This window comes from Ostrinia furnacalis, unplaced genomic scaffold (genome assembly GCF_004193835.3).
Source record: "Ostrinia furnacalis isolate ACB-3 unplaced genomic scaffold, ASM419383v2 OfSCF5071, whole genome shotgun sequence".
Classification (NCBI taxonomy): domain Eukaryota; kingdom Metazoa; phylum Arthropoda; class Insecta; order Lepidoptera; family Crambidae; genus Ostrinia; species Ostrinia furnacalis.
The window spans coordinates 1-72,089 of record NW_021135310.1 but is presented as its reverse complement, the minus strand read 5'-3'; the positions used below and the strand labels follow the sequence as shown (position 1 = coordinate 72,089).

Below are 72,089 nucleotides of genomic sequence, written 5' to 3'. Positions count from 1 at the left end.
ATGTTTTATGAGAAATAGTGCTTCAGAAACGCGATGATGACTGGTTTAGTGATCGATTTATTGTACAAAACTGTGAAATAATCCTGACACTGGCACACAAAATGACATCCAGTGTCATCCAAAATCGGTTTCGTTTGACAGCTCGTGGTTGTTGCTTTATTCCGAAGGAATATTAACTGGGCTCTACACTTATGATAAATTAGCTTGTAGGTTCTTTCCCATAGAATCGGCTGCATAAAATATCTCCATGTCAAAAACAAATACTTACCTACAGAGTTGTTTTTGCATATATGTACCTAGGTACATACAATAACAGGTATTAGAGTTCGTGGATCAAATGTCAGATTACCAATTTTTGAAAACAATTTAAAAGTAAACACGCGATGTTAGCCGATTTTTGTTTTCGTTGGAGAAAAGCACGCGATTAGCAGAACATTGTAACTACTCTCGTAGCTAAAACACAAGTTTATTGCCATACAAAGAAGAACTATTTGTGATAAACTAGCTGACCTAGAGTATAGAGGGTGAATTTAGGGGCAGCAAGGTTCTGGAGTGGAGGCCGCGTACCGGAAAACGCAGCGTGGGACGTCCACCAAACATCATAAAGCTGGACGCAGGCCGCTACCAACCGGGCAACATGGAAAGCATTGGGGGAGGCCTATGTTCAGCAGTGGACGTCCTATGTCTGGGATGATGATGATGATAATGATGAGCTGACCTAGCAAACGTTGCTTTACACCTAGGGGTATGAAAAATAGTTCACGTCCTATTTCCAGCCCTGCTGAATATACGCATTTCAATAGTGACAATAGTAACTGAGTTTCTTGCGCTGCTTCTTCTCAGCACTGGCCCATTTACTGTCCTGAAGCAGTGGTAGGGTTAATACTGGGACGTGTAAAAGTGCTTTTTAAAAGCCTACTAGCATAAATAAATGAGTTTTATTTTTCATAAGAATCGGTCAAGCTGTATCTGAGGATTTTTTTTACAAACACTGTGATACGAGAACTTTTATATTAGAGAGATAAAACGGTTTAGAGTTCGATTCCCAGCGTGAGCACACAAAATGGCAGAGCAATCACACGCTCGAACGGTTCTAACCTCTCCATCATAGTGGTATATTGCAAGCGGCAGCAGTAAAACTGCGCAATCGCTAACAAATGCTAGATATCAAATACCATCAATCAAGAACAACAACAGTCGATGACGAATCGATCTCGTAAATTGCCGGAGGAGGTCTAGGGTTGCAACTTCTGGGGTAAAAATATATTAGGCTAGGTTACACCATCTTACTTCAACTTTGACAAACGTCAAAAATCTGTCAAACTCCATACGAAATCACCGGTTATCGTTATAGTTACGGTCAAAGTAGGTTAGGTAGTCCAACTCAGCCTTAACATGTAGGTTACCTACTTATATTTTTTGTCTTTATATTTTTTGGTGGTAGTTAACTAAAGATTTTCTTATCTTATATACTGAATTGTCTTGTAAGAATCTATTTTTGGAAAGGGTCACGACCACGGGTTCGCACAAAAAATACAAATTCAAATAATTTATTTCATTAACAAACAGTTACTCCTGAAATCTGCATTCTAAGTGATTGTGCGATTTACAAAAGAATAAGTCACAGTTCGTTCGTTCGTTTCAGCTAAATGACGTTCCCTGCTGGACAAAGGTCTCCAGACCGGTCCTGGTTGCCCGCATCCAGGTACTTCCCGCAACACAAGTCACAGTTTTACTTAAACATGGACTGCCCACAGTTATTTGAATACTTCTCAGCACTTGCCAAATGTTTGTCTCGAAGCGCTGGTAGGGCAAAAAAGTATGAGACATGTATAGGCTCCTTAAGAGCATTTAACGATTTGTAAGTACTAATTTATTAGTCTACACTGTAGACTGTAGAATAAAGATAATTTTGATCTTTTTTTATTTTGGCTAAAATGTATGTTTTTAGTAGTTGACAACCCTATACCCAGTCGTAAAGATCGGATAGCCAAATTATTTACGACACAGGGCAGTTTATGGCCGCCATATTGCAGAGGAGTTGCCAGCGATAACTGAGGGATTTGAGGTATCCAGTTTCGTTTATTTACAGCTACGGCTTTCCTGGTGGTATTAAGGAGTTATAATAGTGTTATAAGCGCAACTTAGTTACGACTTATTATGACCGTTTTACAGCTATTGGATAAGGATGAGCCTTTTGAATATGGTATCATAAATTAATATTGTGTACAATATTGACATAGGATATGATGATGAAAGATATTTAAATAAGTGAATGAGTAACTAGATAAATGCCAATTCAGTCGATTTTTTATAGCAAATACCTAATTATACTTTTACTCTTTAACGTAGAACACAATTTCCACTAAACTAGAAAGCTCAATTCATTAAATCAAAAATGATAGAATGAAAAAAAATCACTAAAAACATTATCAGTCAAAGCACATCATACTTACATTATTTTTTTCTAATTCATACATAATACATATTTCTGTAGACGTCATCTTTGCTATAAAATAAAAAAATGAATAATTAATATTACATACTTAGTGTCATGTGAAACAGAACAATCCTTGACACGGCCTTTGGAAAAAACTGGGTTGTAATACTTCTCATACATACGAGTACAAGTATTTTTAACACACACAATCAATGTCATACTCATTTTTTTATTTATCCACAACTAGCTGACCCGGCGAACTTCGTACCGCCATAGCGTAGAGATTTTCTTTATATTTTTTTCCGTAAAAACCTTGTACAGAGTATTAGAAAACTACAAAAAAAAATCAGCCAAATCGGTCAAGCCGTTTTCATGTTATGTCGTGACAACGGAAAACGGGTTTCATTTTTATATATATAGACGAGGAAGCTCTTGGCCTGTATCTCACCTGATGGTAAAGTGACGATCAGGCCGAAGGTGGAAGCGAGCTTCACCCGGAATCCCTAACTACGGAGGAACTGGCTATTTTACCTCTAACTGTTCCGGCGAACACAACAATGCTGTTAAAATTGTTGTTATGTTCACTTATATAATTTTCTTTTGTTCACTTTACAGAATAGGTATCTTGAAAGATACATGTTAACCTCCGCTAATTATTTTATATTAATGAATTCCAAGTTATATCTGCTTAAATCAATTCCAAATACTGTGCCAATATGATTTCAAAAGCTATACTTTCGTGTCAACCGATCTCTGTCCACTGCTGGACAAAGGGGTGCCCACGGATTTCCACAACCTTTCCTGTGCTACCCGGATCGAGGTGCTTCCCGCGTCCAGCTTCCCTTAAACAAAATGCACTTTTTGATCGAATCGAAAATCAAAAAAGGCCTTTGCACTTCTCGACTGGTTTGCGATTATAATGTGCACTTTGTCTAGACCCACAGATCTTTTTGCCTGAAACGCAGGAACTCTTAATTCAGGCATGTGTTTACTTTTACCTTTTAAATTTTAAATTAGCCTGGAAGTTCAATTTTATTATTTGTATCTCTCGAACAACGCAGAGGCCCGTCCTTTTGGAAGGCATTCGGGGATACAGATCCAACGCGAAGAGGCCCCTTCGAGACGGTAACGTCTGAGTAAATACAAACGAGTAGGTCATCTTCATAGAAACGCACCGAGCGCGGTTTGTATGTGAGCGCGCCAATACGTATACGGCGCGCACGCACACACTGACAAAATTCGGCGCAACTCCCCGCTAATCCACGAGCGCGCTCACATATAAACCGCGCTCGGTGTGTTTCCATAAAGTTGACCTACTCGTTTGTATTTACTCTGGTAACGTGTTGAACTGTGTAACGTGTTCTATTATTATTAAATTAATGTCGCGGACTTTAACCATAACAATTACATTATCATTATAACAATGTACGTAGACAATGCACCGGACTAATCCCTAAGGTCTCATCGTCCGACATTGAGTAATTGCACAATTGTCGGCCATGACAATCCTATCGTCGCAGTACGTATTAATTATACTAACTATACTCCTATTTGCATCGACATTAGCACCTAATTGAATGCAAATACTGATGCATTCTCAGTTCTCATCAAGATATAAACTTGAATGTATTAAAATAAAAGACAATTTGGGTGAAGTATTTTTTATTTTGTAAATAGTTTTTATAATTAGTAATTTTTAAATTTTAGTTTTTAAGTCATTTTAAGTTAATGTATTATTATAAAATTTGTTAACAAATTAAATAATAATAACATTTTCAATGCGATAGTAGGTTCCGTGTCATTTTTTTTTATCAGATACATTTTCACGCCCGACCAATTTTGATGAATTTTTATATTAGACCTTGAAAGAAGTACTTACGTAAATTTTACTGCCGCAATCAAACTCAAAGAAAAGTCGCTATAAAACGGAAAGTACCTACGCTATTTAAAAAATGAAATAGTATTTGCCGTTAAAATAGATATTGTTGCAATAAATCCCGTGAAGTGATAATTTTATAGAAATAGTACAGATTTTACAACCGTGTATTTGATCGTGCGAAAAAACTGTCTTTAAATTGTGCGATAACGAAACAATAATTGTGTCATTATTGTTTGGTGTTTTCTATGTATAAATGTATGTATTTACAAAAAAAGTATTTAAGTATGTTTATATCCATTGTATAGTACTCACGCATAGTACAAGCTTTGCTTAGTTTGTTTGGGACTAGAGGCGCAGTGTAAAATGTCCAAGGATATTTATTTATTTATTATTTATAAAAAACATCATAACACTTGCAATTCCTATAAAACCAATGTTGGTGTCTTCTCTACATTCTTTTCCTAGTTTATAACCTGGACTATAGAATCTGAAGGTAAAGCCATGTATTCATTAGGCAACATTTGTTGATAAACTGTTTATGACTAGTGTGAAACAAGTTTACCATAAACACAGGTTTCTGAAATTTGGCCGTCCACACTTGCTCTCCACTCATAGAGGGGAGCACGGCAACATGTATCATAAACAATGTTTCATCACCTATGTTTATGGACTGTTTATAAACTGTTTACAGGATGATGAAACATTATGAAACATTGTTTATGAACAGTTTATAAACAGTGTTTATCAACAAATGTTGCCTATTGAATACATGGCTTAATTTTATAGCGATGATGATACATTGTAATAGAAACTAGACCACAAGCATGACCGCCAATAAAACCCGGCTTGTGAAACTTCAGCGGTCTCGGGGAAGCAAAACTATCTCGATACCCGCAACAAATTTAATTAGAACTAAAGAAAAAGCGGTTTTAAACAGATTCTAGAAAAAATCTATATGTATAAAAGCAAAAGATCACTGATTAACTGACTCACTCATCACGAAATCTCAGAAACTACAAGTGCTAGGAGTTTCCAATTTTGCATGGGGGCTTCTTTTAGAACGTAGATGCCCACTAAGGACGGATTCTACGAAACTCTACCCTTAAGGGGGTAAACCGGGATCCACGCGTACGAAGTCGCAGGCAATATCACTGCACTATTTGTATAATCCACGTTATAAAAAAACTATCACAATTTTAAATATATCCGTTTTATCACAATTCTCACTTTTATGTACAAATTCGGACCTAGGAATACTTATCATAGAATTCCTAAAAAAACTCGTTCCTAGGATTTATACATTTTTTAGCCATTTAGGCATCTTATACATTTCCTTGGAACTTTATATCTTTGTTCCTAAAAAAGTTATTTATGTTTCAGTAAAATTATTTATTCTTCATCTTTTCAGTCGACTGAAAAAATGCCCGGGGGCGTTTCATTAAACAACTCCGTTTTTCCGTAACGCATCAAACCGCGTTTTATTACATTATTAATCTGAGATAAAAGCTACTTCCCTTAATTAAGAAATATAATTAACCAGTTCATTTAATGAAATATATGTAGATACTCGTACTTATAGCCGTTACACCAGTTAAATACTGGTCAAAGTGTTTTAAAGAAACGTTATGGAAACATCACTTAGGTATAAACAACTTGTGTAAATGTTTATATAGTGAGGTAGTTATAATATAGAGATTTTTTTCTCTAACTCGGAATGACTGACGCGCGTGCCCTGAACATTTGAACTATGCAAATTGCTACAAAAATATGCAATGCTTCTTTGTTCTGTGCAGTGTAGAACAGTATTTTGATTACATAGAAATGTCTTTATAGAAAAAACTATATTTTACACTGCATCTTGGTTCCGCGTATTTTTTTATGAATTAAGGCGGTTACAGATTTAATTGGACAGTACTTTTCGTCCAAAATACCTCAGTGCCTGAAGACAAAAGTCTACAACTTATGGCTCGGAAACGTGGCCTCTCTCTATAGGCCTTATACAGAAACTATGTAATTTAAATGCATATAAATAGTCGTAGTCAATCGTTGGTTGTAATAAAACAAAGTAAAATGACCCCTGCACCACTCTCTCTCCATACTACGATCCATTTGTACTACGAGGATGCTACGTCGTAGGCCCTACATCTCGTAGCGCGTAGCTTACGCACGTATTCACAAACGAGTGAAGCAGCAAATCGAACGCACAGCTTTGAATAGAGCTCTGTGATTGGTTCATAAGTCACCCTGTGCGTCCACGCGCCCTGTGAGACCTCATAGTAATGTTTGTGAATACGGGCGTTAATCACTTCCGTCTTCCGTTCTCTGCAGCGAAAAACATTGTCGAAAATCATTGTGTGAGATGCACACAAATATTTTTGAGTAAACGGTTTCTCGGCTACACTTGTGCGCTTAATTGAAAGCAATGTCTCAAACGTGACTTTGGTAGTACAAAAGTAGGTAGGACAACTTAACGTGCTTGTGAGACCAGTTCATCATAATCATCATTTCAGCCATAGGACGTCCACTGCTGAACATAGGCCTCCCCCAATGACTTCCACATCGCCCGGTTGGTAGCGGCCTGCATCCAGCGTCTTCCTGCTACCTTTATTAGGTCGTCGGTCCACCTTGTGGGTGGACATCACACGCTGCGTTTTAGAGTAGGCGCACACCGTTGATTTTTAGGTGGCCGATAGTTGTGCCCGATTTTAATTTGTATGATAATCGGCCAAATCGAATCGGCGTAGTGTGCGCACTCCCATACATGCCCATACTGATCAACTGCCCGACTTAACTATCGGCCGACGAAAAATCAACGGTGTGCGCCTACTCTTAAGGTGAGACCAGTTATAAATTTTAAATTCAAAAAATTGCGATTTTTTTATTCAATTTAATATCATAATATGAATATTTTTTTCTCCTTTGACATTCCTTTGTTATTTTGGTAATAATTTTCGACATCTTTTGTAAATATTGTTCTCAATCTTTAATGTCATTGTTCTTGCAACCACTTACATGATGATGCTGAAGGAAACATTTTTGTAAAACGTGACCAAATAGTCTCACGTTTCCGTCTGTAAACGTGATTTATTTAAGCTAATGCAGGAATTTTTGACATATAAAAATCATATTTTTTACATACCGAATTATTTATTAATGTGACGATATGAACAGGTGATAAAGTGTTTATTTTTACAAATACGACGTAGTCGTGCATAGGATTTGATGGTTTAAGAGCCAAAGCACACGATGCGTTGCGACGCCGAAGCGATGTCGCTGCGTCGTCTTACATAGAAATATCTGTGGCGGGCACACGATTCGGCCAAATCTTGAGGTTCGAGATTCGGCCAACGCATCGTGTGCTTAGGCTCTTAAGGTTCAGCCAATCCAACGCTATCAGCCTGCGTGAGCAATGGCGATGGCGATCAATGCGTTTAAGTCTGATCGCCATCGCTATCGTGCACGCCGACTGCACGCGTTGCTTTGACTGAACCTTTACGGAAAATTCCGCAGCTTTGTTTTTTTTTATCCACAACGAGGAAGCTCTTGGCCTGTATCTCACCTGATAGTGAGTGATGATCAGGCCGAAGGTGGAAGCGAGCTTCACCCGGAATCCTCAACCACGGAGGAACTGGCTATCTTACCTCTAACTGCCGGAACACAACAATGCTGTTAACATTGTTGTTATGGCGACAGACTTAGGTAAGATGGTGGTAGCTAGCCAGGCGGACTTAGAACAAGCCCTACCACCAACCAAACCGAACAGAAAAATCTGCCCCCACTGGGAATCGAACACGGGACCTCTGCATCTCTTGTGTATTATTTTCAATCTTATTCTATTATGCCCTTTGGAGACGAGCTCTAAATACCCCGAGTAATAGGGCGGCCTATTCATACGCATTATCTGGGACAGAAGGGGTGACAACGCTTCGGTTCGCTTTAGTTTATTTTTATTCTACACACGTCAGAGGTGGGCATGAGCTATTAATATTTTGCTAAGTTCATAAACGAGTAGAACTACCCACATCATAATTTCAGCCACAGGACCTCCACTGCTACATTAACCCTCAGTGATTTACAGATAGCCGGTAGTAATTGTAGTACAATGATATCCAAAATCTTTGATAATTGTTGTTGGTATTATATTGAATGTTTTTTAGTTAAAAAAAGCATGTTTTGCTCATTAATTCATTGTTTAGGTAATTCCATGCAAAAAAGTTATTTGCAAACTGCTTGTTAAATAAAAAAAATGTAGAGAACTCACAAAGTGAACAAAAAATTGTTTTGTTAAAAACAAGCAATTTAAGACAAACATGATAATATTTCAAACATGCTTTTTTCACAGTGTAGTCAATTTACGCCCTGATTTCTTTAGTCTTTTATTTTTATCTCTTTACTTAAAGTTATAATAAAAATAATTTTGAGAAATCAAGTTGACCGAAAACATTGATGGCGAGACACGATAATGACTGGGAAGAAGAACTTATTATTCACACACAAAAAATCATACAACTAGATAATATTTTCACACGGACGAAGTCGCGAGTACAGCTTTTTTTCAACGATTTGTCTATTATAATGAAATTGCACACCGAAGAAGTCACGTGCAGTTGTATCTGCTCAGTCTGAATGTTACATTGAGTTATAATGTAAGTACTACGTAGTAATATTACTTCAATGGAATGTTAGCGTTTCCTTAGGCCCAGAACAGACGGTGAAACGCAACTGCAATGAAACTGCAACTGCTAGTTAGGTACTTTTGAGTTGCATCTAAGTTTCTGCCATAGATTCCGTTGAGAGACCACACATGACGCGACCATTTCAAACCGGTTTCAAACTGGTTACAATTGCGTTTTCATCGTGTTTTCTGAGATGAAGAATCTAAATGTAAACTTCATCATCATCATCATTTCAAATTCAATAATTTTAAATGTGTTTTTAGTCATGTTAAATGCATAATTAAAATCTAAATTTAATAGAATTCAATTTCAATTTAATTGTTATTGTGTCTTTTTTTTGTTTGTTACACTTTTATGATTGCCTTGTATTTTTTTTCTTCTTATCTTCCTGTACATTGCGCCCCCCTGCTGACAACAGAGGGCCCCCGCTGAAAATCAGTTTCGTGACAAGCCCTGGCGCGGTCTTGATGTATGCTGAGCAGGTGCCTTTTTGTCAGAGGGGCATAAGCAACTATCTGTCCATTTGTGTATCTTTTTCATTATGTACCTATGTCTTTTCTGCTTGTATTTCTTTCTTTCAAATAAAAACTCTTCTATTCTATTCTATCATCTCAGCCATAGGACGTCCACTGCTGAACATAGGCCTCCCCGAATGATGCTTTCCATGTTGCCCGGAAAACGCAGCGTGGGACGTCCACCCACAAAGTGAACCGACGACATCATAACGGTAGCAGGAAGACGCTGGACGCAGGCCACTACCATTGTATACTTAGGTATTGTTCATTTTTCACACGCTAATCATCTAGGTAATTTCACACGCAAATTATTGATGATTAAGTAGTAACGTGTATGTGTATGTGTAGTTCGATAATCACTATCACAACATATTATAAAACAAATTCGCTTTGCTGTCTGTCTGTATGTATGCTTGGATCTTTAAAACTACGCAACGGATTTTGATGCGGTTTTTTAAAAGTGATTCAAAAGGAAGATTTTTAAGTACATTGTATCTATGCGAAGCAGAGGCGGGTCGCTAGTTATTAGATAAACTAAGAATTATAGTAAGTATAACTTAACTACATACTTACGTGATAACAATAATGTAATTTTGTGTTTTAATCTGTCTTAGTACTTGTAGTTTTTTTATATTGCTTTATAGAGTTTGATCCATATTACTATTTGCTACTGAAATAACGGCGTGTTATTTAATCGATGAGTACGATTCAACGCCCGCCTGAAAAAATATTGAAATTCAACTTCTGTTTATTGCCTGACAATTTTACTATCCGATGAATTTGCCAAAAAAAATAACGAGGCGTTATATTTATACGACAATCACTAGTAAAACGCTAAACTCGTAAATGGTTTATATCAAGCCGGTATTATGAGTTAGAGACCCTTCGAAAAAGGAATTATTAATATAATAGTGGGGGATTATACAAACTTACTTAGTACGGAATATTTTACACAAAGAGCGACATGCTCCAGTGAGGGGAAATTAGACTTTCCTTTCATAAAGTGAACATAATGCAGTTAGGTATTAGTAGGCCGACTCTAAACATAACGAGAAGAATTCACATAGATCAACAAAGCTTGGTCTATTGCGATATTTATAACGCTAATTTTGAAGACTTCAAGCAACATCAATGTAAACTTACATAAAGTAAAAGATACATTTATTTTTTATTCTTAGACATTTCACATCTAGCCATCTAAGGAGATACAACTTTTAATTGGCACCGACAGTGAATGTAGCGCCAGCCGTCAATTAATTTATTTCAATGATTTAATAAGAGCTCAATATTGCTTGTTATGTTGATTAGTAGACTGATACCGTGTTTTCTTTACTTTTTCAGTTTGTTTTATTTCTCACGAAATCGGAATGATCAATATCAGATCTTTTTTTCTTTTTTAGCTTATCTGCTGCAAGTACCTAAATAAGTCAGTTTTCTCTATCTAGAAATTCATTATGAAAGCTTTATATCTACAGCTACTTTAATTATTGCCTAAAACCTACTGTCTTTACTTCAATTAGAGCACCTGTTTAAATGAAACTTGGGCGGCGATTATGCCATGGCGACTTTAACTCGCGCCTTTAGCCTGTTGTGAATTTCAAATCACGGACATGGACTTAATTTTCATATGATAGTGTTCGTGTGAGTGAAGAAACGCTTGATTACGGGCTACATACATTTTGAACGATGGCCTCGCCCTTTTTAAGTACATATTTATGTATAATATTTTACTACATAATGTATAGCGGCAGTACATCAGACTATATCGTTTTAGTAGCAAAATAGCATAATATATTACAACGGCATAGTGTTGAGTTTGATGAGCTCTCGTCTCTACGTGCATTTGAGAGGAATATTACACTGAAATTATTCAAAACAGATAGGTATAGCTGCTGTGAGAAGTTCAAATGAAAAGCATAGGCCATGCCTTGTATATGTTTTGACATTGTTTTCCTGTAGCTACGTATGCACGTATTTAAATAAATAAATAAATATCCTTGGACATTTTACACTGCGCCTCTAGTCCCAAACTAAGCAAAGCTTGTACTATGGGTACTAGACGACGGGATAAACATACTTATATACTTTTTTTTTTGTAAATATTATAAATAATATTATACACAGAAAACACCCAGACCCGTCACAGAAATGAAAATTCATTATTTCAATTTCTGCCCGGCCGGGAATCTATCTAAATAATGGCAAAGCCAGTTATATTCTTTACTTATGGACAACGTTTGTTCTGATCTGACTATTAAATCGCCGCCAAGATTACAAAGTTTTGAAAACTGAAATTTGGAAAAAGCCGTCTAAGAAAGTATGGCAAATTCTTACTTTAGAGGATAAGGAGATAATGGTTAACGGGCACAAGAGTATATTCGTTCGTTCGTTTGTTTCAGCCAAATGACGTCTCGACGAGGTTTCCCCCAAGGTTTTCTACAGTAAACGGTACTGCGCTGCCCGCATCCAGGCTCTTCCCGAGACCTTTACCAGGTCGTCGGCCCACCTAGATATAAGACTATATTCAGGGGAATATATTCATAAAATACTCGCACACACGTGTACGTACAAACATGTAGTTTCATGGCAAGCCCACGCATAAAATATCACTTAAAGACTACATTTTAGTACTCAGGCCGGCTCTTGTTCATTAAAATTTCATTAGCCTTTTTAAGACTTATTCAGGGAGCGTTTGTGGGGCTCACAATGTTAGTTTTCAAAGCTGAGGCCGCTTTAAAGATCGGCATAATGTTACCTTTGACATTATTTAGGAAGGTGTCGTGGGACATGAATTAGAAGGGCTTTAAAAGTAAAACAACTCTTAGGTAAAAGACATTCTGAATTTTCCGTCTTCTTTTATCTTTTTATTTATATTATTGAAGTTGGGACGACGGCATATTAAGCTACCCACTGTGGCATCGTATTAAATTATTACAATAGTTGTTGTTTTGCAACAAAACTGTAAAGTCGTCATGGATGTTTGTTACTGTTTCTCACAAAAACTTTCTGAACGATTCGATGAAACTTTACAGAGTGTATTTTACTATAACGATCTGTGACCAACTGAATTTCACGCGGTAAAATCGCGTGCTCCGGAGGTTCTGTTCTGGTTTTGAAATAAGGTTCTGGAGTGGAGGCCACGTACCGGAAAACGCAGCGAGGGACATCCACCCACAAGGTGGACCGATGACATGATAACGGTAGCAGGAAGGCGCTGGATGCAGACCGTGCGATGTGGAAGTCATTGGGGGAGGTCTATGTTCAGCAGTGGACGTCCTGTGGCTGAAATGATGATGACCAAAATCGCGGGATCTAGTGTTTTACAGTGTACACATTGAAATGCATATTTTGTAAGCAATCCACAAGTCATCATAACATAATTTATACGATTTCAGGGGCATTTTCAGTGAGGAACAACCGGATGTGCGCATTATAGTCATTATTCATAAATACTGTAATCATGGCAATCATGGTAACTGCGGAAACCCAGGCTCCAGCAAATCCTTGGAGTGGATATAAAGTACATTACTTTTTTCGGTAAAATATAGAATTACATAACTACAGAAATACCTAATGTTGATAGGTAGATCTTACTAAGTAATACCTGAATTACAGAACATCATATGAAGTTAAGTTGTATAATATTAAGTTCAATAAACGCTGTAAAGTTATTTTAGTGTGTCTTGTTGGTTGTCCTGTTAAATAAATAAATATCCTAAGCAATCATTAAAAGGTGGTGAAACTTTTACAGTACGATTGTTTCAAATCCTAAAATCAGATAATTTGCAGCAAGACGTTGATTCACCTATTAAAAGAGCTTGTGAAAAAGCTTGGTGGTGGATAGGGAAACCTCAATCAGAGAAAAAAACTCTCAAAACTCGATTCAATCTCAAACAAAGATATAAGTATATTGTCTTTGATTAAGATTGAATCTAGAGCACTGTTGTTATACGGGCCATAAAGCACAACAACCTGATACAGGGTGATTATAATAAGCAATAAGTATTTCTAAATCTTACACGTGGGATTTCGTGCTACCATCATCACAACCTAAAGCATTTGTCCCACAAATGGTCTCAACTTAATAATATAACATCCAAAAGATTCAGGTTTCATCTAGGTAATTAAGTTTAATAACCACTCCATAATCACAATTTCAGGGTCGTGTTTTCGACACAACAAACAACGAGTACATAACGAAAGCCATGTTATAGTCAGACAAATAAATAGGTAGCGCAACAAAAATTGCCAAAACACTGAGCAAAAACTCTTGAAATAAAATTTGAAGAAATGAATTCTTAAAAAATACCCTGAGCAAAAAGTCTGAAATGAGATTTGAAAATAAGAAAAAGAAGGGGTCCTTGAACCTACAAAACTTCACTTTACAACATGAGTCTCACATTGTATAACAACTAACAACATGTGATAATTTTGCAATAAACTAATTGGGCTACGGTAAAAATCATCCCTCATTGTTAATAAGTCACTCGCTAAAAGAACTTAAACTTCTGATGTACCTACTTCAATTAGGTAAGAGCAAGGGTTACGTACCTCTACATTTTTTCCTTTAACCTTTGTCATTTCCCCCAACCCAATTGGCACTCACATTTAAATGTTAATTGAAATAATAACCTAAGGTGAAAATAACTTAACGTATTTTGCTGAGTGTACCGTATACGAGGGACCCAATTTTCCGCCTCGGCGACGCTTTTTGAACTCCCTACAATAAAATAAAGTGAAATTTAATTCCATTTTGCTTTTATCTTAGCTATCTTGTTAAAAGTTTGAAAACTGTAATGTGAGGTAAATCGGTTGGTTTAGACATGCCCTCGGTTTATGCAAGCAGGATAATATAGATGAAAAATTATTTTAAAAGAATAGTTGAACAACAAAAATATTTAATAGAAAGAGGAAATAAACGTGAAGGTTACATACATAATGATAAAATTACTACAGTCCATTATCACTTGTAACATCAACAGTGTTACCGATTACTTCCTGTTTTTACAGAGTCGTACACTTTTGTTAAAGATCATAATGTTGTATTTGATAGAAAATTCCTATCATTCTACAAACGAGATGAAGAAGAAAAAGTTAGGGCAAGTTATCAGTTGCCCTATACCCTACACTACACCACCTAGAATATAGTTTTATTTTACTGTAATGCAATTTTATTAGAGCCATCTTTTACCGCCAGGTGAGTTACCACCAGAGTGACTCTGAATCTTACGACCGACACACTATAAGTTTCCATTAATAAGATAGTCTTGGACAAAGTAAAATGTGCTCGCAACTTGGGTCTGCTTCTAGATGGAGAACAGAAATTCATTGAACACGTAAACGAAAAAATCAGGAATGCCTTCTTTAAACTCAAGACACTTTATAAAATACGAGNTCTACTGGCCTATGAGCAAAAACTCTTGAATTAAAATTTGAAGAAATGAATTCGCAAAGAATATACTGAGCAAAAAGTCTGAATTGAGATTTGAAAATAAGAAAATTAGAAGGGGTTCTTGAACCTAACAACCTACAAAACTTCACTTGAGTCTCACATTGTATAACAACTAACAACATGTTATAATTTTGCAATAAACTAATTGGGCTACGGTAAAAATCATCCCTCATTGTTTTTGTTAACAAGTTACTCGCTAAAAATAACATAAAACTTCTGATGTACCTACTTCAATGAGGTGAGGGTGTTTGGGATTGAAAAATCCGCCATATGGCAATACGTAGACGCAAGGTCCAAATGCTGCATGATTGGTTATTTTTGACATGACATTGACAGATATCTCAAAATCCACCAATCACGTAGCAGTCAGACCCTACATCCACGTCCCGCCATCTGGCGGATTTTTCAATCGCAAACACCCTCATTGGGTAAGAGCAAGGGTTAAGTACCTCTACATTTTTTCCTTTAACCTTTGTCATTTCCCCCAACCCAATTGGCACTCACATTTAAATGTTAATTGAAATAATAACCTAAGGTGAAAATAACGTATTTTGCTGAGTGTACCGTATACGAGGGACCCAATTTTCCGCCTCGGCGACGCTTTTTGAACTCCCTACAATAAAATAAAGTGAAATTTAATTCCATTTTGCTTTCATCTTAGCTATCTTGTTAAAAGTTTGAAAACTGTAATGTGAGGTAAATCGGTTGGTTTAGACATCCCCTCTGTTTATGCAAGCAGGAAAATATAGATGAAAAAATATTTTAAAAGAATAGTTGAACAACAAAAATATTTAATAGAAAGAGGAAATAAACGTGAAGGTTACATAATGGTAAAATTACTACAGTCCATTATCACTTGTAAAATCAAAAGTGTTACCGATTACTTCCTGTTTTTATAGAGTCGTACACTTTTGTTAAAGACCATAATGTTGTATTTGATAGAAAATGCTGATTCTATCATTCTACAAACGAGATGAAGAAGAAAAAGACAAGGCAAGAAATTAGTTGCCCTATACACTTCACTACACCACCTAGTAGAATATAGTTTTATTTTACTGTAATGCATTTTTATAACAGTCATCTTTTACCGCCTGGCGAGTTACCACCAGAGTGACTCTAAATCTTACGACCCACACATAATCTATTAAATAAAAATGAATCGCAAAATGTGTTGGTAAACGCATAAGTACTCGATCAACTACGCCTGGACCAATTTTACCAATTCTTTTTTTTAATATTCGTTGAAGTCCAAAGATGGTTTTTACGGCGAGAAAAAATCTAATAATTTCCAACTCCTAAAGGGGTAAAACGCAGTCCACGCGTACGAAGTCGCAAGCGGCCGCTAGTAACTTTTTTGTATTAGTTTATATTAGAAGCTTACAGAAGTGACGCCAAAGTAATGTGTTTCTAAAACATTAATCAAACTTGGAGGTGCATCTTCCAAGTTCCTTGGAACCATCTCAAAGGATTGCGAGCTGAAACATTAAAACTAGGAAAGTCTAAGCTTGGCCTGGAATTGGATCCCAAGGGGCAGATTAGATGTATACCTAGGTAAGACGCAACTCTCTCAGTAAGCTCCAGTTTCTGAGCTCATTGATTTAATTATCTGCCTTAATTCCAGGGGATACGGGTCAGGTTTCCTTATACTTTTATTTCTTTAGGTCTCCAAAATAATATTTTTAGTCTGTCACGAGTCTCGTCCATTTGAGAGATCTTATATACATGTGAGCTTTGCGTTTTAAAACTGTATAAAACCCTCATATGAACAGGTGAAACCAGCAAGTAATTCTGATAAAGTTAAGATTTGTTGTTCTGTAAATGTTTTTTAATAAAATTCATAAAAACATCATAAAATTCATTTTATTTTCGCAAGTAGGCTTTCAAAAAGCACTTTTACACGTCCCAATATTAACCCTACCACTGCTTAGGGACAATAAATGGGCCAGTGCTGAGAAGTGCATCAAACAACTTAGCATCTAGGAATCTAACTAAACACTTTCTTCAAAGAGTCTAAGGCTGGGTTGCACCATCTTACTTTGACTTTAACAAACGTCAAAAATCTGTCAAGCTCCATACACAAAACACCGGTTATTGTTAAAGTTACGGTCAAAATTAGGTGGTGCAACTCAGCCTAACTGTGTCTACTACTCTGAGAAAAGGTTACCACAAATATACGGCCCAAAAGCAACTCAAAGGCAAACGTATCCCTTTGTATCGCTCAGTCGGCCGAATCTACTCACCGACCAATATTTGGTTTTCGGGATCAAACATAAATTGATTCAATTCCGATACGAGTTAAACAAGTGGGCCGCATGCTGTTGTTTAGGGTTAAAGAAAAAATCTATCAGAATTGTATGTATTGGAAAAAAGAAAGTTTGATTAAAAGTGCTTAGATTAAAAGCTCCGTTAACCTAAAGATTAAACTAAGATTTCCTATTGCAGTTATTGAGTTGAGTACCCATGTTAGTTAGGTACCCATCGAAATTATTACTAGTTTGTCTAAGCAATTACGATGAAATAACTCAATTATTCTCCATTTGTGCATAGTGTAGCACATAACAGCAGTTTGTTACGCTGGAATTGAGACTATGACAGCTCTACCATAGAAAACTCATAAGTTCACTTGTTGACAGTGCTACATTTTCAAGAACTAAGTAGGAATCAACTCCTGTTTGATTTCGCCTTTTTGGTAGAGCATTGAACACCTTCGGAGGAAAATGATAATGTGAGGAATTTATTCCTAGAGACACAAGAGTTTAATATAATCACAGAATAAGTACCTACTAGTACCTACTTAAATCATGTACTCGTATGTAGAGCAATGTATCTATTGAAAATGTCATACACCCGTGTCATCAAGCAAGCTCTGCTTGAACTCTCTAAAACTGTTAGAACAATTTATTTATTTCAACATCTAAGCTTAGCTGCCATTTTGAAATAAATTAAAAAACCTAACAACCTTTTTAAATTACTGTAAGATCGTGAAATGATAGCAATATTTTTTCATTTTAGGACAATTTTTTTTTCAACGCAAGTCGCTCTTACTTGTGTCTCTTTCGAGTCGAATCGCGATTCCCAGATTCAGAACAAGTGTCAAAAATAATTTGCGAAATGCTTTTTTTTTACAAGAATGAGTAGGTAAAACTGTAGTGGTGTTAGTAATTAAACACTGAAAATTAATATTGATAGCCTTAGCGGAGGCGAAACGATGATCCCTTGCGCGACGCGAGGCCTCTAATGAGAAAGATAAGCTCGATCCGGGGCATCCCGGCGCCATTATTTAAAGGCTTAATCGCCTTCGATGCCTTTGCTACACTGGATTAAAAGCACAAATCTTTTTAATGAGGCGAAGGAATAGAAACTATAGGGTGTCACCGAGGATATTGTTTACGGGGTGACCTTGAAGGGGGTTGGCAGCTCACCTATGATGCAGCACATGGTCGGTGGTGGCCGGGCTCGATTGAGCTCGCGGCCATCTCGCTCAGAGTCGCGGCATCACACAAGACCACTGCACGTCACTCATCAGGCGAGGGCCGGGCGTTCCTCCAGCCTCACGCGTGCGTCCACGGCGCTCCCAGTTCATTCACTGAACGAACGGCCCGGGCGACTCGTATGGATTGCGCAGGCTCGGACATGCGTTGAGGGCACAGTAGCTCCCTCTGTTTTGGAGGGCCACGCATTCTGCCGGGTAGGGCATGCCTACTCAGAGGTCACAAGGTCGTAGGTAAACTGATAGCGACCAGTGATACGGCAAACAGGATCGGTTTGGACCGCCATGTTTTGAACGGCGCGATCTGTCGCGAGCAATAAAGTAGGATATTGAATAAGTGACGTCGCAGAATCTCCGGTCGCGACGGATCTGTCGTTAACCCAGTCGTTATTCGATCTGTTGGGGGATGATATGCCTTCAGTGTCTCCGTTTAATTATGCTTTTTCATTGGCTTGAGTAGGTACAAGCTGAGTAGGCTTTATATAACGTTTTATCAATTACCTACATAATATTGTAACACCTAACTATTAGGGCTCGGTCTCACGGCAATCCAGTTCTGCGGGATCCAGTAATGCAAAACTGTCGTGGGACACATAATATGTGTGTTTGAAATTCGAATTACAAATTGGAACGGATCGGTTTTTTACGGGACACAGCAAACGGGATGTTCGTGTAAACGATATAATATCAAAACGGGATCATGTAAAAAAGTGTATTATTCAATGTCTCCGTGGGAACAAACCCTCACGGTTTCTATCATGGTGCATGTAAGGGCCCTCGCCCACAGCGACTACTAACTACTAACTCGCGCATCGCTTCTAACGCGCGTTAGTCGCATTTGCAACGCACTTACGCCCGATTCCCATATTCAATCCTTGTCCAAATCCGGATTACAACTGTCAAATTGAATTCAGTTTTAGATTATATTTCCAAATTTTTCGATGCATTTACACTTTAATATTGTTTAAATAGTCTTATAAACAATTTAAAAATGTGAAAACATCAAAAACCGCAGTTATTTTGGCCAAAAACATATTAAAATTTGACAGTTGACAATCCAAATCCGTATAATTTGGATTAGGATTGAATATAGAAATCCAGCATTAGTGATGCCAACGCGCTACTAACGCGTTACAGCAGCGCGACTGCAAGTCGCCGGGGGCGGGGGCCCTAAGAGAAATACCTTTCCAAACTGTTGCAACTAAGTTTTGGATTCGAGATGATCACAAATCAAAAAGAGTTATATGAACCATAGGTACATGTATCATTAATGCCATAGAATAAATAATGAAGGTTTTGCCGTCACACGTTGCGGTTTACTAACGAACTGTGGAAACGACTCAACATGTTAATGAATGCTTTAATTAAAGTGACTTGTACGATATTTTTAAACACAGCTGCATAATACTGGCTTGATAGAACCAAGAGAAGTGGTAACGAACAATAGGTAGGTATACCTTTATAATTGGCGCTAAGACAACTCTAACGTAGGTAATTACTCATAGTTACATATTCAACTTCGACTAACTATTCAATTGTGTCGTTCCCGTAAGATAAGTAATTATAATAATTTTGCACAATCGCACCTCTGGACCTGTGGCCCTGGCTCACTGTATGTACAGGCATAGAGTATAACATGTGGTACCTATAACTAACTGAGGTTTATTATGCGGTGGTTGGTGGACCTACTTATGCGAGAGGGGTGACATAACAGAGCTATCATGGTAAAACGAGTAGTATTTCAAATTAAAATCAAATCAAAAAATGAACCTATTACCTGCAGTATAGTGTACCTACGTATATTCAAAGTCTCGCTAACGATCTATGTAACAAAATTTGGTTGTAACTATATTTAATAAACAACCTCTCTTGATATCGCTTCATAACTACAGGAACCTACACAAACGACGCGCTATACCTGTAATTTATGGTTGAAAAGTGCAAAAAAACAACGTAAGTACTAAAACAGCCTTCCTCTACCTAGTAATTCTTAAGATTCACCACAACGAACTTACGCTTACATATTTTAAAATTAAGCTCGGAACAGATGGACCGGAAAGTTTTAGACGCTCCTACATTAGATAATGACACTAACAATCCCAATTTTGCATACGAGTACGAGTTATTGTTTGTATCTAAGAGATATTTGCATTCCCACTACAATAAAACTTAGTAGTACGTACTTACCCAGTAGAATTTGAATGGACGCCAACAGTTCTGCCGTCCGATCACTATAACGCCGTTAAGTGCAAAAACCACTTTCGGAGAAAAACGAGTTTAAAGATCGAGAATTTAAAAAAATTCGCTGTTTCAAAAGTAAAAGAGTAATTTGTAATTTAAATATATNAGTACCTTGACGGCTGTATTGACTAGAAATTGTAAATAACGGCAATAAAGCTTTGTAATTTTTCTTAAATTTTAAATTCTAATAACAATTAAAGACGCTTAACCGCGTTTAAGCTAAGAAATGTAATGTAACTGCATTTTAGTTATGTAATCTTGCAGAGGCGAAGCAGTTAGCGGCTTTCTTATTTTTTTTATCTCAGGAACTAAACAAGATATAAAAATTTCGATAATAGTGCTAGATTAAGCATTTTTTTCTGACTCGGATGGTATTCAAAAGTCAAAATTGACCAATTGTGGGTTAACGGCATTATAGTGATTGGACGGCAGACAGTTAGTCCCTGAAGCATCTTCTCTATCCAGTCTCCAGCCTTCCCAGACGGACGCAACTTCTCTCTCCAGTCCTGAAAATTAGTTTTCAGTTTAGGTAAATTGTAAAATTATTTCTTTATTCATACGGTAAGTGCATTATTAAGTGTTCGTACCTACTTAAATTAAAATGATAAAAGGAGTGACATTGTAAACGTCGCGCGTCGTTGGTAAGTAAAACTTACGGTAAACTTCATAAACAACATTATAGACAATAGTAGGTAGGCTTAGAAAAACCGTGAATCGAAACTCAATTTATAAATAAATAAATATCCTTGACATTTTAATTAATAATCAATATTTTATCACTGCCACAATTAATAATCAATATTTTACCCTCCCGACCGTTTCAACTCGGTTTCACGAGTCACGGTCGCGGGCAGACTCTTTAGAGTAGACATACTCTCTAATCTGTGGGGCAGACTGAAGAGATGCGGCGTCGTCTGCTCGGGCGCGATGAATTTTCTTCATCCACCCGCATTTTCACAAATTTCGTCAGTGGTACAGTCTCAGTCCGACACTGACAGTGATAATAAATTGTAGTAAAAATGCATTATCATAGTTTAAAATAATATTAATAACTATCTTTAGTGACAATGCAAGTACGTATTCACACTGATGTAATATTTGAATACAGAACAGAAACGCTTTCATTACGCATTTCAAATTTCACATTCACAAAACAAAGAAATTCACTGGCTAGATAATTATCTTACTTTTGGATCACTATCATATCGTTTGCAGCGATACAAAAAGCAACTTCAGACTAATGAATTTTTGTAAGTTGATTTAATATCCTCATCTCTCGCTACGCGACCTTTAGAACAAAACATGATATAATTTTATTTTCTCGATCATATTTATTTGTTACAAGACATCAAACATTTCTGCATTGGACGGAACGTTTTTTATTGTGACAGTAGTCAGTGATGTTACCACACTAAAAATCTGTTTATTATGATATTCCTAAAAGTTTATTAAAACTTGATTTATTTACATCCATTTACAATTTATTAAGTATAATTATTAATTTAAATATATTTGATATCGTTAAACATACTATTATTAGAAAATTAACACAATTTTACATAAACTGATTCGCTGTGTTGGTGCATTAAATTCTTGTGCGGGCAACACCGTTGTATACTTCTTTTTATTTCGGTTCTTTGCCGTGTCGTTCGGGTACGTCGTTTTATCCATAAAAATCTTGGATTTCCTCTGATAAATTGTTAATATCTCGTTAAAGTGTTGTTTCTAAAGATATTTAGTGTCATTTACGATGGATATTTTTCATATTACGAGAATCAGTGTTCCAAATAATCGCCGCTGTAAATTGACGTTTAGCACGCAGGGGCCGATAACCTAAATTATTTCAAGATTGTCAAGTAACGTGGTGTTTGGTTTTACAGTGAAGAGCGCCAGAATGAAGTACAATAAGCTCGTGACTTCCTCGAGGAGGAAAAACAGGAAGAGGCATTTCAGCGCCCCTTCACACATCAGACGAGTGCTCATGTCCGCTCCGCTATCCAAAGAGCTGAGACAGAAGTTCAACGTTAAGTCTATGCCAATCCGTAAAGACGACGAAGTTCAGGTGAGCAAATTATGAATTCTTGTAGATTTATTATAATCAATAACAATAAAAGTGAGGTTAGTTTACAAACATCACAATGGTATTTGAGTGCAAAATGAAATGATGAAGACAAACCATTCACAGACTGTGGACTTCGCTGCTCTTTGTGGAGGGAACTAAAGGTTTTCTTTGGTGAACTCTGCACTGAACTTGCCGGACCACACCATGGTTCAAAATATGGCTCTGATTGTTTTGCCTCAACTATACAAAATTAACATGTGATAAAAACTGTCTAACTTCTTCATTGTATGGTCGCATTTTGATATAGTTATGTTGACTAACTAGTCACGATCACTAAACTTTGGTCAAACATGTGATAATAATGTTTTTTATAATGAATCAATACAGTTTTTTAGCATATTTATCATGAAGACTATAACCTATAACTAAGCAGTTGTTTCAAGTGTAATACATAAAACACATCTTGTTCCAGGTTGTCAGAGGACACTACAAAGGCCAGCAAGTAGGCAAAGTAGTCCAAGTATACCGTAAGAAGTTCGTCGTCTACATTGAAAGGATCCAGCGTGAGAAGGCTAACGGTGCCACCGCATACGTTGGTATCCACCCCTCAAAGGTAAATAAATCATTTTTATATCAATTATTTAGGTAATTAATTTGATGATGACTTGCTTGTCAAATTATTTAAATCCTAGTTGTTATGACAAAGTAATCATTATTCGTACTTTGGGTCAAGGGTTTAGTAGAATCCTTGCTTGTATTGGAGAGAATAAGTGCCTAATGATTGTTTTCACCATCAATCCCTAATTTTTAAGTAACCCGTAGGGTAACACATAATATGAATTTTGTTGTCATATGGGTCACTTAAAAATTAGGGATTGATGGTGAAAATTATTCTTTTTTATAAATTTAAGCTTCAGTATAATTTAAGGGTACCCCCTGTCCTAAATGAGTATAATCATAGTTGTAGCTTTCAATATCGTATGGCAATATGTAATGGAAATTATTCCACTTCTCTAAATACTACATAGGTAGGTACTAATTTGTGAGGAATAGATTGTTAAATTAGTTGATTAAATAACAAAGATACTAGCTGTGCATAAATACATCAACTAGGTTTTTAAAACATGCTGTTTTGTATAAAATGATGATAACATTTCCCTTAGAATGTGTTTTCATATCTTACTGAAGCCTGACATTTATGTATGGCTGACGTAAGAATGGGCACAAACAATGCTGAAACACTTCCATGGCTCTGACATTACGTCTTAACACGTATTTATGTCTATTTTGTTCGCCTGATACTAAATTGTATGTTTGTATTCTTTTACAGTGTGTGATTGTCAAACTAAAGATGAACAAGGACAGAAAAGCCATCCTTGACCGCAGAGCGAAGGGCAGGCTGGCCGCCCTTGGCAAGGATAAGGGCAAATACACTGAGGAAACCGCCACAGCTATGGAAACCTCGTGAACACATAGATTATAAGAAATAAAAAACGTAAAAAGGCATTTGGTATTTTCATTGGAACCCTTTTGAAAAAGATTTTTTACTTGAGGCCTAAGTGTTTTTGAACCTTTATAGAAAAGGTGTAGACAACAATAGATAGGTGTCGGAATTGTGTCTGTAGCTAGCCTCTCCCTTTCTTAACCAAAACCATACAAGCCACTTTACTCTTCCTCGATTTTTTGTTAAGATTGAAGCAAGGATCACTCAATCCACATGCACATACTTTACACAAAACACATATTAAACATGATCATAACTAGCTTTTGCTCGCGACTTTCGTTCGTTCGTTTCAGCCAAATGACGTCCACTGCTGGACAAAGGCCTCCCCCAAGGTTTTCTGCCGTATCCAGGCTCTTCCCGCGACCTTTACCAGATCGTCGGTCCACCTAGTAGGAGGCCTGCCCACGCTACGTCTTCCAGCCCGTGGTCGCCACTCGAGAACTTTCCTGCCCCAACGGCCATCGTCTCTACGAGCTATGTGCCCCGCCCACTGCCCTGGATTTTAGCAATTCTGCGAGCTATGTCGGTTACTTTGGTTCTCCTCATTTCTTTACCCGCGTGAGATCGTCATAAATAATAGCTGTAGAGATGTCACCAGCAGGTATATATGTTTAAACCCACAGCCCATCAAGCGTATGTCCAACATTTTAGAAGGGCAGGTGGTTGATAATGAATAACAATATTCTGCATTTTCTATTGCAAATATGGCATGAGGGGAAAAAAGAATGTGATTCTCGGTAGTCCAAAATAAATTAATACCCTAACAAAATGTGCCAAACTTATTCTTCAATTAAATAGATAAGAGGGGGGTAACTTTTAATACTTTTAATTCTAAGAAATAAAAACAATAATGTTCTTAAATTATTATATTTAATTCTGAATTGCATATAAATTTGTGGACTTTCTGTTACAATAGTACTCTCAAACTGATATCTTTTGTATAAAACGCTAAAATATGTTTTACAATACAACTATTGTTACTCTCGCCGAGAGGGCCAGGGTCGCAAACATTCTCTCCACATAGGTACACATTATAAACAGAAAATGCACACACAATAATTTATAATCTAAACTTATTTCTCCACAGAATTAACCTATTTAAAAATACTACCTAAAATGTAGGTACTTAAATTTTCTAATCGATTCACACACACGCGCGCGCTCGGATGAGCTCGGTTTAACAAAGTAAAGGTAATGGAAAACAACAAACCTAGGCCACGTCTGCTTCAATGTCGAGGAAACAGTCACAAACTAACGCAGGCGAAAGTGATTACAACAAAAATATTAAAAGATATCTGGCACCTCCTAATAATAGGATTCCGTAGAACTCTTGAAACTTACCTCTCTTTACTTCAATATTACTATTTCTTACTTCATCAATTAAACAAGTACATAAACTCCACGGAACCCCTAGCAAATGAGCAACATTTAATATTCAATAAAAGTTTGCTAATTTCTCTAGCAGTAAATAGATTTGATTTATCTATAAGTTTTACTCCATGATTTTTACAGTAGGCAGTGCAACAACATTTGGTATTCAACTGTACATGATCTCACGAAGTGCATTGAAGAGTTTACAATGGAATTTTGGTCCAGACATGGTGATAAAAATCATACATTATAAAAATTTTACCTTTAAACATTTGCGTTTGCAATCAAAACTCATTAAAACTATTCCACAATCCACTACAATATTCTTAAAATAAACACTGATCATATCAAAATATATTCTTATTATGTGAAGCCAAAACATTCAATGATAAAACACTTTGATAGTATTAAATTCTTTGTACTGATATACAAGATTCCGTCGCAATATCTAAAAGAATACTTACGTATTCAACACATTTAGCCTAAACTTACAAAATGAAAACATCTACTCTATTGCCTAAGTCAACAGTGGTAAATATACCGCGTCAACTTTCCATAAACGAGGTTGCGAACAATCAGTGTATGGAGTAAATCCTGTATCCAGAACATGGCGCTTACAACAAGTCGCGGCATGTACCACACACTCGACTAATAAGTTTCCAGCCGCTTCAGGAATAGCAAGAGGGTTCACTCCATAGACGTCGCAACGATAAAACGTTAACACTCTTGTTAGTTGTAAATATTTACAGTGAACACTAGAGTTCTAAAGATTTAATAATTACTTATTTATGTTAGTTAAATTAAACTTATTCAATTCACTTTTGTATTTCTACTTGGAAATATGTCGACATGTGATGCTCAACGTTCACTAAGGCCACACGGTCAGAGCCTTGCGCAACCCCACACTTAGCCAACTATGAATTAGTACAATATTCATAATATTTTTGTCATACAAATAAAATAGTTATTATGAAAACGGTTGCAAACGCTACAATAGTCAGCACAATGAAAATGCACATTACATGAAGTCACATAAAACGCATTTGGAAAATATTACACAATATTCTATTTCTGTAATGTACTTTGATGGATTAAAACGGCTTATTTCAAGTTGCAAACAAACTACATCATTACCATACCATGAATTCAGTGTAAATATCACTTTCTAGCGTTTTTGGTGGTAAAATTTCTGTATCCATTTACACTTAGTAATATATTACAATATTTTTATTGCCTTCAACTTGCATAACTTTTCAATATAAATCTTTTTAAAAAGAAAATATTATTAATGGCAACATACTCGTATGTGTGGTTCCGTAAATAATCAAATTTAATTTTGAGCAGACAGTGTGCTAATAAATCTTATTTATATATCTCTCTATTATAACATGAGGATATTAAAATTTTAATATTGTAATACAATTCCATTTACGGAGCCCTCGCTATTTTGAACATAGTCGATCTTAGAAATAGTTATAACTTATACGAAACATGAAAATGAATACACAGTATTGTGCTATCAATATGACTAACGTACTTAAAGAGGTAAGAGCCAACGCGTGCCACTAACTCCCGATCGAATGGTTAATACAGACATACAAAAATGCGTTAATTGTGCCCATATTAGGGCAAACCTATACGTTTAGCATCAGCTACAGCGAATCATGTTTAGTTGTCACGAATTCGCCGAAAGCAGGTGCTAAAACTAGCAGCACATTTGGTGTGGCCCTAACAGAATGTTACTTTTTCGTTATTTTACAGTATGTGTTCTCTCTACAAAGTAACGACTGAGTACATAACAAAGACCAAGTAACATTCTGTATTCCTAGGTCTTAATCGCCAGAACATGTTTCACTTTTTGAGTTTAAGTCTGTAATATTAAACACCCATTCCTAGTTTTTCTTTTTTTTTGTAAACCAACGTGATTGCAACATCAAACCCCGCTATGCGACAGCCATAACTTCGACTCGCATCCTCAAAAAAATATTGATAAAACTAAATAATGTTGTAAAATTTTAAAAATTAATTTAGATTTAATATAAAAATTATTAAAAATTACGAAACACCTGAGAAGATTACTCGTATTGTTAGCTTTCTAAAAAACTATAAGCCGATATAAAAATTGACAACTACTCCTTGAAGTTGGTCTTAAAAACTAATCCGATATAGTCTAATATTCCAAACATTTGTGAACGAAACACTTTACAGACTTATAACTTATTCTAACGCCACCCGTTTTCCATTCACGGTAAAAATAAAATATTACTAAAGCCTGGTCCGTGAGCATGTAGAATATGGTCCAATGACCCCAAGCTACCCATCCATATCGCGACTGTGCGACGGGCGCCCGCAGTGAGTGTGCGAGCGCGACAGCAATATAATTACGCGCGAGGGATAAGGATGGGTAGCTTGAGGTCATTGGACAAAATTCTACGTGCTTACGGACCAGGCTTTAGCACAGACTAGCATACTTAGTCTCGATACAGATGGATATAACGGATTCACAATTACATAGTTCTTCATATTGCCAACTTACTCAGTTTCGCTATCCCTTTTACTTTTACAGTGATCACGGAAAGACTAACACGGCTCACTCTCGTTTCACTTATGGACTGACATATTACATATAGCCAACTGTGTCACCTATCTGGTGGGTTCGAATAATAGGTGCGTGGACACCTTTAATATGCCGGTGATCTCCAAGTCAGCGGATTTGTCAAAAACTAAAAGGACCAATAGAAATCGTAAAACGTCATTAGGCGGACTTCATTTCCTCAAAATCCACTGCCCGAGAGATCTCGACTCGACGGAAAATAATTATTTCCACAGAGCACATACAATACAATATTTCGAATAATAGAAAAGATGCAATTGATTTGATTTTACGAGTATGTATAAGAGAATCGACTTCTAAAAGATAACTCCACCAATCTACAGGTTGGAGACAATACGACAATAAAGTGAACAATAAAATGACGTTCCCAGTCTTGTGTATAAAATCAGAGTACAATAAATTAAAATTTTAAATATTTTCTCACAACCTAATACAGACATGAAGTTGCCAAACTTTAGAACTTAATTTAGTTCCCGATGTTATTGGCACATGGTTCGATTCTTGAAACCTGTGTTAAGCTAAAAATACGTGTGTTATTATGGTTAAATTCATTACGCACATAAAACAATACAAAATAATTAAAAAATAATAAAATAAATTCGGTCACTTTTTTAACGTTACGATTTTTGTTTGATCCAGCATTTCTTTTCAGCACTTTTTCACTCACATGACTGATTTATATTTGAATATTCATATTAATTAATTGCATCTTGTTGTTATACATAGATGTTAAAAAAAATATCAAGTCACAATGAGCCCTGTAAGGATAAAAATATCATTTTCTTTGATTTAATTCTAAAGCCCGGTTCGTGAGCACGTAGAATGTTGTCCAATGACCCCTAGCTACCCATCTTTATCGCTCGCGCGTAATTATATTGCTATCGCGTTGCACACTCACTGCGGGTGCCAGTCGCACAGTCGCGACAGCAATATAATTACGCGCGAGCGATAAGGATGGGTAGCTTGGGGTCATTGGACAAAATTCTACGTGCTCACGGACCAGACTTATAGACTGAAGACATTTCGTAGCTTCAAAACTCACATGACTGACATTTGATTGGTTTATTATGCACTCGACGGGCGTGATTTGGATGACGTCACACGCGTAACTATGAAGTCACTCACACGACTGGTGGAGTTTATTGTCGTATCGTCCACGGGGGTGACACAGGGCGCCGGCGTCACGCACGGGGCGCGGTGCGCGCGCGCGTCGCGTATTATTTCCTGGCGGGCGGCTTCCGCGGCGTACGGCTGCTTTTGCCCGTTGACGTGGAAGGCGTCGGCACTATTGGCGATGCTTTGTTCTCTGTGGAACATTTGAACAATATGTTAAATGCATTCGATTGAACAATAAAGATACAAAAGATCTTTAAACAAGGCCACATTTTATGACAGTTATTTAATTTTTAATTATTTTGCTTGAAGTATTTTTCGCAAAGCGAAGCGATCGCAAAATTGAACATGTCACGGAGGTTACTTTGTTTAAGATAGACAACATAAATTAAGAAGGCTACAGAAGTGACTAACTTTCGTGGCATTGGATATAGAGTTGGAAACATTTGCCCAGCAGTGGTAAATCGAATATTTAATAATAAATAGTCGTCGTCGTTTCAGCCAAATGACGTCCACTGCTGGACAAAGGCCTCCCCCAAGGTTTTCCATAATAAACGGTCCTGAGCTGCCCGCATCCAGGATCTTCCCGCGACCTTCGCAAGATCGTCGGTCCACCTAGTAGGTGGCCTGCCCACGCTACGTCTTCCAGCCCGTAAATAAAATTTTGTTTGGCTTTTTTAACGTATCGATTGTTCCGTTGTGCATTATTTATTCATCACATCAGGGGCTCAAGGCTGTGACGTCAAGCATATAATTCTACGTACCTTTAGCTGCGCTCCTTCTGCCCTTGCGCAGCGGCGTGGCGGGCTCGCTGGGCGGCTTGGCAGCGCGCTTGGGCGGCGTCGCCTTGGGCTTAGCCTTTTCCGTCACCGCTGTGGCCGTCTGTGGAAGTGACTGCTGGTCATACAGTGCGGTACGGCGCGGTTGTGGTGTGACGATAAGTGAGCATTATCAAGGCAATGTTTAACGTGAGTTGCGTATTAGAGGCAGAAAACGCGATTCAATTTCAAGCAGAATTGGAGGATTTGAGCATGTGGATTTCAGAATCTATGAGCCAGTTCCTGATTTGAGATTTTTAGTTTGTGCATGTTCATCCTCTATGCAAGCATGAACATTATATGAAAAGTTCATAGTTAAGTAGAAAATGAGCACGCTCAAGCTATCTATCTCTTCTTATGTAATTCATTTATTTTTGTCAATTTTATTGAAAATCAACAAATCTTTATACAATAAAAAACTGTAATTGTAACCACTCAAGACAGTAATAAACGCAATGTACTCTGATAAAGTTAAAAGCAATGCCTTAAAATAGTCACTTATCATCAAAACATTCAAACACCAAACATTTATTCTAACAGGGACTTTTCATCTCAGTTTATCAAGTAACTGTTAAATTCTTTGAATAATATTTTCATTAAATTACTCTTTAACCAATATTATTTCAATACTTTTCTCCATATAACCATAATAAACAATAAAATTTAATAAATTTAACACCAAAAATATTTCATGCAATATAGCATGCATAAAAAGATATTTAAATTGATAATATTGCAAATAATCGAAGAAATAAGGCTAAAAAATAAAAAAATTGGAAAGAAATGTAAAATCGAACACAAAAAGCAAGTAATGAGAATGAATGAAGATGGGATATGACGTGAAGTAGTTATTTTGAGACCTAATAGAGAAGACAAGTTATATCTAATAACATTTCGTAAATTCGTAGTAGGCTGTCTTCATGTAATTTTTTTTATACTTGGTAGCTACTTTTTACTCAAGTATTAAATAAACACCTAATATCACAACCATTTCTGCCTATATTATGGTTTCGTGAAGATTGTTGTTTAATAAAATCAATAAATACGTTCATGAATAAATTATGTAGCAAAATTGCATATTTATTTATAATGTGTAAATAAATTAACTTGGGCTCAATACTTTATCAAATTAATAATTAGCCTACTACGTTTTCACTCTAAATTTGGGGTTAGAAGTGGACAATTGATTGATAAAATCATGCAAGACACTATTAGATAAATTGATCCAGCAGGGCTGTAGGAAACATGCATGACAAATTATGGTTTCCTTCCACCGATATCAGTAAATAAATCTAAGTTGAGAACCCTAACTGCCTTATAAATTCTTAATGGAATCTGCGTGTTGTATGACTGCGAATAATAAAAAAATAATACCTTGACCCAATCAAAATAAGGTTGAAGATTGTATACTGAAACTTTTAAGTTGCATAATATTCAATATACAAAAATATTCGGGCATGCACACCGATATTGTAACAATACATAAAATAATATACAGTCAATCTCTCATTCAACTCATTCAAAACAATTTAAATAAAAATCTTTCATGAAACAAAGACAATCTACGCATTCGTCTGTTTATTTTTAACCATTTTTAAGGAATTTACTAAAGTTATTCAACGTTACTAGCAGTATCTTTTAAATAATAACGAAGATTTAAAAAAAATAAAAATTACATCTTGAAAAGATTTTCGTTTAAAATAATATCAATATTGTTGGCATTCCTGAATTATTTCAAGGTCTAAAGACATTAAAAGTTAATATGATTGAGTTAAAATCGTTCCATTTTCTTGTAACCAATCAAGTTACAATACTAAACATGATGGTACAGTGGTAATTACCAAAACCAGTAATTACAAAAAAAACAAAACAGTAGGTTTATCACAATTTAGGCGTTCTTATCGCTATAACAACAATGTTAACAGCATTGTTGTGTTCCGGCAGTTAGAGGTAAGATAGCCAGTTCCTTCGTGGTCGAGAATTCCGGGTAAAGCTCGCTTCCACCTTCGGCCTGATCATCACTTACCATCAGGTGAGATACAGGCCAAGAGCTTCCTCGTTGTGGATAAAAAAAAATAGAACAGTTGTTTTATTTTTTTATTGAGTTCAGTGTGTTGTATTTTCAAANTTTTCGAATCGTAAAAAGAAACTGCTAGCACAAATTACAAAATCAGCAATGAAAGAAAACGAAATAAACAGACATATAGCCGTCCCGCTCGCGCGGCAAGCGTGCGCGAACGAGACGGCGCACGCACACCTTACTCACTCTCGGACATGAATGTAAATGGCAGATGATTGCGGATACGTACATTTCTATATATCCGTTGTACTATGCCTACCTTGCTAGTGGCCGCCACTGAGGGCGTACTACCTGACGCTTTCCGCTTATTGTTTGGCGTTTTGGGCGGGCTCGGCTTCGCTTTGCGAACGCTTTTCGGGCTACGCTTTGGCGTCGTCCGAGCCTTTTTGGCGGGCGATGCCGCTTCCGTCTGCAAGAAATGGACACGATCAAGTGTTGTACAGTGGGCTAAGTGCTCACTAGTGAGCTCGTTTAAAAATGTATGAAAATTTTAGCTTTTGAACGTTTCCCGCTAGGGGCGCTGTACAATCCGTCATACATTGTTATTTTTGTCGCGCTGTCCGTCATACATTGTCGTTTGATGTAAACTCACACTAGGCCCTCAGACCACAGCTGATCAGGCTAATAATTCAAATTCAAATAGTTTATCCAGTACATAGGCCCTTACCAGGGCACTTATACACGTCCCAAATATAGCTTGCCCTACCACAACTTCGGGACAACATATGGGCTGGTGCTGAGAAGAAGTGGCGAAAGAAACTCAGTCACCTTCGTCAGCCTCTCTTAATTTATAGCTTACATGACACGCAATAAGTGCGATCTAGGCAGGTAAAATCCACGCACTCTTGTCATTTTAATAATCTTTTACTTTATAGTATCCTTTTTTCATAAGGATTTTCTTAACCTGTACTTTATAACACGTTTTTGTTGCAAAACCGTCCCTCATATAAGCATAGAGCTTGATGTGTCGTTCGTCTGACAGATTAAACACCGGCATCTTATAATTATTAAGCCTTTGAACTCCAGTGGGTACCTATTTCAAGCGCCTGCTAATCACTCATAGATTATTGAAAAGTAATCTGCTGCAGGGGTTAATTACAATGGTGTCAATTTTTCAAGGAAAATGTAGTCTAAATCTAATGCGCTGTTTACAGTACACCAATGTGACATTATACAGATCGCATTGGTTTTGAAAGTCAAATCAATTTATCCCGGAATAGCCTGTCACAATAGGCATTTATCACAACTCGTGCGTCATGTTTTCGTATGCAGCGGCTTTGTTTAGCATAATCCATCGAAAGTGACATTGTATAGATGAATTTATGAATAGTTCAGCCCCCCTAGACAAAACGCACTTTTTGATCGAATCGAAAATCGAATCCGTCAAAACTCCATACAAAAAAGGGGCTTTTCGACCACTTTTCGACTGGTTTGCGATTATAATTTGCACTTTGTCTAGACCCACAGGTTTGTGACGTACGAATTAAATGAACACAGGTGTTTCCACTACCTAGGCCTCCTCACGATAATTCTCACACAGTACACACGCCTTTAAACGGGAAATGAGAAATACCCTGCACTAAGTTCTCAAGCTGAGTTCTGCAAATTAAACTAATCAAGTTTGTGAAGCGATTTTGGAATTGCGTATGTCACTTTGTCTAGGGACTTTAGTGTACGTATTCGAGGCAACAATATGAGTATGTATAAGTATGAAAACGCTTGACTGAGTACTCGGCAATTTGTGAATATGATGTGAATGTGAAGTTCGAAAAACTGCCCCAATGTGTCCAAAGCATATCGACGCGAAGGTGCAAATGTGTTTGAAATGTTTTAGTGTGAGCGAGATAAGCGATGGCAAATGACAGTGACGTAACTATAGGGTGGCAGGCGGCAGGGCTAGCAAAATGCCACGGGCCCACGACCTGAGGGACCCTGGCCCAAGACCCTAGATACGCCAAGGGCCCCATGCACAGAATAGACATGTTGACACCACCAATCAATTGACGTACTTTTTAAAACTGTCAAAACGAAACTCCCATAGATATTGTATGGCACTACACTACAAGCAAGTGACGTCACTATTTTGTCAACTCAATTATACTACTTTTTTCAATTACAATGCGACCAAAAATCGTAATTTACAGGTTGTGATTTCGAATTATTGGAGAATGGTGTCAAATTGTCCATTTGCCACGGGCCTCGGATGGTATAGTTACGCCACTGGCAAACGATGTGAATATGTTATGTTTGAGAAGAAAATTCCCCACAATGAATATGATATGATATGTGTAGTCTTTGAAAACCCTAGGTCTCAGTGTGAGCAGTGCCGTAACTAGGGCGGTGCCAGCGGTGCCCAGGCACAGGGCGCAGACCCTGGAGGGGCGCAGAAATGACCAGACCAAGCATTTTTCAAGGGCGCAGTTTTGAAAGCTCGCACCGGGCGCATAAAAGGCTAGTTACGGCACTGATGAGCGAGACAAGTGATCGCCTAACTGCCCAAGTGCGAGCGAGACAACTGACCTGAGTTTCGGGAGCGGCGCGAGCGCGCGGCGAGGCGTGGCGGCCTCGCTTGCGGCCTTTCTCTAGTTGAGACTCGTCCGTGTACAGCGACAAGTCCACTGCAAGCGAACATAAGCTTTAACAACTGTAGGATAGTGGCGACAATCGCACGTGTGCAGCGACGAGGCCTCTGCAAAAGGGGCCTTAGTAAGTGAAAACGACAATATTGACTGTTTTCTATTATAGTCTGGTCTGTGAGCACGTAGAATTTTGTCCAATGACCCCAAGCTACCCATCCTTATCGCTCGCGCGTAATTATGTTGCTGTCGCGCTCACACACTCACTGCGGGCGCCCGTCGCACAGTCGCGACAGCAATAAATTACGCGCGAGCGATAAGGATGTGTAGCTTGGGGTCATTGGACAAAATTCTACGTGCTCACAGACCGGGTTTTAGCTGTTACTAAGCTTCAACCACATTAACGCGTGCAGATCGCCATCGCCGGCGCGATCAAAGGCCAATGACAGGTTGCGCGACCCATGACAGTTCACGCGACCTGTCATTTCCCTATGATCGCGCCGGTCGATGGCGATCTGCACGCGTTGGTGTGGTTGAAGCACTAAAGAATTGACGATATTTCGCACTGACACTTTCAATATGTACTACAGAACGTATGTGTGATGAGATGACTGTTTTAAAAACACGATTAAAAAAATTTTGCTAGATAGAAAAAAATCTTAAAGTTACCTCTGATTTTTTTATAAAAGCTTAATATGATTGTGTTTTACAATAAAAAATCCTATAAAATCACAAAGACTTTAAAAAAAAACATGCAAAAGTAACTAAGATTTTTTTGTGTGTGAACATCTAGAGTCTAGAATAATGTTCACTGTTTGCATTCTAGTCTAGAATCTAGACTAAGAGCTTGTGAACGCCAGACCTTCACCAACTCTTACGCCCTTCTCTAACTCTTGTATTCACAAACATTACTATGAGGTCTCATAGTGCGCGTGGACGCACAGGGTGACACGAACCAATCACAGAGCTCTATTCAACGCTGTGCGTTCGATTTGCTGCTTCACTCAAGCGTGCATCGTGTGTGAATGCGGGTGTTAGTCTATTCGGTTTAGACGACAACTACAAACACGCCCGTCAGGATGTTCCTCGGTGACCTCCATGTTGTTCCCGCCGCTTTGTTCCGCCTTGAGCGCGCGGTCGAGGATGGACTTGGCGCGCGCCTGTTCTCCTGGTTTGAGCAGTTGCGCGCCGCCGCCGCCAGGGGCGCGCTGAAGCGATAGCGTGGTCAACACGCATTCCATATCTGTGGACAAAGGGCACGTGAATGCAAGGAATTTATTTATTTATTTATATTAACCGGCAGACAGTGGTGACTGAGTTTGTTGCGGCGCTTCTTCTCAGCACTTGCCAAATGTTGGTCTCGAAGCGCTGGTAGGGTAAAAAGATTATGACATGTAGGCTCCTTAAGAGCAAAATGACGATTTGTAAGAACTATGTATTTATTAGTCTAAACAAATAAAGAAATTTTGACTTTGACTTTGACTAAGGCTCGGAACCGGTTTGAAAAATACCGTTATTGTTATGTTATATTGCATAAATTTCGTTCTATTGGCTCCGTGCACGATTACAGCGCCAACTAGCGTCCACAACTTTGTGGGTTCTGTCACATTGACATTTAGGTCGTATATTTGTGAAAAAATATCGAAATGAAAAAATAACAAATATTTTCAACTAATAAATTGTTGTGATACCACGATTTGGGTGGAAAAAAGGTTTTGAAATCATTTTGGTCATTCAACGTGGTCAGCACGCATTCCATGTCTGTGGACAAGGGACACGTGAATGCAAGGCTCGGAACCGGTTTAAAAATACCGTTATTGTATGTTCTTTAACGGTTTTTGCATAAATTTCGATGAGCGAAAACGATATTCATTTCGTTCGTTCTATACCCGAAAAAACCCGGTCAAAGCCGCGCGGCTAGCATCTTTCAAAAGCGGGTCTATTTTCACTCCCAATGATGACAAAATCGTGTACACACGTTGGTGTAGATCGTTTCATCCACGAAGACGCGGTCCACCATTCTTCCGCTAATGTTTGAGTGTTATCGGTACACGCTAAATTATCCATGAGTGCACACGCACACTACAATAATGCCGCACCCCGCGCGACCGAGACCAAAAATTGGTGGGACGCGTCTTCGTGGATGAAATGGTCTATATTAGCGCTCAAGTATCAGTATTCAATTGTTCACTGCGTGTTTTTACTTCACATGTTAAGAAGGTTGACCACGACCCCGTTTAAGTGGGATTATTTTGTTTCTGATGAACGAAATTTAGCAATTCTTGCTAAAATCAAGTGGCAGTGGGCGGGGCACATAGCTCGTAGAGACGATGGCCGTTGGGGCAGGAAAGTTCTCGAGTGGCGACCACGGGCTGGAAAACGTAGCGTGGGCAGGCCTCCTACTAGGTGGACCGACGATCTGGTAAAGGTCGCGGGAAGAGCCTGGATGCGGGCAGCGCAGGACCGTTCATTGTGGAAAACCTTGGGGGAGGCCTTTGTCCAGCAGTGGACGTCATTTGGCTGAAACGAACGAAACGAACGAACGAACGAAATTACCTAATTACTACGAAACTTTTTATAATATGTCTTTGCTATTGACAAACTAACATTGGAAACTTTTTTGGCTTATATTTGTCACCGTAAAATTATGAATTCCGTCAGATTATAATCTGACGTAGTTAAATTACAATCTAACCTAACCTAACCCACTGTTAGTTTACAATCTAACGCGTTATAATAAAAACTGACAGGTTCACAATTTCACGTTGACATATATAAGCTAAACTTTTCCTGTACCTAAGTATATGTAATAATATAAAAGCTGTATGTTTCTTTAATTAAATAAATAAATAAAATAAATCACGGAGCAAGGTTATGAACTGACCAGTGACGTCATAGAAGTCGGGCTTGTAGGTCTCGCCTGAGGCGTCGGCGGCCTTGTCCTGCGACAGCCAGCGGATCTTGATCTTGCGCGTGGTGCGGTAGACGTTCTGCATGGCCTGGCACACGTAGAAACCGCCCTCTGCGTTGCGCACCGCTAAGTATTCGTTCCTGGGAAATGGTATGGGAAATTAGAATAGGCTAGTTTCCTAAAAAATTTTTTTAGTCCGTCAATTTTAATATAAAAAATATTGGACACGTATATTTTGAATTGTCAATCAAACAAATAATTACAAAGTTATAGTGCGTTGAAGAGCCGCGCGACGTCACAAAGTGCTGCACTTTTACGCACTCACTGACGTCACGGGCCTTTCCTTTAGAATTTTGGCACGCTTTATCTCTTTACATTTTCATTAGTTTTAAAAAGTGAAAAATACGTGTCGAGTAGTTCTTGATAGGCTAACTGACGGACTAATTAAAACTCTTTGCTTTTTTACCCAGGAAACATCCCTATTGGGCGCTTGATAAACGCTTTTATCTAACAAACGTAGGTTGTTGAGATAACTTACGTTTTCAACATCAATCCCTAATTTTTAATTGACCCATATGAAAACAAAATGCCTGTTATGTGTTACCATAGGGGTCACTTAAAAATTAGGGATGGATGTTGAAAAATGGGCATTAGTTAACTTTAAAATCATCCTTATTTTAGTCAACTGGGTTGGCAGAAATGTAACGTCGTATTTCAGAATATTGCTAAACAAAATATTTACCTCCTTACTAATAAAAAGTTATAGAGATGTTGAACAGTAGTTTAAAATAACATTGCTATACTAACCGTAACTTTAAACTAGTGTTCAACGAGCGTGTAACTTTTATTAGTTAGGGGATTCTCCTTTCAAAGAAATGCTGGAAAGAGACTCCCAGGGATACCTAAACCGACCGATCCAGGTCATCGGTCCACCGAGTGGGGTGCCTGCCTACACTGTTTTTCAGTCTGTAGTCACCACTCGGGAACTTTGCTACACCAACGAGCCCATCAGTTCTACGAGCTATGTGGCTCTCATTACTTACTTGTAAAAGACGATCAGTTTGTCGTCGTTGGGTTTGGTGGGCGTAGAGCGGCCGGCTGACGCGGAAAGCTTGGTCGCCATCGCTAACTCAGGAGTGGGAGACTGGTATAGCTGCACCTATAACAAACGGCTAAATTAGAGGAAGCGAAAATGGTCAAAACTAGTCAGGAACTGGTACACGAGAGACAAGAGGAAACGAGGTAGACCATTTAGACCACGGCTGCTTAACCTCAGGCCCGGTGGCCCGCGAAAGAATTATAAGTGGCCTGTGAAAGTAGGTAAGGTTTGAAAATACGCACCAAATTCAAAAATACAGTCGCAGTACAGCAAAATCGTCAGTTAATAGAAATGTAAGTGCCCCGTCCATAACGACTGAATCCACCGTTTAGCCCGACTCTTCAAAAGGTTGAGCAGCCTTGATTTAGACGGTGTATTGACATCAAAGCTGTAGCAGGTGGCATGGTCAAGAATAGCCAATGGTAGAGAAATGGCGGCAGTTAGCGGAGGCCTTTGTCAAATGAGTGACATGACGTAGTCGATGCATGCATGAAAGCATTCTGTGTAGGGTTATTGGAAATGTAATATTATCTGAATAAAAAAAGGCTATTATTGTTATATGACAAAACGGTTGTAAGTAAGCTTTGCTTTTATATTTGCAAGGAAATGAACAAATTGATAAAATGAGAATCCCAACGTCTCTAACTAACAATATCATACAAAGTATAAAGTTAAATCTGTTACATAAAGTGAGAGTATAGTATAGTTGATTTTCAAGATTTCAAAGCAAGAACTTTTTTTATTTATTGGTGTTTACAGTGCAAGGAATGAATATAAATTCCTTTTTCCGTCTTCACAGATCAATAATTTATTTAACAGGTTTACAGACGTCATTGTTAAAGTTGAATGCATTGAAATTCAGATTACGAAAGTGTGACTCAGTTGAATAATGTGTAAATATTGCTAATATTGTGCTAATTTCTGGGCCATAACACATTTGACGTGTTCAATTTGGCTAGTTGCAGCCGTGCGCGCATAAAGTGCACGCGCCACTCATCAAATGCGTGATTACTGAGGCCTAGCGCCGGTGTTAAATGGAAAATATGCACAAAATATAGCTATTACTATCATATTGTAAGGCTAACAATGTAACCATCTTTGATGACAATGAATCAAAATAGTCATCATCTCATCTCGTATTTGTTATTATCTCAAAATAGGATTGGTTATAAAATAAATATTATTGTCTTTACTACTCTTAACAAATTATCATTTGTTTTGGTACTGATAAGGTATACTGAATATGACGTCACCACACTCCAGGCAATATTGAGGGTATAAAAATTTATAAATAGACTTTTACAATCTACAATCATACTTTAACTACATGTGCAAATTATTAATAACTACATATTATGAGGCCAGCATAAAAAATAGTGATGCAAGATATTAATAAATAAATAGTACAGACCTACAATTTTTGTGAGAATTAAGTCCCTGTGAAATATTAGTTGATCGCATAGGAAACAGGCTCTCATTACTAGAAATTGTGATATAGTAGCACCTGTATTTGACAATTTACAGATTTAAAATGGTTTACAAGTTCAGCTGTTACATACATATAACATTTAAGAGTGTAGTGGAGCATAATAATAATATACTTTACTGATAGAAAATAATACTTATTAAATCATATTAAATCACACACTCACATAACTTGTTAAACTAGCTACATAATTTAGTTAGTGGTATATGTAGTTGATTACGTAATTTTTAGTATTTGTATTTAATTAATTAGTAAATGCTAACTGTAACAATAAAGTATGTTACCAAAATGTAAAAGTATTTTGTGTCACGGTGCAATAAAACAATAAAATAATGATTTTAGGCAATTACTGATACTGCTGCTGCATTAGTGACTGCATGAGAATAAACATCCATGTGTAAATGTTACTCATTATGACTACCATTACTAATTTATTATCATGCTTTCTACAATGTCACATTATTTTGTTAATTACTGCAATTATTCTAATTTTTATTTAAATATGATGATGATATTTAAATTGTGGTGGTTATTTTTACACAAATAACACAATACATTTTATTGATCTTTTTTATAATATTATTATGTGCATTAAAAGTGCCTTGCCAAGCTTATAAATTTATACATTCTAGTTTAAAAAAAATGTACAAACCTTAGTCCGATTCCTTTTTGTTCTGGGGTCAGGAGTAGAATCGTGTTCCATAGGTTTCTTTGCAGAGCTGGGGCCTTCACTGCCTTTACTTGGGGAGGCCTGCCGTCTCTTCCTCATGGGTGGGGTCACCGTAGCCAACTTTAACGTTGACTTTGGTGTCGCCTTCAGCTCTGCTTTCGCTGGAGTCCTTGTCTCGGGCTTTTTCTCTTCAACTTTTTTCTCTTCAGCCTCAACTTTCTGAGGCTGCTCAACCTTTTGTGGCTTTTCAACAGGCTCCTCTTTTGGAGGATCAGGTTTACCAGCCTCCTCTTTTTTCTCTTCTGCAGCATTCGCCTGCGGTTGTTTGGTCTTGTCCTCTTTAGGTACTTCTTTGCTTTCTTCCGTTTTAGTGGTACTTTCTACTTTTGCACTTTCTGCTACTGGAGCCTCCTGTTTAGTCGGTGCAGGAGCTTTCTCCACTTTTTCTTGTAGTTGACTGTCATTCGCTGACTCCGGTACGGGCTTGCTATCACTCTGTGTGGGTGCGACATCGGCCGTCGGCGCTGGCTTAGGTTCCGTCGGTTTCGCCGGCTTCTCTGTCGCTTCATTGGCGGTCGCTACTTTAGGTTGCACCGGACTTTCAGTCTGAGCGGGAAGATTGGCAGTTTCCGTTTTCTGTGGCGTATTTGGAGCACTGCTCGGTTTTTCGGGTGGCTTCGGTGTACTGGGTGACGTCTTGGCGATATCCTGTTTTTCTTTGTTCGTTTCTGGGTTTTGAGGTTTCAACGCGGCGGGTGCGTTCGCCCCTGATTTTGGAGACTCGATTCCGTTCGGTTGCCCAGTGGAGTCGGGCTCCTTCTTCTCGGGCGTTCGGGTCAACGCCAAAGGTTGTGAGCTGTTAGCTTTGTCCTGGACTAAGCTGAGCGGCGCGCTGGTGCTCGCGCTTTTGCTGGGGCTCGCGGCCATGCTTGGGGGAGCGACGGAGTTCTGTGTGACGTGGGAGAGGTTGCCGTGGTGACTCATGTTCTGTGCCATCTGTGCCATGTTGGCGGAGACCGGGGCCATGGACGGCACGGCGTGCGGCAGCGGCGCGGGAGCAGGCGCGTGGTGCGTCAGGTTCTGTCCGACGAGGTTGTTGGTGCCGTGATGCAGCGAGTTCTGCGCGCCCTGCGGGAGCCCCACTGGGTGGTTGATGCTGGCCACGTTCCCCTTGGCAGGACTCGCTTGGCCGCCCGGCTGTGGTACCCCCGGTTGAGGCAGTACCGGCTTCAGAGCAGAATTCATATCAATCGCGTCCGACGGCACCCAAGCGCACGTTCATAAACTGAAAAATACAAAATTGCCGCCTTTATGACTGTTGTTGTTGTCTGTCTATACGTTAAGTAACGCACTAAAATGTCTTTGACCCACAACAATAATTCATACATAATAAATGTATAGGTACTGGCGTAAGAACGCGGAGGGAGATAACTCAGCCCGGCTGAGATGCGCTTTCTATAATTATCGATAGTAAACGTAATTTGGGAAAGTTACCACTTGGTGTCCCGGCGTCAAAAGTCCATCAAAAGAGTCCAGCGTAGCGGCGGTGGTAGAGATAGCCGCAAAAAATATGCGATGCTGTGGGCCAAGAAACTTCCGCAAGATAATACCACTCGTTGACGGAATCACAATGATGACACTTTTACGTAAACACTGTCAATAAATTCTTCACTTCACTAACGGTAAAGTATTTCCATGATTTATTCACTAGAAATCACGATTGTAGGCCCATTTCACTCTTGTAACAAGTACATAAAATAGGCACAGTAGTTTTTAGAGATGGCGTCGGCAGAACGCGCATGCGCCACCCTCTACGACTTCCCTCCAATCACACCGAATGACGAAACGAAGCCAAAACGAATTTCTCCGAATATTGCTAGCTCGTTTTCTCTCTAACACTTCATATAGTCCTGTCTTTGTCTGAAATAAAAAGGCGCGTTCTTAGGATCTTTTTTTTTTTATTCAAAATTAATATTCCGAACTTTACAAACATTTTTTTAAGTTTGAGGAACTTCTTGCATAATAATATTAAAATAATAATAATGACTAGTTCGTAACTGAATCAATGATTTATAAAAGAATGATGTCATAATTTTCATTTCATTAACAAGTGTTTCTTTCTTGAACACGCATTGGAGACCCGGCTTGTAACAAAATTGTCTAGTGAAAACATGGTTTCTATACACATTTTTGTTTGTATCAACAATTTTTTTGCTTTCCATACCAAGTGGAAACAAGTTTTGTGTAGATAATTTTGTTGTTGCTGACATGTTTTTGTTGATTGTGTACTGTACAAAAACGCGCCGGAAACCCGGCTAGATCGCGCTACAAGAGTTGAGGAGGCACGGGTTGATCATCAACACAAGTAAAGATATTTTGTATTTTTGTCTGACGCTTGTCGCGCTGACGTCATCATCATCAGTGTGAGTGAGTTGTGTTGGTGAGTATTATAGGTACATTGTGTTCGCTTCGCCTCAACTTTCGTTACGCGATCTATAATTATGTAGTCTATGTCGCATTAAAAGCCGTTTTACTTGAAGAGGAAAGAAAGAAAATCACCTTTAATGGAATATTCCTTGGTCTATTTCATACGTTATACCACTACAGACCACTACGAGATTTTTTCTGACTCCATGGTGAGTTTGATTTTTTAACTTTTGAAAGATTATTTTTGTTTTATACCTTTCTATTATTTATTTTATTTGTTTAACAATGTTTCAATTAAAGAACTTTGCTTTTAATCCAACCATCTTTGATGACCTTCTTAATCGTTAATAACGTTATTTATTTTTATTATAACGGTAATAAATCTCCTTTGCTTTAAAATAGGAATATTTAAAAAAGTAACTGTCAATGTGTTAGAAAAAAAATCGGTCTCCGCTCCGAGCAGAACCGTCGATTTTGCGAAATTGCAAAAAATAAATGAATTAACTCAATTAATTTACTGTGTATTGTCTTGCACAGCACTCTACGTTGATATTTACTTCCAAAGACCCAAAAAAATGGTGGGTATAAAGTAGATATAGTTTGTTGATACCAAGTTGTGATGGCCACATTAAAATACATTTAAACATTTTCAGGATGTATTGTCACGTCCAGCGGAAGAATTTGGTAACGATGAAACATTGGAGCATTTGTGGGCCGCGAGAGCTATGGAGCACAGCGATATTTATTTCAACGTAGGCAACAATCAAAATATTTACTAATTTTTAAGGTTAAGTTCAACTACTTGCTTTTATTCACACAAGGGTTTGAATGGATTTCAGGTGCTTTGCTCTGTGGATACCAGATGGCTTAGATTGACGCCGCACGACGACCTCATCTACACGCATTTCCGACAAGACTTCCCTGACCTGGATGTCTCCTACATAAAAGAAAACGAAATTAAAAATAATGCAAACAAAGCAAAATGGAGAGTGTTCTGTGAAAAATTCAAGAGCATCGTCGAAGACTATAGTTTTGGGACTCTAATGAGGGCGGATGCTAAAGGAGATTACTCAGAGGAAAACACAATGTTGGTCCCTCGAGTCCAGTTTTATGCGATAGAGATAGCAAGGAACAGAGAAAGTCTGAACAATGAAGTGAAAAAACGATTCAAATGCGCATCCAAAGCTAACATGGAAGCTCAAGAACTGAAAGCAGAACTGGCAGCATAAGATATCCTTAGACCTTAATCATAACCAATGCATTTTAGGATCTGTTGAAAAAAGTGAAATTATGAATGTGCCTTATACATTCTTTTCTCACTTATTCCCACTACATTTGTATATAAAAATACTCGCGATCATTAGAATTCACTTAGGAGCTCACTTACTAACTTAGATATTCCAATTGGAAGTCTGATGATAAATCAAAGCAATTTATTAGATAAGATTTGCCAACCCTTTGATGTAGGTAAATGTAAGACAATATAGTAAGAGTAGCTTTTGTGTATGTATGATTCTTGAATGCAGAATAAAATGAATTCTGTTTGTTCATTATGCCTAAAATAAAAATGAATGAGGTGCTCAATTTCTCATGCATTTTAATGTACCTATCTAATAAATAATATCAGTATGTATAACATGTTGTTTTTTTTACAAAACACTTCTCAATTTGATGTGATTAATTTTTTTTTGTTTAAATGACTAAAAATTAGTACTTATGTACTTTACTACTTATTCCCAGTGGTGTCGCTCTATAAGCGCCAATAGCGAGGTCTCTAAATATGATCACAAGGTGCCACTGAAAGAATTCCCTTTACAGATTAGGCCTGATTTTTCAATCATTGGATAACTTTTAATACATACAAATCTTATCTGAATCACTGAAATAATTACAATTTACAGTATTGATGACTTTTACACAACTACCTACAAATGGCCCAATGTTCCCACGCGGATACGCCCGGCCCTGTGCCGCGACATTGACCATACACACAACTATTGGTTTTGGTAAGATATTAAGAATTAAATGAGAGTACATAATAATTTATAACATATTTATTGGCAACAAAGTTTCATGCTGATTTTAATCATCTTCAATATTATCCAAAGGGTATTCCGTCATAATTAGTCCTCGAGACCACAAAGCATCTGCCACTTGGAGCCTATCAGCTTCACTGGGAGCCTCCAAGTTTTCTACACTCACATAGTCTGGGTAAGATTCAATCAAGGTTCCTATCGCTGGAGCTAGCTCTTCCTCAATTTCTATAAATGACAACTCATTTCCATGATACTCCAAAGAATTCTCAACATAGTAATACAGTCGGATACTTTCTTCTTCTTCTATCATTCTCAGTATATTCTTTCTCAGGAGCCTGATTTTTGTATCTAACCCAATTTCAATTCTATTTGTTACTACACCATCCTCAATCATGACATCGGAGTCGCCAAACACTGTGACAGCTTTTTCCAAATCGCTTAATACTGGAGGTAAGGCATCATACTGAAAGTTTTTATTCATTTGGTCTACAGCCTCATCAATTGGCAAGTGATCTTTGATTTTATCAAACAGAGTCTTTATTAAGTCCTCTATTTGTTTCCTTCGTGGTGTTTTGTTATTAGAGTTGACAAAACCAAAGTTCTCATATAGATCTAATGGTAAACCTCTTCTTAGCTCTACATTTTCATTAATAGCAAGTTCTAGAGCTCCTGGAATGAGTCTTTCAAATAAGTCTGCCCATGAGTGCTTTTGGTACATACTGACAGTGACATGTAGAGAATGCTCGCCTTCAATTGTTACTCCCTGATGAATGTATCCCCGTGGAAAGTAGAGCATATCACCTGCCTCTAGTGTGACTTCTAGAATTGGTTCTCCTATTTCATTTTGATCGAAGTTCTTCGATGATACTCTTGGCAAAACTTCGTTTTCACTTCTAGGCTTGTAAACTCGCCAGTGCTTCTTACCTTCTGCTTGAAGGATGAATGCTTCAATATCATCATAGTGTGGAGCAAACCCTTGACTGTCTGGGGGTGTCAAGTAAGCATTCGCACCAACAAATGAATTAAAGTACTCTTGCATTGTAGCATTAAGCAAGTGCAGTTTTGGGATATAAGTTTGGGGGTTTAACAATCTAATACTGCAGCCATTTAGATAGAAATCCCACACTAAATGGGGGTGAGCTCTTCCCTCAGGATTGTGGGTCTCTCTCTTCTCATCAACATAAGAAGTGACATCAATATTTTTGGTAAATTGTATAGATTCATTCCTGAGCATATTATCTATGATTGGCGTTGAAATGATTTCTTTGTAATATGACGATTTATTTCTTGCTATATGTAGTGGCTTCTTTTCCCAAACTCTGTCCAGAAATTCTTTTGGGTTGTATGGTGCAATCATCCATTTGAATACTTTTAGTCCCTCTTCTACGCTGTCCGTTTGTACTGGTGTGAATTCCAAGTAGCCTTCACTGGAGTGCGAACATGTCTCATCGGCAGACGCACCATTTTCATAGTATTGTGCAAAGTTGTGGATGGGAGCAGGTACCAATGTAGGAATGTCTTCACTCTCCGAATCTTCTTGCGTTCTTTTACTGACAATACTATTATTCTTAGTTACCTTATTTTCTTTAGATTTCTTAGACTTCTTCTTCTTATGGGATTTTTTCTTCACTATATTTTTCTGCTCTTTCATTCTCTTTTGTTGTCTTTTCACTTTCTGCGCTACTTCAATCATAAGACTGTCTGGTATATTTTTAGAAGAAGCCTTCGGTGAAACGATCACATTTTTCTTATTCTTACGATTGGTTTTCTTCTTTTCAACAGGACTAGGTTTCTTTTTATTATTTTTGTTATACATTGCAAAAGCCGATACAGGAGAATCCATTTTAGAGGTTATTTTATAATTTACGACTGTTAAGAATTATTTTGTAATTGATTTCATTTGGAAATTACTTTACAGTAAACTATATTTANTATATTTATTATTGGTTGATTAAAACAAATAATTAAAAGGTAGCACTAAAACGAAATTGTAAACAACACGCTCATCGACAGGCACTTTGAGGTTATTTTTTTGCGTTTCGTTACACCATGATGCATGTAAAATAAACTAAACGTCAAATCAAAGTCGTAAAAAATATCTATAATAATAATTTTAACAAATTATGCGTTCATTAATTAATTTATAATTCAAATCGAATTACTAAATAACAATTCTGTTGTAAAAATTGGATCATTTTTAACTTTTGGTTATGGCCACTTATTTTTTCCGGAATTCCACTTTTGGCCATATTCCTGACCATGACACTATCATTGTCGTTCCAAGATGGTTGGTTGGTCTCATGGTCATAAAAAGCTTCATTTAACTTTGTTTAGATCATATTATTTCAATGGTACTTGGGAAATACATAATTTCCTCTCTTTCTTTTGCATATTATTTACATTGGGGGATTGTAATATATTGTAAATCAAACATTGATCCATTTTAAAGCGGATTTATTTAAGAATCATGGATACAGTTTGGCTTCTATCATGCGGTTCCATTCAATGCTTGTGTACAACTACGCACTACGTTCTATTCTACTAAACGGATATTGTAATTAAATCCATATCATTATGATTATCATTACGTTTACAGTTATTTTCATAGACATTTTAACACTCAATACTTAACTTACTATATTCTGCTACCTTATTTTCAAGTAAAATTACATAGAATTCATTTACATTGTAAGAGGGCTTTTAAGATATAGCTGATGTTTCCCTATAAATGATGGCATAAACAAAAGAACCACAAAATACCTATTGATTTTATGATAGCAGGACAGATTAATTAAACTTTTAAATAGAGTTAACACGCTTTCAATCAACGATAAACAAAATAATTTGATTTGGTGTAAATATACTTTAGTTTTCTAAGTTATCTAATATTGTCATTAGTTGCATTCGATTTAATTGCAACAAAAAATTGATAATACAAACTTTTAAGAACGAAAAATACAAAGATTAAAAATTAGAAAAGTTTAAAATAATAAAGTGGTAGATCCTAAAACGAATAAACTAACGAAACTTTTATGTAACGCGCCATTATTACGATGGTGCCATTACTGCCAAAAACAATAATTAAATGGAGAAAAGTTGTTCTAGTCGATTTGGGTGACGACAGTTTAGTTGGTTGAGATAGAGTGTCTTAAGAATGACATAGGTGTGTTTTTTATAGAATTACATTTACTTAAAGATATACAACGTTGGTAGATACCTACCATACGTCTTCTATTTAAAATCGTAAGATTATATAAATGTTTTACTAATTATATTTGATACATATTTCTTCATTTTAAGCATCTTTAATATATTTCATCTACTAGAGACATATTTTATACTTTAAATCCAAACGTTCTACTAAATTATTTGGTCATCTATCACACATAATTGATACGTACGTCAAGGTTTACCTAGTTTAACATTGATTAATAACACATATTATGTGTTTTGCAGACGATTGTCGTCGACAGTAAACCAGTTATTTTCACCAAAGAGATGACAAAAAGCATCGTCATTGAAAGAACCTTTTTTTTATTTTTTTAATGCAAAGATTAAGTTGATATGCAGTTTCCGTCCAAAGTAGGTATTTTTTGTAAATTCTTATAAGTTAGGAGCGTGTAAAACGTATACGTAGAGGGATGTACGTTGTAGTCAGTCTGTTCTGATATTACTTTGTTTTCGTCAATTTATCTGTATTTTCTTTCACCATGTTTGCGTAAAAAATCTATAAAAACAATTAGAAAAGTGTGAAAATTTGAAAAAACCGCGTCAGTCTTAAACTCAGTTCAACTAGTTAAACCAGCAGCTCTCTGAAACATCAAATGTGCTCATACCTTCAAGACTTCAAATGTTGAATAGCAAAGGACGGTTATCGATAAAATGGATTTTAACTTAAAACATAACGAAAGAGTCAGGGACGTGAATAACTTACCTTACGGTGTTGCTTCACACTTATATATTTTTATTATATTAATAAAAACAGTACAAACATACATAAATAAATGTTACTTCGCGCTTAATTTACCAATAATATAAATCAATCATGCACTAAATTATTTTGAGACAAGATATTAATAATTTTGTACCAACTAACTTCGAGTCGGACTCGACATTCGAATTATTAAATTTTTACAGTTCTTACAATAATTTAAGTCTAAAATTAATTAATGGGATAGGGCGTATGGCACTGTAAGAAACATGAAGTAGGTAGGTACCTACTACTATAGGTCCTACCTATTTAAACATCGAATTAAAAAAAAAATAACGGCACGATATTATTTTTTTTGCTAATTGTAATAATCTCATAACGGGCACAGCTGAATATTCAGAAGAAGAAAGTGAGACAAACAGAAGGCAAGGAAAAAGAAAAAGTAGACGAATTAGTAGGTACATACCCTATCCTACGACTAATACATTAATGTATGTGCAATGTTAACAAATTAAACTACTAAATACATTGTAAAATACTAAATTAAAAGGGAGTGGTTTTGTTTTAAACATTCCAATTCCAACGAGCTAGCACCAGACGCCATCCGCGCGAGTCAAACTACCCGCGACGCGTAATATCTTACTACCCACACGAACTTGCACGCTTATAAGAAACTGATGAAAGTGATAGGACAATCCAAAACGTAGATTAGAGAGAACTGTCGCCGTGTCGTCTTTGGCCAGTGCCGATTTTAGCGGGGATTGAAATTACGAAGTTTTAGGCTAAGTTGCACCACCTAACTTTGACCGTAAACGATAACCGATGTTTTTTGTATGGAATTTGACAGATTTATGGCGTTTTTAACAGGACTATTCCCACCTCTCGTTCCCACCGCTGCAACTCTTGTGTCCAGGATCTACAGCTTGACCGCCAATAAAAACCCAACCAGCGAAGGTCAAGTTTGTCCCGGGGGAAAGTTAAGCTGTCATTGGATCCGCAACGAAATTAATCAGAAGAACTTAAGAGGAGTTCGAAGTTAAGGTTCGACTTCCCTCCGTTGCAAAGCGGATGACAGGTGACAAACAGAAAGGTTTAGTAAATAAACATCAATTTATTACTAAGGGGGCCTATCTTATGAGCTATTAGCTACCTGTCAATAAGATTTTAACGCTTGTCAAAGTTAAAGTAAGATGGTGCAATCCAGCCTTAAAGTTTAGTAGAAGTAGCAGGCGCAGCTAAATTCGGCCCTGGTCGAGACAATAGTTGGTTGTGAGTCGTTCAATGCACTCGCATGTCTCGGGCGTGGACAGGTGTGGTGTCCTCAGGGCTTGGGCTGTCGTCCAGGTGGGGTCTGATGTGGACAACGGAACGGCGCTGGTCATGGTGGTTGAAGTCATCTCGCATCACTAGCCCGCCGATCCCGTACCCTTGGCCCATGACGCCTGAACCGCTAAGACGCATCTTCTCGGGATCCTCTTGAAGAGTCACGGAGGAGAACACGGTGCTGAAGTTCAGTTGGGGGATGTCGTAGAACACCGTCAGGGTCAGCATCATGAACGTCAGCCCGATGAGCAAGTAGACTGGAAAAACGATAGTTTAATTAGTTTTTTCAAGTTTAAAAGTGCTTTCATAGATTGAAGCTTCTGTTGACTGAATTTCAGTTTTTGAAAAAGAGTTTATATTAGAGGCCATTGTACCTACCTTTTAGTAAATAAATAGATAACTTTATAGAAAAAAACTCAGGGAAACTAATGCCCGTTTTCACCATCAATCCCTAATTTTTAAGTGACCCCTATGGTAACACATAATATAAATTTTGTTTTCATAGGAGTCACTTAAAAATTAGGGATTGATGGTGAAAACGAGCGTAACATTTTTATATAACTACTTAAGTTTTGTGTGGATCAGTCTGTGATATGTGATATCACTGGAAACTGAATATCTTAATTGCACACGTCCATACCTACTCCGCTAGACACAATAGTAAAGTATTACATAATACTTAAGGCGATTAGTGTCCTCAANAAAATTTTATCCCGTACAAAATGTTCATGGATTTTGTTATTTTTATTAAATAACTTTACGCCTGAGTTAAATGACACCGACATCAAGGTTCATCAATTTAAGTTTAAAATAATAGGCAGTAATGTATGAAGAAAGAGCTTCTATTCTGTATCTACCTATGCCCGTGTATTTTTGATCGGTGTTGAATCGGAGTTTTTGGTGCGGGGTGCGCGGGTGTTGCTCGCGGCGTGAAGGTCAAACGCCCAAGGTCATTGAGGACTCTAATCGCCTTAATGGTCCCAACGACGTCGCCACTTTGTGCTGACGTCGGTATTGTTGAGCGATTATGTACGGTAGGTAGTTATAATAAGTAATAACGTCACTTACAAGTGGTGGCCACTTTGTATAGCGGCCTGTACGCCTGCCCAGGGGAATCCCCGGGAATGTAGTCGCCCAGCCCGATGGTGGTCAGCGAGATGAAGCAGTAGTACAGCGAGTCCATGTAGTCCCAGTCGGGCTCCAGCGACGCGAATATACCCGCCGGGACAGCCATGAAGAGTCCCACCAATATTGATGCTGTAATGAAATAGAAAAACTTTATTAACACAACAATACAATAAAAACAATTACTGAGCCACTGCGTCAATAGGCTAGCTCAGCATTTATCTTGACAATGACATGCTCGAAAGGGTTTGTAAAGAAGCTGGTCTTTCGCGGACGCCTTTAATTTTGGCATCGCGCATTTTTTCGAGAAGAAATTGACTCGAGTTCGATATTCCTCAAAAGGGTGGTCAATGCAGGGACCTTTAAATTAAACATTAACAATTTATTTATAAGAAACAATTGAAGGTATTAATAACAAATAAAGAAAGTTTCAACTGTTGCAAGGTGGCATGATCCGCATGCACCTATCGTATTAAGGCATTTTGTGCGAATGAGGCAGTGCCACTTAGCGTGTAAGTATGTTCGCATATTTAACCCTAATACTTACACACCCTTTTTGATAAGACATTTGAAAAGAAATTATTAGTTAGCAAATTGGTACTATAGGTACAAATCCCCTTTACGGCTGTAGTAGGTTCTTATTTTTTGAGTCATAGCATGAAAGGCTGAAGAACAGTCATACTACTATGTATGTAATTACTAGGTACAAAGTAATAAGTAAGTAGGTAATTATGTAGAATGTAAAAGTGCCAGCATTTCCCCATCAGTCATTGCCTTAACAACGCAACATTATACCTATACCAATCTGCAGAAAACGAGAAAAATATTTGAGTTGAAGACGAGCAATCAAGTATTCAAACAGCTATGCCAGTGTTTATGTACGGCGGCACATCAAGCTTAATTCTTAGGATCTTATATACTTGCAATAGATGCTATTTTCCAACAAAGACTGTACAGTCTGATGGGCTGTTGAAAGTATAGCTTTTCAAGACCTCTAACTCCAACTTGGTATACATTTCCAACCACTCTAGTACTTGAATTTAGAGTATCATTGTTATGCAGGCAATGAATGTGCACGAGAAAAATGACTTGTTTTATTCAAAAGACTTTGCATTGTAGCAACTTGTTTAGAATATGTTCAAATAGTAGTTAGTTTGCTAGGTTCTTTTTATGTAACAGAATAATAATTATTCCAACTGGAGGCATTAGGAAATGTTTTTATAGAGTGCTCTTACAATAAAAAATTTGAATTTGTAATGCGTTAGATTTGTAATCTGTTTGTATTGGTCTGGATATTTTCTGTATAGGTTTGTCTTATGTAAAAAAAGAGAACTTTTAATTATGTTATCTGACTCCTAATGTATTCTACCTACCCATAATGCACAAAGCTTGTGATTTGCTTAGTTTGGAACTAAATGGCAAAGTTTTAAAATGGCTAAGGATTTTTTTTATCTGGGTTTTTTCTGTTCTTCCTTCATGTCCCATTTAGCCTAGGCGCAGACCACCGATTTTTAGTTGGCCGATAGTTGGTTCGGGCTGTTATCAGGAGATCTATGAAAGTGCGCACATTACACCGATTTGGTATCGGCCAACCAACTAAAAATCGGTGGTCTGCGCCTATTAGGCTTAGGCAACGATACCTATGGGGACAAAATGTTAAGTTTTAGTTGCATAACTTAGGATACTTACCCATAATAGTCAAATGCATGACCCGGATAGTGAACGGCTGGAAAAGGTGCCCCAGGGAAGCATTCAGTGTCCTCAGCAGCGCCGTCGCTGGCACCAGCAGGCGCTCAACGAAGGCCGACAGCAGAACCAGGGTCAACGGGATTCCGAACAGGGCGTACACCATGCAGAACAACTTGCCTGGCTTCGAGAGAGGAGTCACGTGGCCGTAACCTGGGGAGAAATTACATGTGTTATCTGGGTTTCGGATTGATCATCGAAAGGCATTTTATCGAAATCTGGGGGCACGACAGTGCCCCCACCAAGTCGAGCAAAAAAGCGGCACGGCCGTACCATCCTTTTCTCGAAGCAATTCAGGCCATTTTCGACCGCCTGTAACTTCGTTGTGGATAAAACTAGAAGGCTGAATTTTCATTAGCTATGCAGGCATTGTAAAGACACGGTATATTTAAAATTTCATTCAATTTGAACCAGTAGTTTAAGAATTATAACGGGTCAAAGTTACTTAATTTTGTCACTCACTGACTCACTGACTGACTCACCGATCATCAAAATTCTAAGGCACTTCTAGCAGACCTAGAAGCTTCAAATTTGGAATATAAGTAGTGTTTGGTGTATGAATGAAGGAAAAACTAAAACATTTGGGGGCACGGTAGTGCAACCGCCAAGTCGAGTAAAATTTTTCAATTTCGGTCCAGTTTTCTAGATACATAACTGCTGTCTACAGAATACAAAAAGAAATGAGATCCCATCAAAAACAATACTTGTCAAAAAACCAAGTCTCGCAACTCAGTTGTTCTACGGTAAAAAGTTGTGAGATCCATGTAATACCAAGTCCAGGCCAGGAAATCTTTAACGTTTTACATAAATATATTGACTTGGTCATCGCATGAAAACACGTGTAAATTAAATTATTTAGTGTACTAGGCAGGTAATTAGAATGTCTAGTCTTCGGCATCCCTTTAACAACGCAAACAAAATATTCCGATCAGCGAAAAACGAGAAAAATATTTGAGTTGCAGACGACTTCAGAGCAATCAAGTATTCAAACAGTTATGCCAGTGTTTATGTACGGCGGCACATCAAGCTTAATTCTTAGGATCTTATATACTTGCAATAGATGCTATTTTCCAACAAAACTGTATAGTCTGATGGGCTGTTGACTGTACAAAGTAGGTATAGCTTTCAAGACCTCTAACTCCAACTTGGTATACATTTTCAACCGCTCTAGTACTTCAAATGTAGAGTCATTGTTATGCAGGCAATGAATGTGCACAAGAGAGATGACTTGTTTTATGCAAAAGACGTTGCATTGTAGCAACTTGTTTAGAATATGTTCAAATAGTAGTTAGTTTGCTAGGTTCTTTTTATGTAACAGAATAATAATTATTCCAACTGGAGGCATTAGGAATGTTTTTATAGAGTGCTCTTACAATAAAAAATTTGAATTTGTAATGCGTTAGATTTGTAATCTGTTTGTATTGGTCTGGATATTTTCTGTATAGGTTTGTCTTATGTAAAAAAAGATAACTTTTAATTATGTTATCTGACTCATAATGCACAAAGCTTGTGATTTGCTTAGTTTGGAACTAAATGGCAAAGTTTTAAAATGGCTAAGGATTTTTTTTTATCTGGGTTTTTTCTGTTCTTCCTTCATGTCCCATTTAGCCTAGGCGCCGATTTTTAGTTGGCCGATAGTTGGGTCGGGCTGTTATCAGGAGATGAATGAAAGTGCGCACCGCACATTACACCGATTTGGTATCGGCCGATTCTTACAAATTAGAATAAGGGTCAACTATCCAACCAACTAAAAATCGGTGGTCTGCGCCTATTAGGCTTAGGCAACGATACCTATGGGGACAAAATGTTAAGTTTTAGTTGCATAACTTAGGATACTTACCCATAATAGTCAAATGCATGACCCGGATAGTGAACGGCTGGAAGAGATGCCCCAGGGAAGCATTCAGTGTCCTCAGCAGCGCCGTCGCTGGCACCAGCAGGCGCTCAACGAAGGCCGACAGCAGAACCAGGGTCAACGGGATTCCGAACAGGGCGTACACCATGCAGAACAACTTGCCTGGCTTCGAGAGAGGAGTCACGTGGCCGTAACCTGGGGAGAAGTTACTTGTGTTAATGTATCTGGGTCTCGGATTGATCATCGAAAGGCATTTTATCGAAATCCACTTTTCTACAAAGAGCCATTTCTTCGAAAAGCCAAATGCATTTTTTTTACTCCAAAATATATTCGAAAGCAAAAAATAAGTAGAGTAGAGAGCCATTATTGTCTCGTCTTGGCCATATTTCCCATGAAAATATTTTTGGTGGGATAATACTTACCACTGCTGAACATAGGACCGGTCGGTAGCTGCATATAGCGCCTTTCTGTCACCTTTAGGAGGTCGTGGGCCCACCTTGTTATGGAAATCATTGGGGAAGGCCTATGTTCAGCAGTAGACGTCCTATGGCTGAAATGACGATGAATACTTACCAATAGTGGTCACCACAGTGGACGAGAAGAACAAGGATTGTCCAAAGCTCCAGTTGGGCCCGCCGTTGACGTTCTTTGAGGCGGACACTCCGACGTTGCTGGCTCGGATCACCTCATCCAGCAGGGCCTCCAAGGCTTCGTCTGTAGGCAAAAATATCGAAGTTACTGTAGGGTGCATGCAAAGTGCAACGCACACAAATATTGTCTGCTGTCCATTTCAATAATTGTGTACAGTCTGGTCGCACATTCACTGCTGCCGCCCGTCGCACAGTCGCGACAGCAATATAATTACCTACGCGCGAGCGATAAAGATAGGTAGCTTGGGGTCATTGGACAAAATTCTACGTGCTCGGCGACCAGACTTTAGTTCGGTCCTACAGTCAATCGGTAGCACGACTACGGACTACGGGACGCACGCGCTTGCACTTGCATAATAAATGCCATACATTGATCACGCCTAATTATTTCGGGGTGACCCACCACACCCTTATGGCTAGACTATAATTTAGAGACTATCCTCTAAATTACTAAATAAATCAAATCAAATAGTTTATTCAGTAGGTACATAGGCCCTATACCTACACGTCCCAAATATAGCTTGCCCTACCACTACTTCGGGACAACATTATGGGTTATGTGTGGGCAAAGTGTGTTAGTTGTGACCTACGAAACCCAGGTGTTATAATGAGTCGCCTATGTCTCCTCCCTTATCCGTCTCACCAGCATGAGGAGTATAGGCCAAACCCTAAATTTGCCTCTGGTAAATTAGAGAGGATCGGGAATACAGTAGACACTACAAATGGTATGATGATGAGTCGTCAACGACCCAATTTTAAGCCTGCAATACCTTTTATTCTACTGGGAACAATCACACACAGTTTTCGAATGCACTTGCAAGACTAACTTTCTGTAAGCAAATAAATAACACGCCTAACCTAAACATTAACTTTCTTCACTCATTCAACTCTTCGTGGAGTCGTTGCTCAGGCGTCGGACTCCCAATGGGCCAATATGTTTATTTAGGTAAGATTTAAACTTCAGAGGGTATTTAAGAGGGATTTTGTGTTCTGTTAACCTTCTAAAGTCCTTAAAGATGTGGTAATAGTTAAGTTAGCTTCAAGCACAATCATTAGTAAGCCGTTTAGCATAATGAATGAGTTAGATCAGCATCCCTGAGAGTAAGTGGATTTTGAACGATTCGCTTAAATAGATATTTAAAAAAATTTAAAGACATTATGGCGCCTAAAATATTTGATTTTTTTTAATTTTAATATAGCCAGTGTCACTCTGTCACTCTCACAATTAAGACGAATCTAACGACACCTTTCACGCTAAAATCGGTCAAGCCGTTTAGACAGTAGGGCGTGCCAAAGAAATATACATAGGTATATTACACATACATACACTCGAAAAACATAACCCTCCTTCTGGCGCAGTCGGTCGCAATCAAAAATGCTTTGATTCCAGCAAAAGCTCACACAATAAATACTGTTCTAGTCATATTTAAGAGCAACTAAGGCAATACCAAAAAGTTTTATGAACTTGTACCTACTACGTTGCCAAACTAATAAATAGAGAAATTAAAAACATTAAAAATAGAATGTAATAATTTTATTTTAAGGCTCTTACTTATTAAAGTTTTACGACATCGTATCTTTAATATGTTGCACATATTTCGTGTCGCCCACACGTTGAACTTTGCTGAAGTTGACCTACTTCGTGTGTTTGTAGCCTGAGTATAGAAACTGGCCCATTTACGATCGCACTATAAGCCCTGTGAAGTACTTCGAACTTCCCAAGAAAGCTATCGACATTTTAGATTTTAAGTTGTTTTAAATGGTTTTGCTTATAAATAGTGCTCAGTAAAGTTAAGTAACTTTAGTAATTATTACTTACTTGTACAGTGCAGGAATTTAATTGTGACGAAAAGTGAATTAATCATTTTTTTTACAAAATTAGGAATTTACATTTAACTTCGAGTTTTCCCTTGAGTTTTCCTTAATTATTCAGTGAACCAATTGAAAATTAACATACTGATATTACCACATAATAACAATAGTAAATAGTTGTAGTTGTAAATACACAGTCTTACAAAGTTAGGTCTTCTTATTTTTAATGGCAATAACTTCAAAGTTACAAACGCCACAAGTAGTCGCAGTAGGTATTTCTCCAAAGTTCAGTTTTGCCGCAGGAGGCATGAATAATGGATACATACGAATGAAATATACCCTGGCCGGTGGCCGCAACGCTCCACAATTTGCCCTGGTTTAAATTAAGCAGTTGTAAAAGTACATGCTCGAGATAAACTGTAATTTTGCTACGAACAACCGTAGTAGTCGTAGAATACTGAATTACTACGCTGCTACGAACTTATGCCTTCAGAATTCGGATTACATTAAACTTAGATCTATGTAGGTATAACGAGGAGATGCATAAAACAGCGTGACTGTATAGACCATATTAATAATTTAAGAGTATATTCATTACTAGCTTTCCGCCCGCAGCTTCGCCCGCTTAGAATTTTGTCTGACACAGAAAACATTATCGCGGCGTCCCTGTTTCAAAAACCGAGATAAAAACTATCCTATGTTCTTTCCCGGGACTCAAACTATATCTATGCCAAATTTCATCAAAATCGGTTCAGTGGTCTAGGCGTGAAAGCGAGACAGACAGACAGAGTGACTTTCGCATTTATAATATTAGTATAGACNATTCTGTGGTATAGATAGTATAGATGAAACTGAGTCATTGAATTTGCATTGAAAGCATAAGTCTTTCAATCATTGTTAGTTTTTGTTTGAAATATTATTTACTGCAAATGGCAGTCTCTTTGACGATTCACGAAAACTTTGTAGGTTATGAGACGCTATAAAATTGCAACAGAATCCTTTGCAGAATAAGACCTCATTCTACCAGTTTTCACCTTTAAATAAATATAAGCCGCTTACGTACAATGTCGCAAATGATGTGTAAGCTTCTAGCTGAGAGCAGAACTTTTAATTAACGGAAAGGCTCGGTTTCCGGCATCAACACAACTCCTATGAATATGAATAATTCAGACAAAAAACTCCGCAATAGTCCCAAGCGCGTCAATTTTATCAATTAACAAAACGTTTATAAAATCTATAAAAGTTACTTAGTCATTTCTTGAGTGTGATCAGCGATTAAGGAGTGAGCGCTTAAACCATGCTTAATTAAAAACCTTGTTCATCCTCCATTTGAATATGGAGAGGATGAACGGATGAAGGTGGACTTTTGTAGACATACAGATTTTTTGAGACCCTGGGAATCCTAGGAAAAACATAGGTTTTTGGAAGGGATGAAAACATTCTGTTCGAAACATTCTGACCGAAATTCACGCGGGAAATGCTATTTACTTAGTAAATAAATAAATACAAGGAAACACTTAATCTTAATGCCAACATAAAAACGTTTAACTATGTAAACAATCAATATGTAATGATTTCTGACAATGTCGTTAAATAGAAAGTCCCTTAGGTTAATAAGGTTATCTTGAACATTATAAACCAATATTAATTGTGTGTGATAATGTAATAAATGTACCTACAGTTGTGGACATGTTTCAAGTGTAGGTACTTTGCGATAAATAATTACGTGTCATTATCCTAGATAATAATATTAATAACACAGATAACCTATTTAATGAGGTTATTTAACGCTTATGGTAACATCCTCATAATACATTAATACCGACTTTCAATATGCACCTAATTACTTAGCTAAAACTATTTAATTTGAATTAGTCATATATTAATACAATACCTTCTGAAAATACCTTATTTTCTGATAACGAAATTAGTAGAATATAAACTTTAAATTGTAGATAGGTAAGTAGAATAGAATCAAAAACTTTATTTGTTATTTTTTATGATACACATCGTGAAGTTTAATTTTAAAATAAACAACGTAACTTTCTCTAACACAGTTAGGTAAAAAACCTCTTTGTTAAAGTGTTAGTAACCACAATCAAAGTACACATAAAGTAGATATTATTGGTTATTTAATTGTAATGTAGGACGTGATAAGCATACGACTTATCTTATCGCAACTTCGTAACATTGCCTCTAATATGACCTATAGGGTTTTAGAAACTTGTAAATTGTTAATTAACTTTATAATAATATAAATAAAGAACAAAGGGACATTTTCTGTTGTTAATGTGGGCGTCAGGCACGTAACACTGATTTCAGTATCAATTATATTTTTTTTACTTTCATTTTGTGTGGGTAGTCCGCCTTTAAGGCAGTTGTGGGACTCGTAGAATAACATCTTGTTTTAATTAGAACACTGTTTTTTTTCCATCACAGCGCCTTTATTGCCAAAATTAGTAACAATACAATACTTAGCTAAAAATTTGTTACAACAGACTACATTACCTAACTACAGTTTTATAGGTATGGCCCTAGTATACATAAGCCTGCCCGGCTTATTCAATACGAAGAATGCAACAAAAGCTTGTTACATACTACTCCCTAATTACACGATTTGTCCGACTTGTATCTAACAAATTTTCAACCAAGAAATATGTGTTTCTGTGAAAATTACTTAGGTCCACAATTCATCAAAAGCGAGACACAAAATAAGCTTTTCTAAACTATGAAATCGAGACTATTCCCATATCTCCATCCCACTTCTGCAACTCCTCTCTGCTGTTTCTCACTCGAACGCACAGCGTTGAATAACAACTCGAACGCACAGCGTTGAATAGAGCTCTGTGATTGGTTCGTGTGTGACCCTATGCGTCCACGAGCACCGTGAGACCTCATAGTAATGTTTGTGAATACGGGCGTCAGGACTTAACAAAAACTTAAGAAATGAACCTACTGAACTTGCTTTGGTGGTGGTACGTTGGCAACACTAGGGGGTATGTAATCTGATAACCCCCAGGTCGCGTCGTCACAAGTGACGTTACAAAGTGCACTAGGAGATGGAATATTCCATTAGGGAAAAGGTTACATAAAAGGCAGTGGTGCTAAATCACAGATTCCTTCATAATAAGTATATGATAGATAGATAGATAAATGGTTTATTTGCAAAACACATTGACACACAAGAAGCAAAAAGTAAGATTAATAAACACAGGAGGATATCAACCTATAGAAGTGCACTGCTACATTTTAAGAATGCAAAACAGCTCATTGATACCTACACCTTGACAGTTATGCTCAGTTGGTTCCACTCAACTGACACTAATTTTCATCCTATCTAGACTGTAAATCATCCAGATAGCGATGTGGAGCAGAGTATTGTACCCGCGAGCATTGGCAGGGGGTACACGATAGCCGGGTCAGCACAGCGTCACAAAATATAACAGAAGATAAACTCATGTATGTACCTCGCTTTGCATACCTCTCTCGCTCGCACGCTCGGCCGTCGCGCCAGGGTTGTCTTGTCATGTGTTGTGTTTATTTCGTTATGATAGAAAAATGTTACTCTTAATACTATGCAAGAAAGACAATAACAGATATCCACGTATACTTATTTATATTTAGTACGTTATTATAGTAATAGTTTGCAAACAAATACACGAGAAGGAAGTAGTATTTAGTTGAGTGGTTGACACTATTATCCAACTAATATTATAAATGCGAAAGTTTGGATGTCTGGATGTTTGTTGCTCTTTCACGCAAAAACTACTGAACGGATTTTGATGTAACATTACAGTATTATTGTTTATAACCCTGAATAACATACAAGCTATAATTTATGACGATCTGTGACAAACTAAATTTCACGCGGGTGAAGCCGCGGGCAAAAGCTAGTTATCCAATAATTCCTAAAACCTCTCTAAAACAATTCGATATTCCTAATAATTGAGTTGGCTTTCAATTTCAATTGAAATTCAAATAAATAACTTACTTACCTCCCCGAATCAACTGGTAATTTAAAAAAATAAAATTCGGTATTTAATGATGAGTTTGAGCAACCAAATTATAATACGACTTTTTCTGTTCACTCATTTTCGTCAATTTCGCAAAACAAAATAATATAACACAGTCGGTTGACCGGCGCGTGACTCAAGCGAACCACAGCGAACGTGTGGCGAACGTCTGTCACGCCACGTCGCGCTCGCATTCGTCCAAGACAGTCTTGCTAGGAGCGGTGTCTATGTGTGCGTGGCTCGAGCGCGTTTAGTATGGAGTTTGTCTTCTGTTATATTTTGTGACAGCGTGTGCGCAGGTCACAAGTCAACGCACGTGACGTCACAAAATGGCTGAATGACACGTGACTTTCCACGACTCCTTAGATACTGAGCTTTATTTCCTTCTAGTAGGGTTTTATCGTACAAACCTCCTTGATGTCTTCTTTATAAGGGCTGTTAGCTAGCTGTTAAATAAAGAGGCACCGTTAGAAGTTCCGATTACATTGGCTCAACCGTTTAAGACGGAAAGGTATTTTGTTTGCCATGATGCATATCCCTACACCTACAGGGATATCCCGTTATAACGGAAATCAATTAGATCACGGACGTAAAAGACCATAACCATTACGAAACATCACTATCGCAGTTACACACCTACTAACAGTAGATATTGTAGTGATGGCATACTGAAAATAATCTTGAGACCAATGACACAAATTGACTATTGCCGGCTATAGTGGTATATGAGTAAGTAAAGAAAGGGTAAGGAAAATGATAATAGAAGGGCCGAGGATCCCTAAAAATGAAGAAGCTGGACCATTACCGTCTGTCGCCTATCGATAGTTATTGCAGTGCGGCGATCTGTGCTAACGCTCGGCAGCTGGGTCACAGGCCGCTTGCTTAGTGACTGCAGCCAGCGATTTATCCCTTTATGAGACCACAGTATAATTTATTCTATTGCGTCACGATTCGCTGGTACTTGAAGGGTTAAGTAGGTGTAACAGCTTTGTTTCTTATTATCAAGAAGACATTTTCATCATTTGAGAGTATTATCGTTCGTTCGTTTCAGCCAAATGACGTCTACTGCTGGACAAAGGCCTCCCCCAAGGTTTTCTTCCACAATGAACGGTCCTGCACTGCCCGCATCCACGCATCCAGGCTCAGTATTCCTATAAATTGTGCAAAACTTGTCTAAAAAGAGTCTTAGCCATGTGCTTCTGTCAAAATGCAAAAGCTTTCTCTATCAATTTTCTTTCTCTATCTTATCCTAAAGAGCATCTAAGGGAAAAATGCGAAAATCAGGCCTCCCCGACCAGTCTGGTCAGCTTTGGGAGTGTAGATCAGATTTCCCATTTCTTCTGGTAAATTAGGTAAAAATTCGATCGAGTAGACGCTAAATAGCCTGACTGCCTGATGATTTTGATGAAAAGTTCTTATTTTTAAAAGGTTGTACCCGAGGCAACTAAAGTAGTTAAACCAGTGGAGACTGAATGTCCTGACGATGATGATGTCGAAAAGTCCTTATTTTCAGGCAGTGGTACTCGAGATACACGTTCAAGTAGAAAGACAAACAGTCGCTCGCTCAAGCCACTCGCCCGCTGCACGCTACGGGTCACGCTATCGGGGGTGTGGCCGATGTAGTGGCGTGTCGCGCTGCACTTGATAGCAGGAACTCTTGCGTCATTAGCGGGATTGGAAATTTCCTTTCAATCGTCACGGGTTAAGATTCTGGTAAAACGAAGCTCAAAACTTGAGTCAATTTCAATTGACGGATTTTGATTGGTTGAATTTGAATTTTCTTTTGGTAACTTTTATGGTTTTATTTAAACCAAACAAGAGAGAATCCACTTTGAATCGAACTTTGATAATATGGATCTAAGATCTTATGAATTTGATTTGATTGTAAAATATGCCGATGTGGCCTATCATCATCAATCATCATAGAAAAAACTTGGGAATTCTTCTATGAAGTACGTCTAATAAGAACGTAAGAGTACCTGATTACGTCTAATAGGGTCGGAGTACGTCTTTAGTTTATTAAAATAACTTTCTTTCATCAAAGCCCAGCCACAAAATAATACTTGTAATCAATCTATACAGCTTAGTAAAAGCAGTGTTTTATTCAAGCGAATAATCATCTTTTTGATACAAATCGATCTAATTCTAAAGCGAATAAAAGCACCGACTAAAAGTTTAATCTCCACAAAAAACGTTAGTNTTTTAATTTAAGTTATTTGTATGAAAGATTACGCGGTAATAAGCGGTTTACGATTTACGAGGTATTAAAAAAAAACACTTACTAGATCTCGTTCAAAACAATTTTCGTTGGTAGTTTTTATAGTAATATAAATCATATGTTTTTTTTTAGATTTTTCATTTTCTTATTTTTGAAGTTAGAGGGGGGGGGGGACTAACTTTTTTCCACTTTGGAAGTGTCTGTCACGCAAACTATTCGGTTTAGAAAAAAAAATTTTAGAAAAGGCGATATCATTTTTGATGACCTATCCATAGATACCCCACACGTATGTGTTTGATGAAAAAAAAAATTGAGTTTCAGTTCTAAGTATGGGGAGCCCCCAATATTTATAATTATTTTTTTATTTTTGCATCAAAATCTTAATGCGGTTCACAGAATACATCTACTTACCAAGTTTCAACAGTATAGCTCTTATAGTTTCGGAAAAAAATGGCTGTGACATACGGACGGACAGACAGACAGACATGACGAATCTATAAGGGTTCCGTTTTTTGCCATTTGGCTACGGAACCCTAAAAATCATTGTACTTATGCAAGGTTCAAATAATTTCGAAAGCTTGTAACAAGAACTTCAAATAATTTCGAAAGCAAACATAAAAGAGGAATAAATTCCATGCTCGATACAAGCTTTCGAAATTATTTGAACCTTGCATACAATTATTTTTTTCGTTTTATTGTCATGTGTTAACGGATAAACGATTAACGTTAACTTCCGTTAAATCTTGCGAAATGTAACGTTTTAACGTTTAACGAAGTTAATTTTTTTATTAACGGTTTAACGATTAACGAAGTTAACTATTTCATTAACGGTGCCCAGCTATGGTCACGGGCCGCTTGCTTAGTGACAGCAGCCAGCGATTTAACCCTTATAAATACGAACTTTTTTCGTATTTATAAATGGTACTAAGAGACAAAAGCGTTGTTTTTTTTGTCACGGCGAAATCATGGGCTAAAAATACTATGTGCAGAACTAGCCTAAAAAGTTTTGACCGTGTGCTTTACTGTCACTTTTCTCTCTCTCATAAACTAAAGGGCAAGGGTCTGGTCAGCTTTGGGAGTAATAAACCAGATTCCCCATTGATTTGTTAGATTCATTTTCCGATATTTTTATTTTCTTGCATAAAATATTCCGATCGACTTTTTGAACTGTAGACTTTCCTGGTATGTTAATTTTCTTGTTTGATGCTAAGAAGCTAATCCTGATGACATATTGCAAAACCATTGAAGACTGAATGACCTGACGATGATGATGTCGAAAAGTACTTAACTCCAGGCAGTGGTACTCGAGATAGCAATATTGCTAACACGATCAAGCAGTACAACAAACAGTCGCTCGCTCAAGATCCACGCCCGCTTCACGCTGTTATGTCTTTTGTAAATTAAAAAATATCTTACTTCTGCTAGTGGAGACTAAATGTCCTGACGATGATGATGTCGAAAAGTCCTTAACTCCAGGCAGTGGTACTCGAGATAGCAATATTGCTAACACGATCAAGTAGTACGACAAACACTCGCTTGCTCAAGCTACACGCCTGTTTCACGCTGTTATTTGTCTTTTGTAAATTAAAAAATATCTTTCTTTTGCTAGTGGAGACTAACACCCGTATCACAGAATTAGTAATAGTACAGGTTCACAAATGATGCTTGCATTAGTGAAGCCGCAAATCGAACGCACAGCGTTGAATAGAGCTCTGTGATTGGTTCGTGTGAGACTTGTGCGTGCGCGCACTGTGGGACCTCATAGTAATGTTTGTGAATGCGAGCGTAAAGGTAACACACAACCCGGCCGGGTCCGCCTGGCCCGGCCGGGTTGGCGCCGAATGCAACCGGGCCCGGCCGGGTTGAGAAACATACCGGGTTGCAATCTCTAATAGCAATATTGCTAACAATATCAAGTAGTAAGACAAGCAGTCGCTCGCTCAAGCCACACGCCCGCTGCACGCCACGGGTCACGCTATCGGGGGTGTGGCCGATGTAGTGGCGTGTCGCGCTGCACTTGATAGGAACTCTTGCGTCATTAGCGGGATTGGAAATTTCCTTTCAATTGTCACGGGTTAAGATTCTGGCAGAACGAAGCTCAAAACTTGAGTCAATTTCAATTGACGGATTTTGATTGGTTGAATTTGAATTTTCTTTTGGTTAGGTTTAGGTTTTATTTAAAACAAACAGGACAGAATCGACTTTGATACGAACATTGACTTTGATGATATGGATCTACTAAGATCTTATGAATTTGATTTGATTGTAAAATAAGCAGAAGTGGCCTTAATCATCATAGAAAAAATATGGGAATTCTTCTATGCAGTAGGTATGTCATGTCTAATAAGATATTATAATACCGAACAAAACGACTTTGGTTTATTAGAATAACTTTATTTCATCAAAGCCCAGCCACAAAATAATATAATCAATCTATACAGCTTAGTAAAAGCAGTGTTTTATTCAAGCGAATAATCATCTTTTTGATACAAATCGATCTAATTCTAAAGCGAATAAAAGCACCGACTAAAAGTTTAATCTCCACAAAAAACGTTAACATTNACGTTAGTACTTGAAATCTTGAATCGATAGGTAAGATTTTGATTCTGACTTTCTCATTTTATTGTATTCGTCATCTAAATTTAAATCTATTTGTATTATCTCAAAAGAACCAAAAAATAGTCCTTTTAACAAGTATCTACTACGGCTTTACATTGTGTGTCTAATAAAATATATTCTGCAGAAATTACCTATTCCCTATGTATGAATATTGTGGCTTTGACCTCTAATTCACACAAAAGACCCAACCCTCGTTTGATTGTGGTTTGATTATGATTTTTACGCGTTGAATAAAAAAGGGCTTCACTTAGCTTGAAATGTATTTCACATTTTATTTTGTACTTGAATGGTTTTTTACTTCGAATGAAGATAAAAACGTTGTATGGACTTATTGGAGAATAATGAATGCTTGCGCTATTTCTTCTCAGCATTGGTCTACACTATAAGCTACCAAAGCAGTGGTACTTTGTAAAAAAGTAAGTCTTTTTTGGGACTTACTTAATAAAGGCGTTTTTCAAAACCCTAATTAAATAATGTCACAGACTTTACTTTATGAGAGTGATACCTACGTAATGTTTGTGCACTATATTCGTTTGATATGTAGTTTATTGTCATTCCCCAACTTTATATCAGAGCGGTAAAAATCGTTTTCTTGCCTTCGAGGGTTTGAACAGGAGAATCTTTTTGACAAGGGTTCGTAATTTGGCACGCACCTGCCAGGCACCGATCTTTGGGAGATCTCCTGGGAATCTTTATAGTAATCACCTAATGGAGACCCCGCGGCCAGATGTTGGCAATAATCCTATACCACAGATAATATAATACCCTGTACTTTACGTGGGCTTTAGTGAACTTAGAATTATAGAAAAAAATTGCAGGCCTAAACGAATTTTGATGCCCTATTTCATTTCCTTCAAGATTTTACCAAAAGGTAGGCTACCTACTAAATAAATCGAGCAAATATTGTACCTACCCCTACTGGGAATCGAACCCCGGACCTCTTGAAACGGGTGGTCTTACCGCTAAACCACACTGGCGATAAACTAACTATTAGTTAGTCAATACTAATATTATAAAGAGGTAAAGTTTGTGTGTTTGTATATTTGTTAATTTGTAAGGGGTAATCTCGGGATCTACTGAACCAATTTTAAAATAGAAAGCCAAATTATTGCTGAGTGTCATAGGTTATATAAAAAACCGGAAAATTCCACGCGGGCGAAGCCGCGAAACTACTAGTAATATAAAAAAATATATTTCTTTTGCTTTGATAGTGTTTTACTATCTGCAATGACCCAGCTATTGGGTAGATACTTATTAAGAGGTAAGTAGTTCGGTATTGTAAGTTCCTCCGTGGTTGAGGATTCCGGGTGAAGCTCGCTTCAACCTTCGGCCTGATCGTCACTTACCATCAGGTGAGATACAGGCCAAGAGCTTCCTCGTTGTGGATAAAAAAAAAAAAAAAAAAGTTACCTATTATCTTCGTTTTTCTGAGTCACGGATCCAACACACGATCGTCATGCGGGCTACAAACAGGCACTTAACAAGTAAGTGGCACTGATAAGGTACTTTCTTGTTTAATTATTACGTTTCTAAGTAATAACACAGAATAATTTTACTAATAATTTATTATTACGGGACGAAGCTGGGTTGCACCATCTTACTTTAACTTTAACAAACGTCAAGAGTCTATTAAACTCCATACAAAAACACCGGTTATGATTATAGTCACGGTTAAAATAAGGTGGTACAACTCAGCCCAAGTAATGACACTGAATAATAATAGTAATAATTTACGGGACGTTCATTACAGTGTTTGTGATTTTACGAGGACAAAAAGATTCTTATCACACTTATTAGAGCTATATTTGAAAATACGCAGAATATTTTTCCCGTAGATAATAACACTCATCTATAAGAGAATCTCATNTATCTCAATTGTTTACATTCGCTAATTAGTTTGTTTAAAATAATAACATACTTTTCAATAGTTCGGTATTGTAATCGCTCTGTATATTAATGGGTTTCTAACATAATGTGTTACCTAAGTTTTATTATTTTCTTATCTATGTGTTTGCGGATTATCTGAGTTTATTTTCTTAAGATTAATAGTTATTAGTTCCTGGTTTGTTTTTCGCATCTTCCGTGTTTCACCATAGTTATTAAGTACCTACATTAAAATAGGTATTGATTTAAATAGAGACACACGGGTCTCAACGCGACATTTTATATAATAAGTTACATAATGTTTCCCTATTTTAATTGAAATGGAAAAAAAGTTTAAAATTTTAGATATCTATTGATTTTGTTGGAAATGTATAAAGTTGATTGTGATCTGTCGTCTATTGAAGAAAAAGCTTTCGTTCTCTTTTTTAACAAACTAGGTGACAATGCTTTGCTAGATACAAGAAATAATAAAATTAAAGTACTTAAGCCTCATTTCCTCCAATTTTAATATGTCGATTAAAATACATAGTTGACCTTATACAAATAAAGATATATCTATGATCCGGTGTAGGCGCGTACCTTATTTCGAAACCAAACTAGTTTAAGAATTTTGAGAAGGTGCAGGGCTTAATTATACACGGACCGGACAAACCGGTGTCGTAATGAACGCGGTTTTTTGGAATTCTAGTCGATCATCAAAAAACTTATTAGTACAGTCGACACTATAGCATTTAACATATATTTTTGTTGCAATATAGCGCTTATCACCACTACATAAAGTAGCCACCGTCTTTAGCTTGTTATGATGTTGTTTGTACATTAATTGCTGTTTGATGTTAAAATAATTGTGCAATCAATGAACATGACTATAAAATTGTAACCCTTTGAAAGTCAAAAATATTTACTATTCTTATTATCAGTGCTCATGACACAAAATAACCTTCATCATAAGTGATTATGGTAATCTGTGCCTTTATGGGATTCGAATCTGCAACCGAGCCAGCTCACTCTCAATCCAAAGTCTACCTAACTTGTAGACCACAAAGCCCACCGTCGTCAATAAGTCGTTGAGTCAGTAATTAATTAGACGAATAAGTAAAGTGGTTTCGCGGTTAGTCCTTCTGGCCAGTTCAATCAAGTTAAGCTAATTTAATTAAGGTATCAATGTCTAGCTGTGTTGTGCTGTTAATTAATTGTGTTTATTTCAGATTATTTACCTGTGACGTTGGGGTATTGCAGCATGAACTCCTGTTTCGCCTTGATGACATCAAGCCTGATCTGGTTCTCCATGGGAGCTTCGAGCGCTGAGAACACCAGTGCACCAGTGACTAGGTACACCATGTAGAACACCACGTAGATCAGCAGCAGACAGGTGAACCTCGCCTTCCCAAAGAAACGGGATGTAGCAAACAGAGGCTGGAATGGGGGGTGCTCCTCCTCATACAAAATCTCCCTCTCAACAATCATCTTCTTCGGGTATGGATACAGCTGGCTGTGCACGATCATGTCATCGTCACTCCTCGAACTCATGCTCCCGTAGGAGTGGATCCTCGGATACCTCGACTTCTCCATCACGAAAAAATAAAAAGTCAATTTCAAAATTTGGATTTAGAATTTCGAACGCGCGAAAGTAACACAACTTTTTTATCTAGCCGGCTTGTTACCACAATATTGTTCCAGAACACAAACCAAATCCCGGAACGCGGGTCGATTTGGTCAACTGTACTTGTAGAAACGTTTGGGATGATTCGGCTCGAAGAAAAGCGCGATGATTTCCGTCACTTTAGTGTCGCGTCGGCATTTTTCGAGTTTAAGAATGACCATTTTGATACATTTTAGTGGAGCTTGGGTGTGAATTTGATATGGCGGAAGCCTGCGTGCGTGCTGTGTGCCGGGCAGTGACCGCTGATCGACTGGCGCGTCGTTGAAGCGGCTTGACAAATAACACTCGCCTTATCAACGTCGTTGTGTTGTCAGANACTCGACTGATATAATACCCGCCGGCGGGGCGCTCCGCTGTAGGTAATTATCGGATGTACCGCGCGGAGTGAGCCAGGCCTGGCCTGAGTTTTGATTCGGTTCGGAATTTTTATTTCAATTGGGCAGACATTAAAATGTAATTATTAACTTTATTGCTTATGATTTTGTCTCAGTACCTACCTATTGACCTTGTTGAAATTTTAGTTAGTATTTTTACTCGTCATTATTCATTGAAAAAATCATTACATTGCTCTGAAGGGGATGCTTATTTTTTGTGACTTTTAATTTTTGGGTTTTCAATTATTTTGGTTATAATATCATAACATATGTATGTAAAGATGACATAATTATCGTTCGAGAGTGGACACTCCGCTATAATTACCAAAGCATCAATCTATTTGGTTCCATTTCCCTAATAACTGTTATTATGAAGATCGTCCATAATTGGCAACCCCGATACAACTGGGATTGTTATAATATAGAGAAATATTGATTATTATTGATTATAGTCTTTTTCACGTAAGATGATCCGTATGACACTTCAAGGTTATCCATATTACGCATACTACATATGCAGAATATATTTGAAAAAATATTTGTATTTTATTAGCAATATAATAAAAAAATATTAACTACTTGTCTTGAAATATATAGTAAAATCTGAGTCTATTGATTATATTTTAATTAAATACGATGTCAAAATATTTTTTATTTAATGTACGCAATGTGTGAAACGGAATAGATTTAGTGCTGGGGTATTTCTTGTATAATAAAATCGATTATTTCCGCGGTTCATTAATCGATTGCAGTGAATACTTAGTTATTAAAAACATCATAAAAATCAACCTATATTTTTCGATTATTGACTTTAATAAACGCATTGAAAATAAATTATTAGTTTTTAATTTAAAAAAACAGAACCAGTACTTTTTAGGAATCGTTTTTTTGAACACGAACCATGAAATTTTAATATCATCTATAAAAAACTGTTACAATAATATTTGTAATTTAAAAAAACATGTTTTTTTGTTAAATAACACCCATACAAAATATTTCTCTAAAAGTAGGTTTTACTAACTCTTTGAAAAAAATCGATAGATAAATCGCTATGGTTTAGTTATGTGACATCTCTAAATCTTTCAAACTCGAAACGTCATACGGATCATCTTAGGTGAAAAAGACTATAATTACGTACTATTTGCTATACGCGCTTATCTGTCCGTTACTGTGATATGGGATTACATTTCTGGGAGTTTGCCAGGTCCGGATTCAGGCGTTGGGTAATTAGCTCATAACGTGGTCTATAATGCGTAGCGTGGGGCATATTTATATGGAACTTAGAAATGAATGCTTCTTCAGAATATTTTATCTACCTAGCTCGCATCAATTGTAAATCTTTGAAAAATATGAGATTCGATAGCAACATTAGCAACACTTAAAACCACTCCCTTATAAATATCATTTAGTATGGAA

General features: G+C 37.4%; 5 protein-coding genes across 7 annotated transcripts; 2 read left to right on the top strand and 3 right to left on the bottom strand.

The window, feature by feature from the left end:
* Positions 1-22,249: 22,249 nt before the first annotated feature.
* On the top strand, positions 22,250-24,261 carry RpL26 (ribosomal protein L26). The gene is made up of 4 exons (XM_028315239.1): positions 22,250-22,346; positions 22,574-22,755; positions 23,228-23,368; positions 24,086-24,261. Exons 2-4 carry the CDS (start codon positions 22,588-22,590, stop codon positions 24,221-24,223), a joined length of 447 nt encoding a protein of 148 aa, XP_028171040.1. The 5' UTR covers positions 22,250-22,346; positions 22,574-22,587; the 3' UTR covers positions 24,224-24,261.
* A 4,914-nt stretch (positions 24,262-29,175) lies between these two features.
* LOC114360507 (neurofilament heavy polypeptide) lies at positions 29,176-42,839 on the bottom strand. 3 transcript variants are annotated; one of them, XM_028315233.1, is made up of 9 exons: positions 42,492-42,839; positions 40,980-42,282; positions 38,786-38,901; positions 37,716-37,882; positions 35,901-36,074; positions 34,776-34,873; positions 32,485-32,664; positions 30,122-30,239; positions 29,176-29,550 (listed from the first exon to the last, which is right to left on the bottom strand). In XM_028315233.1, exons 2-9 carry the CDS (start codon positions 42,240-42,242, stop codon positions 29,462-29,464), a joined length of 2,205 nt encoding a protein of 734 aa, XP_028171034.1. In that variant the 5' UTR covers positions 42,243-42,282; positions 42,492-42,839; the 3' UTR covers positions 29,176-29,461. The 3 variants fall into 3 exon arrangements, with proteins under 3 accessions (XP_028171034.1, XP_028171035.1, XP_028171036.1); XM_028315234.1 differs by having other exon boundaries at positions 32,515-32,664; XM_028315235.1 differs by lacking the exon at positions 32,485-32,664.
* A 1,001-nt stretch (positions 42,840-43,840) lies between these two features.
* LOC114360508 (protein PBDC1) lies at positions 43,841-44,979 on the top strand. Its single transcript, XM_028315237.1, has 3 exons — positions 43,841-44,002; positions 44,078-44,176; positions 44,264-44,979. Exons 1-3 carry the CDS (start codon positions 44,000-44,002, stop codon positions 44,651-44,653), a joined length of 492 nt encoding a protein of 163 aa, XP_028171038.1. The 5' UTR covers positions 43,841-43,999; the 3' UTR covers positions 44,654-44,979.
* Positions 44,980-45,463: 484 nt separating this feature from the next.
* On the bottom strand, positions 45,464-47,385 carry NO66 (bifunctional lysine-specific demethylase and histidyl-hydroxylase NO66). The gene has a single exon (XM_028315232.1). The coding sequence runs from the start codon at positions 47,301-47,303 to the stop codon at positions 45,507-45,509; it is 1,797 nt and encodes a 598-aa protein (XP_028171033.1). The 5' UTR covers positions 47,304-47,385; the 3' UTR covers positions 45,464-45,506.
* Positions 47,386-47,897: 512 nt separating this feature from the next.
* Positions 47,898-70,264, bottom strand: LOC114360505 (potassium channel subfamily K member 1). Its single transcript, XM_028315231.1, has 5 exons — positions 69,854-70,264; positions 56,014-56,154; positions 55,426-55,635; positions 51,783-51,971; positions 47,898-50,971 (listed from the first exon to the last, which is right to left on the bottom strand). The coding sequence occupies exons 1-5, from the start codon at positions 70,206-70,208 to the stop codon at positions 50,670-50,672; spliced, it is 1,197 nt and encodes a 398-aa protein (XP_028171032.1). The 5' UTR covers positions 70,209-70,264; the 3' UTR covers positions 47,898-50,669.
* Between the last annotated feature and the right edge of the window lie 1,825 nt (positions 70,265-72,089).

Excerpts from the sequence above, each read along its gene's own strand:
- NO66 (XM_028315232.1), bottom strand. The coding sequence starts at position 47,303 with ATGGATTCTCCTGTATCGGCTTTTGCAATGTATAACAAAAATAATAAA.
- LOC114360508 (XM_028315237.1), top strand. Across the intron at positions 44,177-44,263 it reads ACAGCGATATTTATTTCAAC|GTGCTTTGCTCTGTGGATAC; the intron begins GTAGGCAACAAT and ends AATGGATTTCAG.
- LOC114360505 (XM_028315231.1), bottom strand. The coding sequence starts at position 70,208 with ATGGAGAAGTCGAGGTATCCGAGGATCCACTCCTACGGGAGCATGAGT. Across the intron at positions 56,155-69,853 it reads GCAATACCCCAACGTCACAG|ACGAAGCCTTGGAGGCCCTG; the intron begins GTAAATAATCTG and ends TTTTGCCTACAG. Across the intron at positions 50,972-51,782 it reads ATACAAAGTGGCCACCACTT|TCTACTTGCTCATCGGGCTG; the intron begins GTAAGTGACGTT and ends TCGTTTTTCCAG.
- LOC114360507 (XM_028315233.1), bottom strand. The coding sequence starts at position 42,242 with ATGAATTCTGCTCTGAAGCCGGTACTGCCTCAACCGGGGGTACCACAG. Across the intron at positions 38,902-40,979 it reads CAAAAAGGAATCGGACTAAG|GTGCAGCTATACCAGTCTCC; the intron begins GTTTGTACATTT and ends CGTTTGTTATAG. Across the intron at positions 32,665-34,775 it reads GCGCCGCTCCCGAAACTCAG|ACGGAAGCGGCATCGCCCGC; the intron begins GTCAGTTGTCTC and ends CATTTCTTGCAG.
- RpL26 (XM_028315239.1), top strand. The coding sequence starts at position 22,588 with ATGAAGTACAATAAGCTCGTGACTTCCTCGAGGAGGAAAAACAGGAAG. Across the intron at positions 22,756-23,227 it reads GTAAAGACGACGAAGTTCAG|GTTGTCAGAGGACACTACAA; the intron begins GTGAGCAAATTA and ends ATCTTGTTCCAG. Across the intron at positions 23,369-24,085 it reads TTGGTATCCACCCCTCAAAG|TGTGTGATTGTCAAACTAAA; the intron begins GTAAATAAATCA and ends ATTCTTTTACAG.